Source organism: Chamaea fasciata, unplaced genomic scaffold (genome assembly GCF_029207755.1).
Source record: "Chamaea fasciata isolate MVZ Bird 193981 ecotype frontalis unplaced genomic scaffold, bChaFas1.0.hap1 SCAF_4, whole genome shotgun sequence".
Taxonomy (NCBI): Eukaryota; Metazoa; Chordata; class Aves; order Passeriformes; family Sylviidae; genus Chamaea; species Chamaea fasciata.
In genome coordinates this window covers 26,509,106-26,581,194 of record NW_027094089.1, presented here as the reverse complement: position 1 = coordinate 26,581,194, position 72,089 = coordinate 26,509,106, and the positions used below count along the sequence as shown (strand labels likewise).

The 72,089-nt window shown below is 40.1% G+C and overlaps 1 protein-coding gene and 1 long non-coding RNA gene across 2 annotated transcripts; one reads left to right on the top strand and one right to left on the bottom strand.

The window, feature by feature from the left end:
* Positions 1 to 15,160: 15,160 nt before the first annotated feature.
* FST (follistatin) lies at positions 15,161 to 21,835 on the bottom strand. Its single transcript, XM_066182349.1, has 6 exons — positions 21,700 to 21,835; positions 19,487 to 19,678; positions 18,861 to 19,079; positions 18,287 to 18,511; positions 17,006 to 17,236; positions 15,161 to 16,291 (listed from the first exon to the last, which is right to left on the bottom strand). The coding sequence occupies exons 1-6, from the start codon at positions 21,779 to 21,781 to the stop codon at positions 16,209 to 16,211; spliced, it is 1,032 nt and encodes a 343-aa protein (XP_066038446.1). The 5' UTR covers positions 21,782 to 21,835; the 3' UTR covers positions 15,161 to 16,208.
* A 1,199-nt stretch (positions 21,836 to 23,034) lies between these two features.
* LOC136288846 (uncharacterized) lies at positions 23,035 to 43,698 on the top strand. The gene is made up of 3 exons (XR_010720602.1): positions 23,035 to 23,234; positions 26,039 to 26,246; positions 43,246 to 43,698. It is a non-coding gene; the product is annotated as an uncharacterized lncRNA (long non-coding RNA).
* Positions 43,699 to 72,089: the final 28,391 nt, after the last annotated feature.

The window sequence follows — 72,089 nt, the reverse complement described above, 5'->3', positions numbered from 1 at the left end:
ACCAAGCATTCCAGCCTGGATATAAGCTGAGACTCTGAACACCAGAGGGGCACTTACCCACTGGATTCCCAGAGGACCTGAGCTACCAGACCTTTCTACCGGATCACTGCTTCAGGAAGACCACCTCATCTGGACTACTTCCATCACTCCGCTCAGGTTGTAGTCTGACTCTGTCAGTGGTCTTTTTTATTATTGCATCTATTTTATTTTACTTTCTTTCCTTTTTTTTTTCTTTCTATTAAATTGTATCTCTGACTTGGAGCCTCTCATTTGTTTTGCTTTCAAACCGCTACAAATCCCCATCTTCTTCTAGAATAACTAAGAATTTCCCTTATGGTGTCATGGTGGTGCCCAAGTGGATTATCTCTGTTTCATTTCCTTTGTGTGAAATATGATGTTTATTTTTAAGTGCATGCAATGCTATGGTTGATCAGAGGTTGTCATTATAAACAATAATCTTAACCATAGGGAAGTCTCATGGAACCTGAAGCTTTTCCTCCCAGGTACTAAAGACTAAGAATTACAAGGCAGAGATTTCCCAGAATGTCATTCACTTCTTGTCATTGCTATGTCAACCAGCTGAAAGCTGTAAGTCAGAAACTAAAATTTGCTTATTAATGGAAAAATACAACATTGGGATGTCTGAAACTGTAATTGTCAGCAAAACTTTAAATACTTTGGTGTATAAATAAGCACCAAACTTGGACTTTATAGGGAATGTTTATATTTGAGATTGATTCTAGCCTAATCCAGTTTCTTGGGCTTGTATTACTCATTCATTTTTGACAAGTCACCAAATCATGCCTTTTCCTGATATAGGTCATCCTCCTTTTTATAGCAAAAGTGGGTGGAGAGGAACCAGTAGAAAGGAATCACAAAGGGTCCTTTTTATTTCCATGTCATCCCATGTAAATATTTGGAGGAAAATTGTATTTCTTTGTAGCATCCTAAATACTTGATGTCTCTTTCACCTGTTCCTGATGGTAGGTTTCCAGGATGAATACAGTGACCATGTAACCTGTCCAGGAAGGACTTGAAGACCTCTTGCAAACTTTACAGCAGCTAAAACCCTACAGAATTGTGGATTTTGAGTGCAGACTACAACGGAAAAGGGTCCCTGTTAACTAGCAGGATGGTTATAGTAAGCTTTCAGAACTTCCATCGATTAAATCTTAATTTTTATGTATTTTTTAAAATATGGGTGACTTTTTATTTAAATGTCATAATAAATTTCTAGGCATATATGTGACGATATCTTTTAAACGTATCCAAGCAGTCGAGATGCCTTGATGGAAATAGAGATGATGTAAAAAAAGAGCAACTGGCCCACAAATCCTCGTGTCTACAGGAAAACAGGACAGTCTTCTCTTCTGCCATGCTTGAACCAAGTAAATTAGATCAAAACTTAATTTTAAGGTGATAAAAAGATAATTTCTTGACAGATGTCTTTAGTTGCAATTAGGTCTGCTGGATTAATTAATGAGTCTTGGCCAACTGCCCTCCTAAAATTAGCCTCAGAAATGTAACTATTTTGCAAGTCACTATTTTGCAGTTTTCTTGTGCCTTTCTAACTGGCTACCTTTGTATTTCTCAAATATAAATATTAAATCTTAAATATAAATTTTTGGGATTTTACCTTTGCCAAGGCTGATTGCCCACTTCCTTTGCAGTGGAAACCTTAAGTTAAAGTCATCAAGGTGCTGGTGGCTGTCTGAGACCCTCAAACAGTTCTACTCAGGACAGAATGTTCTCTCAATAGAAAAATTAGCTTATTTTATTGCAAGAGAATGGATTTTCAGAAGAACACCAGGCTTTGCACACACAAAGGGACTACAGCTCTCACAAGTGGAGGACTAATAGTGCATGGAGCTCTTGGGCTGACCGGGATGCTCAAATCAGGTGCAGATTTCTCCAGCTGGCATTGAACTGAAGGCTCACAAGCTGTAACTTCACTAATTTCTATTTTGTTTCGGTTCTTTTTTACCTCAGTGAATTGATTAATTCCTGCTAACTAAGCCTGCAAAATCCTAATGAAGGCAATGCAATTATCATACTGCTCTGAAGTAGCAAGGCAATAGCCTTGACTCTGCTTAGTTACTTCTGGAAAACTAGAGTGTTTTTTTTCCACAAGAATGCTCCAGGCAGGTAGCTTTTAATCAATTCCATGCTGGAAAACCACCTTTCTGGTATAATAAAAACATCAACAACAACAACAAAACCACAAAAAACACTGGCATAAGCATCTATGATTCAGCTCCTCTTATTTCCTTCCTAGGACTAGTGGTCCATCTGGCTATTTTAATATGCTTTGTCATGCATTCTTCCTTTTTTTTTTTTTTTTCTTTCTTTCTCTATTTTGATACTTGCTTTAACCTTGCAAAAATTTCTGTGACCTTTTCTAAAACAGAGCTTAATGAGTTATTTTTGTTCAGAAGGTTAGATAACCTGTTCTCATGCAGACAGATCAGTGACATACAAGAAGGAAACGTGAATTATCTGCCCACATCCCATAATGTAGATAGCATCTCAGACTGAGCTATGCACCTGGAATATTTCTAGTAACATCAAGAATGCATGAGGTGTGTCCAATAGCACTTCATTCCTTCTCATTCCTTGCTTCAGTCTGCCTAGCTATGTTTGTGCAGACCGCGACTCTTTAATATAAGGATGAAAGAAATTATTCTAAGGATGTTTTTACTGTGTCTTTGCTCTTGAAGTAACATGTTGATTCCATGTACCATTGAGACTGTATTATGTAGTTCATTACTTAGAATATCAAGACAGAATTGCCTAATAAGAGGAGCATAAGACTAGATGATTTGCATAGCTCAGTTGAACTTCAGAGTTTGCATTTCTGAGCAGGAGAAAACGCCAAGATTCCATAAGGCAACTACTTATTCCAAATCTGGCATTTCTCCTATTCAGAAACACAGATTGTGAAGTTCACTGAAGTTACTGAAATCAATCAGGTTTTTTCCTGAGTATTTTAATAACAAGCACATTTTCTGTTTATTAGTGTTTTGCTTGTATACTGTTTGCATATTAAGATATTAATTGAATATATTCACTTAACTGCTGTCTCTTTCCTGATTCTCCAAGAAAAATCTCTGTGGTACATTTAAAGGAGTAAGGAACATAGTCAGGTTGATACACGCTTGCCTTTGCTGGAAAACTAAGATGAATATCATGCATGGCTCATTTTTGGCTTTGTCTTGTGTCGTTCCATCAGCTGCAAGTTATACAAGTAATTTCTAGAACTATATAAATAAGGTGTTTCACACAGACAGTGTGTAAACCTGACATGAAGGTTATGTCTGTGTGAATGAATAAAATGGACTCTTCTTTGAAGCTAAAGCCTGTGTCTATATGGCTTTTCCTCCTGACTGTATTAACTGTATTCTTATTGAGGATGGTCCTTGGCCTGTGCAGATCCTGGAAATACAGTTTTGAATTGTAGAAGAGAGGTAGTTGGCCTGAGCCAAAAGTATGCCAGAAACCTTGATAACAAATTCACACTTCACTCATACACCCGTGCTGTGACCCTGCTGAGCTTATCAATATAGTATTAACAGATTTTGTTGTATCCCTGCCTGCGTTAGGATACTGTCCAGGGTTCCTTTCTGGATATTAAGCCCCAGCCCAGCTTAGGGATATGTACCATTACATGAGTGGTGGAAAGGGAAAAAACCACCTTCTTTCTCAGCCTAGATTTACTCAGTGGCAGCAGTGCTGCTTTGCAACCTGGGGAGTAGAAAAAATAAATGTAATGGGTGGATCTGTCAGACCTTCCTCATGAGCAACAGTTGTTACACGCCCTCTACTTTGTTGAGCCACTTGTTCCCCCACTGGAGGCTTTAAACAAAGATCTCATCTGTGATTTGCAGGTTTTGTGAAACCCACGGAACCTTTGGGGATTCAGTGTACAATCTGCCTGAGACAAGACAGCACAGCGACTGTATGTGAAAATAATGACATTAATTTGTTTTAAATATCCAGATAGTTTGTTCAAGCATTTTTCCATGAGCTGTTGAAAACCTGACTTTAAATATTTTGCTTTTCATTAGAAAATATAAAGATTTCAGTGACAGACATATTCAACTCCTCTTCTGGGGATCACATATGTCAAAATATTATGTTGTTTGGGTTTTTTTTTTTGTTATTAGCATCATCAGAACAAAGAGAGAGGAACATAGGTTCTGGGCTTGATACATGCTGTTGAATATTTTACAAGACTACAGTAAAAGATTTTTTGATATGTTCTTATATGATTTGCTACAGCAGTGAAAAACAGCTGTTAAAACTTTATAAGCAGTTGTGGCTACTTGCCCCTGCGAAAAATTAAATTCTAAATAATAATTTGGTTTCTGTGGTATTACAGAAAATGATATATTCCAGTCTACTTGATACATTTTACTGACATGATTATGTTTGCTACCAATGCAATTTTTTTTTTTTTTTTTTGTCATGGTAACAGTCCTTCACAGTACCCTTCTAAATATGTAGGTATGCTGACATTCTTGCCAAAGACATGACTCTTGCTTCACTGCCGAAAAGGGGGTATACCTTTAAAACATGTTTAAGCTAGAATTACAAATTCTAGATGAGGAGAATGATTTGCCCTATGTGGGACAAATAAAAGAGGTGTTCTTAAATGCAAATAGGACTTCAGTTTCATAGGACAGAACAGTTCTGAATAAACGAAGTCCTCTCTGCTTGGCAGCAGCCTTGCTAACTCTTAATGACTTTATCATGTTTTTCAATGTTTGTTTTTGTTTTGTTTCTTAAAATCCCTGAGCTCTTGCATAACATGATTTCTTCATAGAAGCCTATATTTCAAGTATTCATAGTTGTGCAGAAAAAGCTTGAAAATGGTTATACAATCTACTCTTCTAACAGAGGAAATGGAAGGATCTGAAATGTGCAGTTTTTCAAAATATGGTAAGCTTTAAATGAAATTCCTTCCTTTTGAAACCTACCATTTTTAGTTTTTATTGTAACGCCTTCTATAAATTTTATTGCCTCTGTCAATTTCAAATGTTTGGATCTCATTTGCCAAAACGTTCAGGCAAAAATTAAAAAACATGATTTCTAATAGGGTTGCAAACATCAGAAGAGCATGGTTTTTGTATTTGGAAATTTCTGCTCAAAATTGTAGGTGTTTTCTCTTTGGAAATTGATTTCAATAAGTGTACTTGTCTTTTTAAGATGTGCCTTGTGAACTAAAACTTGGGAGTTGAACTCTGTGTAGATACTGGTTATTAACATTCCAAGACGTGTAGATTTGGGATAAATTTCACAAGCCTAAGATACCCCACCATTTTGTTAAAATAAACAGTGTCCATGAGTCTCCTCAGATGTAGTATCAAGAAGGGGCTTTCTGCCTGTGTGTGACTGTACACATCTGTTAATTCGGAGATTTCAATGTGAAATCCAGCACTCAGGGACACCAGGTGGATATCTGATACTCTCTGAGGAATTTGTGCTTCATAAACCATTCTATGGATTATTCACAGCCATGCCTTTTTCCCTGCTTGCGACGTAAAAAATATGGATGAAATATTTGTATCAATAAATATATATATATGAAAATATAATATGTTAATACCATATATATATATATATATATATGTATATGTGTATATATATATATATATATATATATATATATATATATATATATATATATATGTATGTATGTATAAATCAATACAGGTCACTAATAAATGAGAAACAGAGACATGTTGCTGCCAAAAATCATCTGTTAATCATCTCTTCAGTTACTGAAATGGCATGCTGCATATCACAATTGTTCTGTTACTGACTACGAAATATTTCTTTAGGTGGAAGTCAGAAATATCGTCCAGCTCCACAGTAAAAGCTGCAGTCATGGCACAGTATAGAATATGAATTTTAGAGTGAAATAAGTGTGCATAGAGCATGAGAAATAAGGAGATGCAACTCTTTATGTCTACTTTCCATGACTTCAAAAGTACTTACATGACTTAAGAGCCTGAGGGTTCAATTCACTTGTCCACACATAGGGATCTTTTTCTATTTAAAACTCATTGGCATATCAAGGCTCCCTTGTAGGGTGTCAGAAATTGCACTGGAGCTATGGAAAAACTGTCTAATTTGGGTGCAGCAGCTGAAGACCAACAAGGATATTCCACAGTGCCTGAAGTGGCATGAGATTAATGTGTCTTGGCAACTAAACCTTCAGACTTTCACCAGATTAGGCTGGATTCAATCTTGAAGAACATATCTGTGCCACTACTTCTGAGGAATGTTAGACTTCAGAGTTATTCTTTCTATTGAGTATTTTTCTCAACATAGTAACTCTTTTCCTAGCCAACATACTTGTTCCTTGCCCAAAGATTATATAAGTGGTGAGGGACAACCTCGAGGTTCCCCAGTAACAAAGCAGAGTTCAACAAAACCCAAAGATTTTGCTTCATGCCACAGTGATAACCTGGTGGTGTGATCATACTTCCGAAAAATGGCAAAAGTGGGAGTGATTTCTTCTGGCCAAGGATTGTGAGGGAAGTCCCCTCATCTGTAGATTGTAGCTACTAATGGATACTTGAAAGAAAATGGTGGATGTGCATTCACTGCATTATAGGCCTTATCTTTTCAAGATGTAATACTCAAAATTCTGAATCTAATTCTCAAATCTCTCTTCATGTACCTGAAACATTTACTTGAATCTGGCAATAAATCAGTCAGAAATGAGATTTAACTCTGAGAAATATAGGCACTGGTAAAAACTTTGTCCCTCAGCAGTGATTAAACACACTGTCCACGTAGGGGTCCAAACCTAGTAGCACAACATCAGTGCTACCCAAAGTTTTCCCTTAGCAACCCTACTTCCAGGGTCACAACCCCACTTTCATTTTCACTTACAGGCTTGTGGGCCCCAAGTGGGGTCATGACCCTAACTTGGGAACTGCTCTATAACACATTGAAAAAATTAACATACCAGCCAGTAAATACATCAGCAAAACAAGCCCATCCAGTCTGCCCAAGACCCTGCCTGTCTGCCATCCCTAGGGCCTTACCTATTGAACATGGAGTTTCAAACCCATATCTCTACTTGTGAGCTCACATACTGTTTTGTGTATGTGTTACCATTGTCTTATAGTCTTCCTTTGTGCTATTTAGCTAAGTTTGGTGTTGACAAATATGTGTTAACAGTTCTGAAAATATGACCTCTTTTTCTTGCTCATTCATATGTTGGAGGTGTTGCTTAGATTTATTATTTGCCCATACTGTAGTTCACAGTTATTGTGTGTCAGAAACAAGATCTGGAGAGTCTACTGTTCCCACAGCTGGAACAACACATACACATCTGGTAAAACTGCAGCGTAAATTGTATTGTTCTTAGCAATTAATCACTTACACTGTATTCTATTGATTCTCCTCCTCCTCCTCAACTCCTAATGGTCTTTACCTTCTTCTCTTTTCTTTTTCCTCATCTGTTTTCTGTTGTCCATTTCTTATGAGTCTTGCATTTCCTTTTCCAGCATTTTGTCCAGAAGTGCGAGCTTGGATGTGGATGTGCAAAAGTTTCCACTTGTCTTGCAGAACATTCTACCACTACGTTTCAAAGAGCTTTACACTGGTTGTGAAAGCACTCGGTTAATTGAAATCTCAGTTAACTGCCTTTTGCAGTGGAGAGATTATAACTAAAGGTCCATTGCCCACAGTTACCAAAAAATCAGTGGCAGAGAAAAACATGGATCTCCTATTCCATGTGGAATGGCATGGTGGACTCCAAGCTAACATGGTTAGCACAAGATATACCAGTAGATGGCACTTCAGTGTTCATAGTGTTGCCCATGCATCTGAGGGTGTGCTACAACTGGCCTTCTGGTGTGTAGTTCTTCACATGCAACTTTTAGCACAGTTTTATTTCTTTTTGTTCTTGTGATTTTTTTTTCATTGTAGCTTTACTCAGCTATTGTCTTTTTGTTTTCATTTACCATGCTGTGACACTTTCCTGTTACTACTTCATTTCTCTCAATTTTATATTTGCTATGTCTCATTTAAAAAATAATTAAAAACACCCTTCCACCAAAGCAAACAAACAAACAAAAAACCCAACACCAAAGAAAGAAAAACAAATCTAATAAAGGGAATATCACTGTTTTTTATTTTCAGAAAAGACTTATCTTGATCCTGATTATTTCATTACTAAGGAGAGCTGAGTGGTGCTGAGTGGAAGCAGTAAGGTTAACTTTCAAATTTTCTGAAGCCTCACCATGTATTTTTTGCCTTGTGAGGTGCAGAGATCTCTGCTAACTTGCAGTGTATCTATGAAGCACACTACATGTACTCAACTTTGTATATTAGATTACTCTTGCTGCACACAGGCTGTCACTACACTCTTCAGGTCTTGGCTTTTTTTCCAGATAGGAAATGAGAATTTTGTCTGGGCTTCTGTTGTGGGTCGTGGCTGGGTTTTGCTCCATCAGCTCATGTGGTGCTGCTTGCCACGTTGCTGACAGTGGCAAATGCCTTTCAATTAAGGCTGAAGTTCCATCAGAGCCTGTAAGTGGAGAGTGATGGGAAGATTAATAAATGAATTGTCACAGCTTCCAGGCATGCTGGGTTAGGAAGTACACGAACTCTTGAGTTCGTGCAAATTGGAAGCTCCAGCTCTGTATATTTATAGGGATGGGCTCAATCGCCTTTTGTCTTTTTCATAAAAAGAATAAAATTAGTTTCTTCAGGGCTGAAGTCCAAATGTGGAAATACTTATTACTTGTATATCTTTAATGTCATGCAATTTTAGGCATTTTGCAGTTTGGGTGGAGTCACCATTTGAAACAAGGATTTGAATTGATCTGACTAAACCACTTTAGGTGGGAAAAGATTATGGAAATCATCCCTTGATGTTTCCCATGAGGAGCTTTATTTACTTGCGTTATCTATTATATTTCCAAGTGTCTTGTCTTGGGCTTGTTTTTTTTTGGCTTTCCTTGCTGTCTTGACCAATCTAGCTGGTACTAGTTATTGTCTCTGGGAATTATTGTCACTACTAAAAAAAAATTGCAAATCTGAACAATAGCATAGTTTTAAACTGCATTTTAACTCTTTCTCTCTTTTAATTAATTTTATTTGCTTCTTTTTACTTAAAAATATAGATGTTTTATGCATCTTCTTGCATTTTATCTACTACACATTCTATGCAGCACAGAGTAAATATTCTAGGGAGAGGTCCCACTTTTCTTGAACAGCAAATTCACTAAACACGGTGGGAAAATAGCATTTATGGGACATTTTAGGATCACTTAAAGATCATATAATGGAAAGACATATTAGAGGAGGATTATTCTATATTCCTACTGACAATTGGTTCCTGAATCTGTGGTGATATGGCTGCTCCTTCGAGGTTTCTTGAGGGAAGTATTTCTTTTTAACTGAACATTCCTTTCTGATTTTGGAGTCTGTGTAACTTGTAGGTGGGAGAAGGTGGGCATGACTTCTCATAGTATCATAGAATGATCCAACTTGGAAGGGTTGTCAGGAGATCATCTGCTGAATTGTATTAATGTGAAAAAAAGTTTTTCCTTAAACCCTGTGTCAACTTCTCTTGTTTCAGGTTATGCACACCTTGTCGTGCTACATATGCTGCTACAGAAAACCTGGCTCTGTCCACACAATTATCTGATTGTAGGTGGAAGAGGCTGATCTGAGGGGCTTCCTTTCTCCAGGCAGAAGCAGCTCCATTACTCAGACTCCCCTAGCAGGCCCAGTGCCCCAGCCCTTGAGACACTGCAGAGCTTGCTTGTCATCAGTGCAACCTCTGTCTCCATTATCCAATGACTTCCATAATTACCTGTCTTTCTTATCTATGTGTTTTGGACTGTGACCTTTTTGAGCAATGCTTCTAATTCAGAAATGAGATGGAAGCACATTTTAGTACCTTTGGTGGCCCCCGTACCGACATCAGCCTTGTATTTCCAGGTGCCTCTTAAAATATTAAGGTAATTTGAGATTGAAATGACAAGTACATTATGTGAAGCTCAGCAGAAGATTACAAGAACACTGTTATCTGAGTAAGAATATTTCAAATTGCTAAGGGATCCTGGAAAATTTGTTAAAACTGTTCTTATGTAAAACTTTTTGCATATAACCATGATACACTGGGTAATAATGATTTTTTTAAAAATACTGCATTTGCTGTGGATCTCTTAAATGGTATTAAATTTACTGAATAATTGATAAATATTTTTATATAGCTCAAAGTTTTGAAATATTCATTTTTTATTTTTAATAGTTAAAAAATCTTTCAAAATAGATGGCTAAAATTTGGGTCTGGATTATGCATTCCGTGGTTTCACTTTGAGAAGTTCTGGGTATCTGTAGAACTCACTGATACAGTGGGAGGTTCAGATGCTATTACTGAGTGGCCCTGATGGAAGTTCATGAGCCTTTATGCATTCAAATCTGTACTTTAGCACCTTGGTGGACTCATTATCCTGTAGCATCTAGGACATCTGATTAACTGTTATTAAAGTCCATACTTCCTTTTCAGTTTTCTGACACGTTAGCATTCTTAAATCCCATGGCAAGGCTGACCAAGTCCATTTAAAGATTAGGAGATTAAAAGAATGGAGCTGTAAGTGACAGAAAATGAGCCAAACCTGTGGGTTTAACACCAAATCAGTCTCTGAGCTGAACACTATGGCTTGCACCTCCTGTTTTTCTCCACAGTGTGATAATTTCATTGACCAGACTGTTTGACAGTAACAAATGAATGTGAATTATACAGATGATCCCAAATGATTATGATCAAAATGCAGCCACTAGTTTCTATTATGTATTTATGTCTATCAGGACAAAGAAAAAGTTAAAAAACATTGAAGAGTTAACTTTTGCAAATCATTTTTTCATATACTACCTGCAAAACTCATGCTGCCAAAGAGGGTCAGACAAGCCTTGGAATTACAGGAACATCAAACAAAAAATGTAATTGTTTTTTCTTCAGGGAGTTATGAATTTCACATCTGATACCTTGTGAATGCCATGGTCTATATACAAATGCTATGCTTCCCCAGAAAGCATGGAATCCTAGTTCTTCAAAGAGATAAGATACAGATGTTTCTGTGATGGTGGTTCATCGTGTAGCAAAATGTCACTGCCTAGAGAACAGCATGGCAAACTGAAATTTAATTTCAGCTGATTTACATTTGGAGGGAAAAAAGGAGACATTTTCATGAAAGAAAAAAAAAATGGGAAGAAAGAAAGAGAAGGAAAAAGAAAATGAAAGAAATAGCAGCTGTTTAAAATTTGTAGAGAGGCTTGGAATGTAGCCTTATTTGACGTGTATTGCAGGGAGAAGGCAAGCAAAGAGGTAAAGGTGCAAAAGAGGTCTATGATACTGCTCTTACGTCTGTCAGAAGAATGCAGCTATCAGAAATGCATTCAAGTGTGACCAAAATTGAGTATACTCTTTTGCCTGCGTTGCACAGACAAATACATTTGGGAATCAGAGCTTTAGAGGCAATATTCCTATTGTTCAAATGCCTCAAGCTGAGTCTCTTAGAATTAAGGTGATTTTGCTTTAGTGCAAGAATGTGGGGTTCTGTTTTCAAACACATGCACTCTGCTTTGAGTTACTTTGCCTGCATTGTGAATGGAGTTCACAGACCGGGTCTTCAGTACAAAAGTATACTCCATGGTAATCCAGGAGTTTCAGAAATGTGATTTACAGCAAGGGGAATATGTATGCCAGACAATGCAAAACACTGAAGAGAAAGATGTTTCTGAAAATTTATTTCTTGTCTGGTTTTAGGAGCTTGTCCTCATGGCTTCAGAGCTTCTTATACCTTTCTGTACTTAAACATCCAGACATCTTTCTTTCTTCATTTAAACAACAGCCAGGGTAGCCTGTGCATTAAGAGAAGAAGCAAAACAAAACATAATAAAACAAATATAGACACCTGCATGCACTCACACAACCCCCCCTTCTTTAGACTGAAGGAATAAAAATCACATTTCCACTTCCCAAAAAGTTACCCATATACAAGCCTTGAAGAGAGAAAAAAGTAAAGCCTCTCACTCCTGTTGTAACTGTGACTCAATGTAGAAAAGGATTTGAGATTTGTAATTTGATTTGAGATTTTTAATCTTTAAGTAGAGAGTTAAACATGATTTCATAGCTCAAGGATGAAGGCGTTTACCTGCTGGGGAAAGGAGGAAGGGAAGTAACCTGGTTTCTGGCTCCTGCTTCAAGCACTATTTATGCATGTTAACCAATTACAAATGCAAAATGTGTAGGCAGCCCCTGGGGCAATAACCCAGGACTTCCTCTTCAAAAGGAGCACCTATTAGGGTTGCAAATTATCCTCTCTCGATGAATCTTGCTTCCTATCCAATACAGAAGTGTGGCTTCAGCAGGCATGACAGACAGTTCTCCAGTCTGAGCTTCACCTTGAGTTAGTGCTGGATGCACTCCTGGGAGATGTGGGAAAGATCTCCTCTGAAAGAGACTGGCAATGAACCTGCTTCTCCCAATTCAAGAACGAGTGTCTTATCTGCAAGTATGACATTATGTAAAATGTTGGCTGTTGTGCTTCCACAACCTCTGGATGTGTTTCTGGGAGAAAGTCTCTGGGGCTGTTGTGATTCATGATGAGGCCGGTCTATGGTAGGCATGCTCAGAAGATGCTTACTTCATGAAGCTTCTCAGGATATACCCCACCTGTACATCACAATCAGGTTTTGGTGCAAGGTAGGTTTCAAGATTTTCAGCCGTATAGAAATAGCAGTAGCAATGAGAGATGTAGTTTCAGAACTTTTAAATAATTTTATCATCAAAAACCTGATGTAGATTTTTTTTTGTGGCCATTTATCATACACGTACTTGTGTAAATATATCTTCTTGGAATTTTTGTTTCTTTTTTGAATTTGTCCATTGGTGGTGTTCTCAAAGTTATTTTGTGAACCAACAGCAGGACATAAAAGTAGAACCCAGAAATCCTGCTCTGCTACAGTCTCTCTATAAGACATGTAAATATATTTACAATTAAATCCAGTATTTTAATGTTGTTTTGTTGGAAATGAAGTAGCTGGCACCTAACTAATATTAAAAAAGTCTTCTCTCATAGTCACTATATCTATTAAACAGGTTGTTTCTCTATCATTGACATGTATTTATTAGTTCCTTGGGAGGCTTTCCAATAGATTCTTTTTCCATATCTTTGTTCTCCTGGTCCCTGTTCTCTTTTGAACTGGTTTTGTTCCCTCAGGAGACCGAAATCCTGCTCCCTTTGCTCTACTTACCATACACTTCCTTCCAATGAGACTATTTGTCTAAATGAGGTAACAGGAGTAACATGTGGTAACAGAAGGGCAAATATTTTTTGCTATTACTGTGAATACAATATTATAAATTCATGCTTGTAGTTTTTATATATTCAGAGATGAATAAATTATGTTTGCTTTGGATAAAGTTAAATAATAACAAATTAGAATTTTATATATAGTAGAAAATATACAGAAGACTATAGCAGGAAATTCCTCAAATATTTGTATTTAAACTAAAAGGGTGAATCAACTTCAGTGCAACCTCAGTTCAGAAAAGTACTTAAAATATCATTGGATAAGATGCAAAAGTACATTTTTATATTTTATGTAATATGATACATTGTATGTATATATGTATATGTGTAATCATTATGTAATATGATAGAGAAATTTTTGTAAGTAGGGCCTAACAGCATGCCAGGTGGCACTGAATGGGATTTTGGTTCCTGCTGTGCTTATGCAGGTAATCTTTCCTCAATTCACTGTATTAATACCCAGTCTCAAATAGTGTCCAGTCTTAACATAGGTTGACCAAAAAGAACTTCTGAATTAAACTTCCTTTTGGGAGAAAAATAATTTCCAAGTGATAGGGTGCTCTTTGATTGTTTGTTGGATTTATTTTTTTTTCTTTGTTATTTATTACACATCTTGAATTTGAGAAAGTAGATTCTGTTTGGCTTTTTTCTATTGGTCATCTGTATGGATCTGAAGCATGGCAAAAATCTAAATGCATATTCAAATTCTCCTAGAAATATGAAAGTCAAAGATATCTAAAGAAGTGTGGGGCAGCAGAGAGAAGGGATGCCATCCAGAGGGACCCAGATAGGCTTGAGAGGTGGGACCATGCAAACCTCAGGGAGTTCAGCAAGGCCAAATACAAAGTCCTACACCTGCATTGGGGCAATCTCAGACACACCCACAGGCTGGGCAGAGAAGTGATTGAGAGCAGCCCTGTGGGGAAGGACTTCAGGGTGATGGCTGATGAAAAACTCACCATGAGCCAGCTGTGAGTGCTCACACCCCAGAAAGCCAAGGAAATCCTGGGCTGCATCCAAAGCAGCACTGGCCAGCAGATTGAGACAGGGGTTCTACCCCTCTGCTCTGCTCTGCTGAGACCCCAGCTGGAGCACTGAATCCAGCTCTGGGGTCCTCAGCGTCAGAGGGACGTGGAACTGCTGGAGCAAGTCCAGTGGAGGGTCACGGGGACCCTCCATGTAAGAAGACTGGAGCATGTTTCCTGTGAAAACAGGCTGAGAGTTAGGGCTGTGCAGTCTGGAGAACAGAATGTTGTGTGGGGACGTCATAGACACCTTCCAGTATCTGAAGGGGCCTGGAGGGAAGCTGGAGAGGGATTCTCTGACAGGAACTGGAGTGACGGCAAGGAGGAATGGGTACACACTGTGAAAGAGGGGAAATTGAGACTAAGTATTAGGAAGAAATTCTTTACTGAGGGTGGTGGAATACTGGAACAGTTGCCCAGAGAAGCCATGGATGCCCCATCCCTGGAAGTGTTCAACGCCAGGTTGGATGGGGCATTGAGCAACCTGATCTAGTGGAAGATGTCCCTGCCCATGGTAGGTAGGGGATTTGAAACTAGATGATCTTAAGCTCTGTTCTAACCCAAAATATTTCATGATTCTATGAATTTACAGACTTTTTGAGCGTGGAACAAAAATGACAAGTCTCTTCTCTATCACTGTACTTAGAGTTAAACAGTAATGAACTGGAGACATTGTCCATATCTGAAAAGAGTGTTTCTTATATCAGTATGAGCTGAAGGCTTTGGCCTTAAGTGGTGTTACATGGTGCAAAAGAATCCAGAGGACCAAAACCATTCAGAACAAAAGACTGAGGAGTGCCTCTAGGGAAAATTCCACTTTTTATTTTTTTTTCACTCATCATTTATTTACAAATACACATTATAACTTTTATATACATTGCACATTTACATGGTAGAAAAGTACAAAACTATATATTTAAATGAATTTATATTTAACTCGCCATGTTTGAAAATATAAAATTGCATCAGAAAAAAAGTATTATGAAAAGCAAGAAACTTGAACTGATAAAGCTTTGATAAAACTTTTAGCAACACACCAATTGGGAAAGAAAACTTTGAAAGTGGTACTGCAAGACCATCTTAAAGGAAACATCTGATAAAACACTTACACGTTACAAAAAAATAGAACAATAAAAATAAAATAAAACCTTTATTCTTATTACAGTTAGGCCTGTAGCTGTTACCAAACCTCACAATCCAATTTCTTTGGGTTCAAAAGTTGTGTAGTACAGTATAAACTCTCAATACACTGAGATCATTTCAGTACACAATGTGATCAGAAGTAGAGAAAATGAACTGTAAGAAGTTTCCTTAAAGATTGCCTCACTGCACCTTGAAAGTATACTTAAGTCAGTTACAACGCCTTTTGGTCAGTCAAGATTCCTTGTAAACAAAAACACAGGGATCTTTTATGTACAGAACCGGCGAAAAGAAAATCCAATAAATAAACGTAACAGAAACTGACATGCAAGTTTGTTAAAGTGGAAAAAAGTTAACATCAGTGAAATGAAGAGATGAGATCATGTGGGTAGGCTCTAAGGAATGGACTTTCATAGTTTACAAGAAAAAAGAAAAGCTTTACTTTACAAGCAAGAGACCTCACAATAAATAACACTGCTCTTCCCGTAAGGAATAAATTTCTTCAAAAAACAAGGTGTACGGTCAACCAGACATTTTATGTATAAATTATAAAACATGACACAGTATAAATAAATGTCTACAAGACTCAACTATATGTATACTTTTTTTTTTCTCCCCAAAATAAATAAGCATACACTTATTTACAGTACGGACATTGATTTTGTGCCCAATGGCTGTTCCAATAGTGATGGAGATTTTACCACTCTAGAATGGAAGATATAGGAAAGCTGTAGTCCTGGTCTTCATCTTCCTCTTCATCCTCTGGGTCTTCATTAATTGCTAGATGGGGGAATACAGGGGAGCTGTTGTTTAAATAAGGACAACAACAGCGCAGAAGCAGCTCAGTGCATGTTTTGAAAGCCCTCTGAACAGCCATAATACAGCGTTGCATTTTATGCGACTTGTAGTGAGATGCTCTTTGGCATCTGCTGTTATGCAATAAGGTTTTTTACACATAATCTATGAAGTCATAACTGCAGAAAGTTCTGAAGAATCAATGGCTCAGGTTTTATTGGCAGATTCCTGAAATCAAATAAAAAGCGCTCTGGTGTTTTAGTTTAATTGCTTTGTGTCCTTCATTCAGAGTTAGTAGAGGCAACTGTGCTAAACCCGGTGCCAGGTGCTACCTTTAAGCTTGTTCTTTTGGACCAAGTTAAGAGTTTATCCAGGTGTTAATAAAGCAATCAGCAAAGCACACGAGAGCAAAGTACAAAAAAGTCACAAGAATTACACTCCTCGGGCAACCCCTTTCTGATAGAATGGCTTGTCCTTGGAACATCCCCAAAAAACTCCAACTTGAAGGCCAGCTCGTTGTTGGAGATCTATTGCATTTTATCAGCAACCAAAGTGTGTGCGTGAAAGATAGATACTTATATTCTACTGTACCTTGAATCAATAAATCAAGCTTTCTTATGTTTAAAGGTGTAAGTCTTCATTACCTAGGTATCGCCTTCAGAAGCCTTAAGTGTCGGCAGAGTTAAAAATCTCACTTACAGTTGCAAGATCCAGAGTGCTTAACTTCTAGAAGCACACCCATGGAGCAAGCTGCCTCTTTCATGGCACACTCGCTTGGGTAAGTTGTGTTATCGCTGGCACACACTGCTTCTTCTGACTTGCTTTCAGGGCATAGCTCATCACAGAGGGCACACCGACCTCTGCCAACCTTAAAATCCCACAAGCATTTCTTCCCAGCACTGCACTGAATGTCTTCACAGGATTTGGCTTCTAAAAATACACACAGAATACTAGAGGTAAGTGAAAAGACAAAAGCAAAAAGGAAAGCAAAAGACAAGCAACCCCCAAACCTTCCCTTTCCCTTGTGAACTGTGAAGAAAGCAAGCTTAGATGTAGTAGATGTGATGATACTTGCTGGTTTTGCTGAAGCAAGTATTCCCTTGGACAACAGTGCCTGTCTGTATGTGGGGGAGGAAAGACATCTGTGCCAGCAAAGCTTGGCCCTGGGAATACAGAATTACATTTGCCTATAGTACATGACTTTCCTGCTCCATTTCATGTTAGTTGAAATTTGGCTCCCCAAATTAGTGGTAAATGCAGGATTTGTCAACAGGTCCAGCATTTCTTAATCTATTATTTTTAAACTAACCCACAGAGAGCAGTTGTCTACAAGGTTTGAAAGGGAATTCACCTCAACCTATGCCAACTAAAAGCAACCTGAGACTTCCCCAGATTCCCCCAGCAGTTTTGGGGAGCAGAGGCTGCCCTGCAGGTGCTTCATAGTAACACACTACACTATCAGTCCTTTCTGGAATCACTCACAACACAGAATGTCAGGTTGCACAGAATTTATTTGCCTATCTCCACCCACCCACAGTCTCCAAACCCCACAATTATTTCTAAAGAGGAAAAAGTGATCAGATGTTTTCAATTAAGTTAACATAATCTTTGCCAAGACCACTTGAAGACAATTGTTTCCAGGATTACAGACCCACTGAATACAGTGACCTTATTACATGGTTACCATCTGATCATCTGTTTCAGGAAGGGTATTTCTCCATTGGATACTAGTGTCAGCACCCACAGCCATAGCAGGATCAGGCCCTCTTCTCCCTCATCTCTACTGCAATCTTTACCAGGACTAAGTTCACCCTGGCTCTCCTCTTCTGGGAGGGGAGCACTAACCCAAGCTGCTGAGGTCTCTTTTCCTCCCCAGCACTACCTACATCACAGTAGGTACATAGTTACACACACTGGATACTCTGGAACAGGTGATTGAGGAAGCTCCTCCCCCACTCAGTCTCCTCCAAAGATACTTACTGATGCATTTTCCTTCGTAGGCTAATCCAATGGATCTTCCCAGGAGGCAGGTAGCTTTCCTCAGGTGGCAAGCACTGGCGTAAGTTATGCCGTCATTCCCGCAGAGATACTGTTCAGGAGAGGTAGGCTCTGGACAAATTCGGTTACATGTCACACAATAGGCATTGTTGGTTTGGTCAACCACACATGTGGAGCTGCCTGGGCACAAGACATCCCTGCAGGTCTCTGAAATACAGACAGAAGCACAGTGATTAGTAGAAGATACCAGGATCCCTGTGAAGAGTGTAGAGGTGACAGTAAGAACAAATTATCAGATAGAAGCCTTCAGCAGCTGTCCTTGTTTAAGGGCTGCTGGAGGACGCCTTCACATCTCAGGGCAGCTGTGTGAACACACGTGCTTGCCAGACTATGGGGAACTCTCAGGTTGGCTACATCCTTGTCTGTTGAGCAAGGTCTAGTTACTCCCTCCCCACCTGGCTCCTTTGAGGAAGCAAAACATCCAACTTCTCCTCCCTACCCTCAGACAGACATGCTTTGGCATTTGAGGGAGATTGGATTAGATTTGCAAACCTACTTTTGCATTTTCCCTGATACTGGACTTCAAGTTCGGGCTGTTCTTTACATCTGGCTTTGAGAAGGGCGCACTCGTTCCTGTAGGTTTTCCCATCTAAGCCACACACAGGGCCCTTCCAAGTGATATTAGAACAGTCTGGAGCACAAACACACCGAGGTTTGTTCTTCTTGTTCATTTTACATTTCTTCCCGGGTCCACAGTCCACATTCTCGCATGTTTCTGATTGGAAGGAAAGAGGCACCACTTTAGTACTAAGCGTGCAGAACAGACCTAGTGTCAAAACTGCTTAAAGAAAAAGAGATACCGCGAACCCGGAGCACAAAGCAAAACCACTGTTCCCTCCCTCCCGTTCCACGACACAACGCTCAAGGTAAACCCCCTCCGCAGTGAGGGCAGGGGGCAGAGAGGGTCTCTCCCCTCCTCCTCGTGATGTGCAAGGCAGCGGGCAGAAATGAGGGTCCCCTCCGCGACCCCGGGGCTGGTACGAGACGCCCCTCAAAACCCCGACGAGGAAGGAAGCGAGAGGACAGCGCTGCTCCCCTGCAACTCCCTCCCCTCTCCACCCTCAGACCAGCCCCCGCCGGAGCCGCTCCTCAGCAGTGAGCAGCTCGCCAGCACCCCCTCACCTTTGCACGGGATGCAGTTTGGGGCTCCCCCATTGAAAATCATCCACTTGAAAAGCGTGTTGTCGTTGACGTCCTCGGCCGTCCAGGACGTGGTCAGGCGGCCGCTCTTGCAGCACTCCTCCTTGCTGAGGTCGGTTTTGTAGAGGACCTGGCAGCGCCCGTTCCGCGCCTGCCGGAGCCAGCAGTTCCCAGCTGTGGGGCGGGGGGCGGGGGGGACACCCAGACGGATCAGTGGCGGCCACCAGTGACCCAGACACAGCACGTGCGCCTTGCCGTGACTTTTACTAGACTGTTTCCTTTTATTTGTCCCGTTTCATAACCCGCAGCTACTACGGCCCATTTGGAAGCGCAGTTTAAAAAAACAAACAAACCCTCCCCCCTCCCCCCGCCATCAAAACCCAACCAAACAAGAAAAAAAAATCCTGCCCAAAAACCACACAAGAACTAAAAAAACCCCCAAACCAAGAAAACAAAATCCAAAACGAAACAAAATGAAAGAAAGAGAAGACCCAAACAAAACAGAACGAGAGTTTTTGGAGGTATTTATTCCATATGTAGAGCAGAAGGAGCGCTGCCGGCACGTGACAGAGGCTTGAAAAGGATGTGCATTTAAAAGGGAATAAAAAGAAAATCGCGCTTGCAAATTCCTTCCTCCTCCCCCTGCCCTCTCCTCACCGCGGCTGCACAGCAGCATTGTTTCAGTGCCGCACAGTTTCACTCCCATTTTGCAATCTGCACGAATTTGGAACATTTGCTGTTAGCGAAGTCTTTCGAAATCTCCACATTTTGCTGTTTCTATTAACAAATATCTCCTTCACTAAAATAATTCAGCAGAGTTCCAAAAAAAAGTGAGCAAAGTACATAAAATACAAGGACACTTTGAGCAGGAGGTCCCTATAGAGTTTTAAAAATCGATCAAACTGGAAAAGTTATAGGTGTCGTCTCTCCTGCAAGCATTTCACAGGAAAGTACACTGTCCTAACACCGGATAAAGTGGATTTTCTTGGGTTTTTTGTTGTTGTTGTTGTTGGGGGTTTTTTTTGTTTTTGTTTCTCTCTCTCTCTCTCTCTCTCTCTCTAGTATCCCTGTTATTTGTGGAGCCAAGCCAAGAACATTAGTCCAAGCAACTCCCCCTTTTTTAGCTGAAGCATTTTGGTTGGGATGAGTCTCTTGTGAATAACCAATGTGACTTCTCCAGCAACTCAATACCAATTGATTCTGCTGCTAATCCAGCCAGGGCTCGATCCTGCCTCCTTACTCCGATGGGAATGTACCGCAGCGAGGGGTCAGGATCGGCCAGCGGAGATGTCGCCGGGCGCGGGGGAAGACCCCCCCCTCCAACCCCCCCCTAAAAATCATTGAACAAACAATGCCCTTAAAAAAAAAGTTTTGTGTCTTACAGTTGCCTACGTTAATTTATCCTCACATATATATATCTGTACTGAGGAAGGGGAAAAGAAAAGAAATTATTATAAAAGATGCAATGGCAAGACATCCAGGTTGTGGCTGGAACATGGTCAAGAAAAGGGGAAAAGCCCCGGAAACTAAAAATCTATATTCCCTTGTGTCGAAAGAGGGCTCTTAAGACTTGTCAATATCAGGTTCGGTTTTGTTTTGTTCGCAGGAGGAAGAAAAGAAACCAACCAACTTATTTAAGCCTACTCTTCAGTGCAGGAGAATTTACAACGCTAATATTTACTCAGACACACACACACTCCCACCCCCCCCCCCCAAAAAAAAAAAAAAAAAAAAAAAAGGAGGAAATCCCAATATTAAAGTCAGTAAAATGACCACTTATTGGTTTCTAAAAATGTCGGCTGTAATCGTGGGGCTCTCCATCACCACCTCTCCTTCAGTCAGGAGAGATAAAAATCTGAACTAAATTACCAACAAACTTTGAGCATTCATTCGGGAGACGAGACTGGGAAAGTTCCCTCACGATGCTGCTCTTCATTCATGCTGCATAATAACAATAAAAACCAAGAAACATCCTATCTGTCCTCTGTGCCTTTGCAGAGCAGTGCGAAGATCCGATCAAAAATGGATCTAAATGACACCTCTGCCCCTCGCTACAAAGCCCACAGTTAACTTCTGTTCTGTTGGACCTTGGAGAGAGGCGTTTAACACCGCAAGCAAACTAAACCGTGCCCAAAAGAGAGAAAACAATAGTAATAATAAAGAAACATATCTGCGAATAAACAGTCTGGTCTTACCCTGCACTGTGTGATCTTCCATGAAGTGGCACAGAAACATCAGGATTAAGAGCATGCCCGGGTGGATTCTCTGATTTAACATCCTCAATATAGCAGGGAGTGAGAGAGACGCAGAGACAGCGTGAGGGGGAGTAGGGAGAGGGAGCGAGCACTAGCCAGCCTGCTTATGATCGCTCTATTGAATGAACGTCAGGCTCTGAATGCAGTCTCTCTTTAAATCTATACGGGGGTCCTAGCTGTCTGCGGTGGGCGGTCTCCTAATGTGTGTGTCTGCTCGGGGGTGGGGAGATTTAAAAAGTTCAGTGTGAATCAGGTGACATTTTCCACCTTCTGGAAACCCTCTCCAATTATCCGCTCTAGGTGCACGCACACACAGGCGCGCACCCGCGCAGCCCTGAGCGGCGGAGCCGCCGGGGGGGCAGCGGCGGCCCCGGCCCCGGCCCCGGGCCCGCCGCGGAGCCGCCGCGGCCGCGCAAGCGCCACGGGGGGCTGGAGACCCGCGGGTGTCGCGGCCGGCTCAGGGGCGCCCCAGCCCCCCCGGCGGGCTGCGGGTGCTGCCGGGGCCCCGAGCGGCCCCCGCCTGCCCCGAGCCGGCTCCGCGGGCGCGGTCCCCGCGCGAGGTGGCTGTGGAGGATACATCCCACTCCCCGCACCTCCGGCGGGCGGGCGGGCGGGCGGACACATCGCTCAGCCCAGAGAAACCCCAAACCCCCCCGATCGCCCAACCCCAAACCTGAAAAAAATCTCCAAAAAACCCGAAAGACGGAACCGGCCAAAAGTTTAATACCTAGGGCCGTTCCTGGGTGATAGGCTTTTCACTGGGAGAGCCCGGGAGGACGAGACGGGAACAGGGGCGACGTAGGCGGTCTCCTTTCAGAATCAGAAAGATTGCAACATCGATAATGAACTTCTAGGGCACTAGTTTATTAAGCACAGTCTGGCATTATTCTCCCCTTAGAAAAGTTGGCGGTCTCTCATTTATAGCATTTTTTGGCACCACTGAATGAAACTGAGTAGGCGATATTTCCTTTTACACAAAACGATTACTTAACGGAAAATGGTATTGTTTATTCAAAAGCTGCCTTTTAAATTTCGATTCTTTCGCTTTTCTGAGCCACCAAAGCACAACAGACTGCGAAGTATGCAGACAGGAATGCCCGGACAGTGCCGGGTCAGGGGCCGGTGCGCCGCGGCCGCCCGCGCCCTCCGCCCGGCCCTCCCCACAACCCTCCTCCCCGCTCCCGCCCCCCGCCACCCCCTCCCGACCGCCCCCTCCCCACAACTGCAAATAACTCAGTGATAACAGATTTTTTTCCACCAACTGCAGGAGATAGTGCTAATCTTTTAATAAAAGATCCCATTACAATGGGATCTGTCTGGACAGACTATAATAGATCCAGAAATACAGCCGTGCTAATATTAGAAGACAGTTGTTTGGGTGCCTCAGGCCGGGCCCTGGTCCCGCTTTGAAAGTGGGCATGAATCACAATGTCTCTCGGTACCACCTGCGGTCACACGCATTAAGGAGCAGACTGGTAAATTATTGACCTCACTGCATTTTTGTTTGTTTTGTTTTCCTTTTTCTTTTCTTTTCTTTTCTTCTTTTCTTTTTTTTTTTTAATATTATTTTTGGGTTGGCTTGGGTTTTTAAAAATGATGATGATGATGATGATGATGATGATGATGATCCTCGTCCTGAGCATCGTCTGAGCATTTTGAGCTCTCCAGAAGCTCCGGGACTCCACATCCTTTTTAATCTTTTCCAAAATTGGTGCCACTCTCCCCCTGCCCCCCGCCCCTGCCGCCGGCGCCGGAGCCGCGCTCATGCGGGGTGCCGTAGTGCCCTCTAACGGCCAGGGCGCGCAGCGGCAGCGCCCCGCCGCTCCCGGGCCGCCCGCGCCCCTCGCCGCGGCGGAGACGGAGCTCGGGCAGGGCCGGAGCCCGCCCGCAAGGTGCTCCGGGGGCCCGCTCCGGGGCCGCTGTCCCAGCGGGGCTCCGGCCACAGCCGCTGCAAGGCTCGGGAGGCAGCACGGCCCCCGCCGGGGCAGCGTCGGGGTCGGGGCTGCTCCGGGAGGCGTCCCGAGGGGGGTCGGGGGAATCCCGGCGGCGGCGGGGGGCGCGCAGGCGGCCGCTCCCGAGCGAGCCGGTCGGGCTCGGCTGGGCTCGGCTCAGCTCGGCACAGCACGGTCCGGCACTGCACAGCCCGTCACGGCCCGCTCCGGCACTACACGGCTGCCGCGATGGCTGCGGGGTCAGGCTCACCTTCCCGTGTTCCGTTTGTGTATGTTTTTTAGTACTTGGCCAATCCGGTGTTTATCCTGATCGTGTTTTCAGTCACAGAGGGGTGTTTTCAGGCCGTGTTCCTGGAAATGAAACTCAGAATGGGTCGATAAGGTTTGCACATGTGCTTCATGCATGCATCATCGGGAGATCAATATGATTGCGCTGGTATGGAGATTTGTATCACACCTGTTCTCTGACATAACTTAGAAACAGCTGCTGTTTCTTTCATTGTCCCGTCCCGTCCCCCCCCCCCCCCCCCCCCCCTTATTTTTTTTTCCTTTTTTAAAATGCTGGATACTGGGTTTGTGAGTAAGAACATGTCAGGGATACATTATGTAATCAAAAGCTTTCTTTTTTCTCACTGTGTGTGCCACTCTTTATGACTCCCCCACCCCGTTCTGCTTTGCCAACAATCATATTTAAATTACCAAAAAAACAATAGGGTCAATCTGTAACTGAACTGTCAGGCAGCACAAGAAAAGAGTGTTGTTTTCAGTCTGACAGGTTTCACAACTTCTTTCTACCAAGAAATGTATGCATTTTAATATAGGCTTTTGGATGTGAATCCAATCTTTGCAGCTGGCCCTGATCTTGGAATAATAGAGCTTTAAGAAAAAAACCCTTATATACTTTCATCTCAGACTTTGAGAAGGTTCAGATTTGGCTCTCAATTTACATATTTCTGTGTCCTACTTCTAATATAGCTATAGCTACAGCAAACTCCATAACACAAAAGATTAAGTTGCTGGCCTCTGAATAAAATAGCAGCAAGATACGGGGAAGGAGGAAAAATAATCTGCAAGTTACCTCATCAAGGTGTGCCATTAGCATACACACACAGCTGTAGACACACATACATGCATATACATACATGGAATATTTACTTTGTGATAAGTCAGTATTCACTGTACTAGTATAACATTACTGTTTACGCTTTTCCCCTCACTCTGTTGCCTAACAGAAGAGTGGTTGCTTGTATCAGCAGTAGACCAGCTTGGACCCCCCTCTTTGATAAGGAACATGTCTGCAATAAAATTTTTTGAGGTTGTGTGGATGGTACTCCTGGCCAAAACTGATTATTTGGAAGGGATCTGGATTTTGGTCAAATGAAAATGGAAAGGCCTGTCCTGGCAATCTAACATTCAAGGGAGCAGAAAAAGACTTGGACACCCTCCTGTGGTCCTGGATATATGTATGCATCATCCCATGCAGTTTCTCACACAACTGGCCTCTCCCACAGAGCAAGTACTCAAATAATGGTAGAACGTCCTCTTCTGGTAGGAGAGAAGACTTGTTACCTTGCTTGTTCCCATCTAATTGCACGGATTATTGCAAACAGAAGGGCCTGTTTCTGCAAAGCTGCAATTTTATGTAGGCTCCCCTCATTTGCATCTCTGATATTGGATTTAGGGACTTTTCTGAGTACCATTGCATTGTTCCACTTCAAAAGCTTTTCCTTCACTTTTTTTTTAAAGTATAGGAGAAGAAGACCTATGGACATCCAACAACCTTTTCTGTAGAAATTTCGTGTGCTGTTTCTCAGCAAAAAGTAGCATTAAAAATTGTATTACAAAATTTAACCTTTTTTATTTAACTAAGACCTTTTGTGAAAAACAAGCAAACTAGTTCCTGGTAAAAGTAACCTCTGAGATATGTGAAGTGAATTGTAATATCAGGTATTGGCTACCTGTGCTATTACACAGAAATTATTCCTGCACGTCAGTAAGAGTATTAAACATAGAACTTGCAGTGCATGCTGTTGGGGAGTGTTGTGCTTTTTGGATGAATACAGGTATGCTGAACAGTTTTTTTTTTTCTCTTTTTTGTTAAGTTGACCTAAGACATTATGTCTGTTGTAAGGTGATGGGCAATGGACTGGATAAAGAGGTAGTAGGCCTCTTACCTAATAAATAACACTGGTGAAACTGTTGATTCTGGTTCATACTGTAGAAAGATCATGTAGACAAGTGTCATTCATGTTTTAGGTCAGATAAAATTGACATGTATGTGATACAAGCCAAACTGACCCCATCTTTACCTTCTTTTGGTGGTTCAGGAATAACAGGATTGTGTATCCCCCTATCGTTTGAAGGATACCTATCTCTTCCTGGAAGTCCAAACAGGAGAAGCTGTCTTAGATACTCTGAAGGCATTCTCTTGTCTTGTGCTGACAGAATCATGGACCACCACTGAGGAGCTGCAGCAAGCCTTATTATTCAGTATCCATTGTAAATGTGATGTGGTGCGGCAAGATGAGGCTTAAGGTATGAGTGGAATGAAAACAGTTTATTATTAAACAAGTTACAGAATCTTTCTGGGTTATTGAAAACTTGGTCAAAAGTGCAAAATTCCAGTAGAAAATTGTATTGAAAAAACTGTAATTAAACTCTAGAAAACATTAACTATATGAGGAAGTGAAATAAAAAATTATAAAGGCATTTACTGATCTATTGCTTTACTGATTTGTTGATGAGGTGCTTCTATGTATATTTTCAGACGATATTAAATAACTAGAAATGTGCAACAGACCATGGAATTTCTATGGCAGAAAAAGCCTCTCACCATGTTGGGATTGCAGTGTTTTCAATGGCAACAGGAGTTCTGACGTAGATTCTAAATGAATTTTGGAAAACTTAAAAAAATTTTAAAAAAAGGAAATAAAGTACAATTATTGTGAGAAATCTGCTCTTCACAGTTCCTAGGATGCTACTATTGTAAAGAAATGCCAGAAGGACAGCATCATTAGCTCTAGACAGCCCATTTGCACATAAAGGCTTAAGAAACACCACGGTAGGAGGGAGCATGGAGATAGCAAAGCTCTGGCAGAACGGCCCCTGGAAGGCCATTTCAACCTCTGGCTGTCTTCAGTCATGTGTTAAGTGAAGAATGGCTCTTGCCCAGCTTCTTGACAGGCAAATTGCCTTTCCTGCTTCCACAACTCTGCCAAGTGAAGCTGTGTCATTCTTGGTGACAAAACTTCATAATTTTAAGTTGTAATTATAGATAAGGAGCATAGTGCTTTAGGAATGGTTATGTGTGGGTATTGTGCTTTTAAGGTCTGGAACATTTTGTACGGCAGACTTAAGAGACGGGTCAGTTGGCAATCAGTTGCAGCTGAACCAGGACTGGAGACTAAACCAAAGATAAAGTGAGGACAGACATAGTTTGTAAACTACTTCTGTGAAAATTATGTCAATTTTTGCCATTACTTTATGTTCCTTCTTGTTAGTTTGATTCTATTTGAGTTAATGTGATTATTTGATTATTTGAGGTGTGTAGTCACATAACTCTCTAATACAAAAAAAGGCAGTGTTTGACTGTAGGTCCTGGAGCTAAATGGAAAAAAATTCACTATTAAGCATGATAGTCAACTGGGACAAGCTGAATTTAGCAAGGCAAAAAGGATAATAAATAGACAATTTCCAGCTCAATGCATGTCTGGTGATGTACTGGAGCTTATTTCTAGACTAAGAGAGTAAGTACTTGAGTTCTTCAAAGTTACAGCCTTGTTAGAGACAGATCATTAACTTGTGAGGCTTATATGTACTTTATTGCCTATCTAGGAAGAGGATCAATTCTAATGGTTTGCTTCCAGATATTAATGTAACCAAATGGATTTTAGACTGCTGTTTAGTCAGTGCCAGCTTACTGGGGTATTATCAAAATTGTCCTACATGGTACCTGTTGGTAAACTCCAAACGCTTCAAATGTCACCCTCTAATACTGCCTTAAACATGCTGGTCAGAAGAGAAATTAACTAGATATCAGGAAAAATTATGATCTAAATGTGACTGTCACAAAGAATTTTAGAGGTGTTAAGATCATGGCTATGATGGAAGCAAAAAAATCTTTTATCCCAGTTGTGAGCTGCTTTGTTTTTATGAGCCTAAAAGGAGCGTATTTCAGGATCTGGAGCATCATCGCACATGTATCACATCCCTTTACATCAAAATTTTTTGGTCCATTCAAAAACATGTTTTTGCTGTCACAAAAACAACAGTGAATTTCCAAAACTATTTTTTTTAGTACAAATTAAAATTTTGTGCTATATTAAGTACATGGCTCTGCATGTGGCTCTGTAGACTTGTCCTATAGCAGTGCTAGACAATGGTATCTGTAGACCATCTAAAGTTATCTTTTGAGGTCAGATTTTATGGAATGAATACAAATATTAGTTAGCAGTATGGGAAGGATGAAGACCCCAGGGTAATTTATGCTTTGTTTTGGGACTTCCTGCATAAATTTCTTTGCAGTGGAGGCCCTGCATGGATCACTTAGTTAGTTGGCTCCATAGTGGGAATTGTTTCCCTTCAGTAGGACTAAAATTGGCTTATGTCCTCCTAAAACTCCCCTGAGAAGGGCATCTAGTGATCCCTGTGCCTCCTGTTCTGCCCACTAATGTGGTTAGTTTGCAGACACTTTCTTATATGCCTGATCATGAGGTGACTTGAGTAGCCACAAGTTATGGATAGAAAGATATATCTCCAGACTGCCAGTCCTTCTGGTATACTTTCTCCCTGGATGTCTGGGAGAAGAGGTGCATCTTCTTTACACCAGGTAGCAAGTTTAGTTACAGGTTTGCAGGGCAGTCCAGAATGCATGGGTTTGAGCTTCTGCTTTCTTACCTCTGGCCTGACCCTTGACTGTTTTCATGATCAGCCAAATCAACTCTGTTTTCTGCTGGTCATCAGTGGAAGGGACATCTGTGGGGCTCAGACTCTGAGAATGTGCTCATCCTTAACAGATCTTGTTACAGTACAAGGCTGTCGTGGGAGCAGGAAGAGTTAAGCCTGGAGATTATCCGTATCTCAGATGTGAAGATTTGAGAGGTACAGGCAGGAAAGAGGCTTTAGCCATTTTTCCATATGATATTCCTATTCTGTGTAATTCCAGCTGCTGCTCCAGAAGCATATGGTAACATTATCTTGTAGCTTTGTACAAATAACCTGGGTACACCTAGACTTGACAAATTACATTAAATATCTTCACTCAAGTACAAAACCACATGCCCAAAGGCGTAGGGAAAGCCTGTGGAACAGCAGGAATAAGCCCCAAATCTTAACCAAATCTGTCTCCACTGGCTGTTCTTTCTTGCTGTTGTGTTACCTTATCTCATTTATGCATGCAAAAATGCTTGAATTGGCTCCACATTTTAAAATGTGAAATAATAAAGAAAAGCTGATTATTAAAAGAAAAGTTGTTTCATTAATACCTCATAAAATGCAGACATTGAGCATTTGGTTTATATTAAGTGTCTTCTTTTTATTTATGTCTATTGCATTTACCATTGATTCACTTTTTTATTTCCTTGAAGATGAAAGGATTATGAGGTTTAGTCATGAAGTTTGTCCTACTTTCTTTCATTCCAGGCAGTAGAAGGTGACAGTAGTATGGTTCAGAGTCCGAGTATTCCTTTTTCCTAGCATCTTAGTTCACTTAGTCCACTGTAATTGTATGATCTTGAAAGTCCCTATTTCCAAGACAAAACTCAGTCTGTTTCCAGTCTTTCACTAACAGACCATGTGCTGCAGAGCTCATGGAACTTTCTGAGCATGCTTCATGGTATCCAAAAGGAAGATGAAATTCTGTGGTAGTGATGGTTAGAAGGCAGCATGGTATCCTTTCCAGCTTTGTATATGAAGACCATACCTGCACATGGAAAAAGTCATAAAATTGTTCTGTCAGAGCACCCAAATGCCTTCTAACCTGAATGCTAAAATAGTGCTACTCACTATGTAGGGTTATAACCATCAAATCTGCAAGGCTTGGCAGGTCTCTGCTTCCCTGTAATGATGACAGTAATGGTTAAACAGAGGTTGCCTTAGGCCCCACACCTCTGGCCAGAGGTTCTCATGAGCCTTTGTTTTTCATGGTTGTTCACCTCAGTGAGCTGCAGTATTGCAAAGGTCAGGTGTTTTGAATGTACATGACAAAAGGCTTGATTCAAACAAATCAGCTTAAATAAGTTGCTTTAAATTCAGTTGTCTTTCTTTCCTACTTTCTGGTTTCTGAGATGATAATCGTGTTTTTAAGTCTTTCTGCAGAACAATGACATTTCCAAGTATTTTTTTTTAAATTAAAGAAGAGACTCTAACATGATGTCAGGATGCCAGTATCTAGCATTTTAAGAACATCTAGACATAGGTCTTTGATGGAAACACTAGATTTTCCAACCAGGAAATTTAGGCCTACAAGGTGTGGGGCTGTGCTGTTCCTAAAAGGTGTGAAAACACAACAGCAAAAGCAACTTTTTTAATGGAAATGTGATTGTCAGAGAAAGACACTTTTCTTTATGTTAATTTACAGAAACTCAAGAACTTTTGACAGAGGAGCAGGGGAGAGAGAAGGGAAGGGATAGCATGGGGTAAATGATGGAATAATTAGAACCTCTAGAGAGGACTTAAAAAGAATCAAATCAAACTTGTGCTATTAGATTTCATTTGGTGTTCATGGTATTTTAGCAGAGGAAAAAAATTTAAAAGAGTTCTTAGCAGCAAACACATATAAGGGAGGTTTTGAGTAACAATTGAAAATCTGGAAGTATAGTATTTTAAAACAATGTTCACTACTCCAAACTGACTTATAGATACAAAGAATTCAGAAAATAAGAGAGACCTCTTGAGGACTAAGAATGAATTCCAATAGCTTGATTCTTCTTAGATGTCTTTGATGCATGTGTAGTTTACCTATTGATAAAATAAAAGGGAAAGAGAGTAAAGAAAAGCATTCTTAAGAAGGCCTAAGTCAAAACTGATTTTGCATCCATTAGGTGGAAAGTGTATACCTCATTAGTGCTTTGCCCACAAAATTTTGAAGCATGCTTTAGTAGCCTGCTAATAGTAAAACACAAATCCTTGAAAGAATTCATTCTGAAGTATTTCAAAGATGAAGACATAACAAATCTAGACAGTGAGAGAGTAATTTAAGCATCAAACTCTGTATGCTATTTGGCTCAAACCACAATATATTCCAAAATTCAATAGTGCAACTGAAGTAACTGACTCTTTTGAGGAAAATAACAGCATACCAACAGTGTAACTTGCTGTGTCTGGAACCACTTAAAAATAAAATAAATATACTATTTTTAGCTTGTCCTGTTTAAAGATACACATCATTTTTCAGATCTTCTTTAAGCCTCCTAAAAACTTGTTTTGTCCTGCAGCAGGACATTAGCAGGTAATTCTTGTCTTATTCTCAGATATGATAAGAGTACAGTATGAGAGTGTTGATTCTACTGAACTTATGAAGAAAAAAAAAAAAAACAAAAAAAAAAAAAGGGAAAGAAAAAAACCCCAAAACAGAAAATCTCTGAAATGTACTTGGAACTTCTTAGAATTAAAATCGTATTATTTTCACAGAAAAGTGAGACTAAATTCTGGACAAGTTCAACCCCAAATTAAAAAAAAAAATAACTACTTGACACATAGATGAATGACAACAGATAAATTATGCCTGAATGAAGGGAGAGAAGCCAGATAATAGAGATTTATTTGCAAGTACTTTTCTGTCTTGATAGTTTTAATATTTTATTTAAAGTGATGGAACATTTATGATTCAATTACAGCAGTGTTCTTTCACATGCAGAAACAAGACAATATTCAAATCTGATCTCTCTTTTTGGACTGTTCCTGTTCAGACAAGATGCACATGTAGAGATGATGCATGTTACTAGACCAGGGCCCATCACTTTCTCAGTTACATGGTTATTATACATGGCCTTATGTTTAGGTCATATTTTTCTATAGTAATTCCTTTTGTATGATGTAAATGCGTTTGCTCTTATAGATGCTCTTATAGATGTCTCTTGTCAGAGGAGAAGAGATGTCATTCAGCACTTTCGTTTTAATATTTTGGAATCAGTCAAGTTTTCATGTTCTATAGGCAGCAAATTCAGGCTGAGAAGATTTGTAGGGGGAGATTTGAAGGCTCAGAGACACAGACAGAAAAAAGGATAGCATTTAGGGGGGGTTATGCTTCTTAAATTGCTTCTGCAAGAAAAAATAGTGTAAACGAGAGGCCATACCCCTATATTTGGAGTAGGACAATTAGCACTTCAATGAGGCAGGGCACACTGCCTGTTTCTGCCGCTGCTCAGGCTTGTCCTTTCTGCATAACCCTCTAGTGGAACTGGTTGGGATTTCAGTCACTTGTGGAAATGCCTCTAGTGTTCCCTGAGCAGCGTGCCACCAGGGATGCTGTCCCCTGAGACCTCTCTGTGATAGCATTTGAGCTCTGGCATCCTGAAAGACTTTTCTGAGCCAAGATGCTTGACATGCAGCAGTCCAGTTCTTCTGTGGAGAAGTGCTCCCATCAAACTCATGGGTACTGCAGGTCTATCATGTGTGCTGCCCTGTCCCATGTCCTGCCTCAGCTCAGCTCAGTTATGTCACACAACACGTGGTTGGTCTGCATTCCCTCATGAAGCCTCACCTGCTTTGCTGTTCGTTTTTGAGATTTGGTGGCCGTTTTCCTTCTGTGGAAACAGCAGAAAATAGCAGATGTTCATTCAACTGAATTCCTTGTAAATAAGTAAATAAAAATCACCTGCAGAGATCCCAAGAAAAAGGGAAAATAGAAATTCTTCAGGATGTTTTTAGGGAGATGTATGGTGGGGCATTTACTTGACAGTTCAGATTGTCAGTAGGTACTTATTTTGATTCCCTTCTCCATGAATTTTACTGAATCACATTTTCACACTATGACGACACCTTGTGTTGTTCATGGAATGCCTTCCTTTCCCCAGGTATCTGCTCTAAGGAAAGCTGGAATTTGTTGTACACAGATCAGTTCCTTTTCAGGAAATAATTGTTATCTCTGGGTGGACATATTAGCTACAGCAAGAGTTAAAGGGTTTATTCATCCCATTAGAAATAGCTGGGAAACAAAGGGGTTTTATTTCTGCTGGGCCTCAGGCAGTTAAGTGTTTTGCAAGAAAACTTTCAGGAATCCACTGCTAAGCAAAAACGTGTTGGATATAAATGGATGAACATTGTATGCATAATGTCAATTTGCAAAGACAGATGGATTTGGGGTTAAAATAGAACATAACAGTTGGAAAATCCCTACTGGTCTTTTTTGTGTCATTCTAAGAAAGTAGTTTATTTTATTTTGTTCTAGGTCACTGTAAATTTACATAATATGAGGTAATGATAATATACCTTCATGTCATAGTCAGAGTGTAATTATGAATTAAATATTTGGTCCTGGAATATTTTGAAGTACTGCTGTCTAATACAGGATGTGCACCAGGTAGCTGCAGGGAAAATGCAATCACTGACACAGGGATTGTCTGTGTGATAACCCAGATGAGGGAGGATGTGCCTGTGTGCTGTGCTGGTGGGGGAAGGGGAGCCTGCTGCTGGGGAGAGGAGGAGCGTGCTGTCCCATCCCAGTGCCATCCAGTTCCAGCAGTGCATGCTGAAAGACTGCACAAACAACTTTTGCCTTGTAACTGTTTTCCTCACTACTTGCCAATAGTGAGGCAGAAGGGAATTGGAGAAGTATGAGTGTCTGTGTAGGTGAGAGCCCAAACCAAGCAGGTGGGGGTATGGAGTAGCTTTTCTTTTCAGCCCTGAAGTCAAGATAGGCTGTGGCTGCAGAAACAGCTGCACCTCGGCTGTTGATACTTTAATTCCTGGGCACATCAGTGCTAGGTTGTTTTAAAAACACTGGTTGTTTTCTATCCCAAGCACTGATGCCCACAGCTTTTTCCCAGTGAGATACTAATTCCAAAGTTGTTCAGAGTTTTGCTTCTCAGTCTAACTTAAGCCAGGATTTTTAGATTTCAAGGAATCCTTGCAAAGTAGCTATGTAGTTTCTTCTTATCATTCAGGGATGTAGAACGACAGGCTTGCAGTACCTGTGCTGTCAATCTGTAGAGGTGTAACAATGAAGCTTCTGGCATAAGTCACCCATTTTACAAGTGGGTCAGCAATTAAGGAAATGGAAGAAACTTGATCAATGAACACACTTTACAGATACAATGCACAGCCAGGCAGGAAAGTTATAATTAACATTTCAGCATGACCTAGCCACCTATATATTTCATTATGCAGAACTTGTAAAGGGCCTTGTGGAAGCACCATCTGCTGATTCCCTATAAAACTACAAATGATGTGGAAACTTTCTGCTTCTAGTTCTGTGTTGAAATGGGTTGAGTGCTACATACTAAGTTTCCAGCTTGGATCCAGATTTGAATTGAAACAAGTCGTTTATATTGCTCTGTATTTCATGGAGTACTTTACTTTCCTACATAAACTAGTGGAGAAAAATGACTACAATCTGAACTTCTCAGTGCTTTCCAGGCCATCCCATATAATCTATATGATACTTTTAATAATGACTCTTTGTGATATTGAGAAACATCCTGAGAGAGACCACTTCTGATTACTTACATGATAATTATCCAAAACCAAACCACCTAGGTCTAGTAAGAGGGCCAAGATGCAGTATGCCAGCTGACTACACTAGAGTCAAAAAGCAGTGACTCATTTACAGACCTGTTCTCCACAGTTGGTAACAAACCAAAGGAAAAAAAAATTGTTAAGGAAATAGTGGTTGAACGGGTTTTCATAATCCTTTCTATGTAGAGTGACATGGAATACATTAAACGCAGAAATAGTGGAGGGGATGTGATATTTTCCTGTACTGAATCATATTTGAGAAGAACCAGAGCATCTTGACTGCATTATCAGATTTCTTTTTATGTATGAACAGCTCTGCTTCATCTTACAGGATTTCATCTGAAGAGCTCAAGAGAGCAACGTGCATTGTGCTTCAAAGTTAATGAGAATACCCTTAAGTAGTGGTGAGAGCCACTTCAAAACACTGCAGAATAATTTTACGGGATAGGTAAAACATGACTGTCTTCCTCAGATTAGTTGTATAAATAAAGTTTGTGGGACTATTCATGGGAGTGGAGTGAAAAATATTTGACTCATGATCTTACATATCAAATATCTTTATGTATTATTAACAATCTATAAAGCTGGATATAAAAATGTGACTTGTTAATGCCAAGTTTATGTCATGTGGAACAGGAAGAGAAAGAACATAGTCTTTCCTATATGGTTTGACAAGACCTTTTTCAATAAACATGTAAGTGCCCCATGGCCATAGGTGCAGATTATAAATTTACTTGTAGGCAGGAGTTTCCATGGCTGCAGGGAAACTTGTGCCAACATGTATTCACAGACTCTTGTGTCCACAATATCCACACTAAAAGTATGTGCCAGTGCTTGCAATAGACAGCAAATGGAAGCAAACTTGTGATGCTGGAATAAATTTTCTATCCACTGAAACTAAAACTGGAACCATAAATACTATAGCTGGAAGATTATATTTGATCTTTGGCACCATTAAGATTCCTATCTCAGATGTTCTGCTTCTAATAGTCCTGTTTCAAAATGTAAAAGCATAAAAGGTAGCATTTTTTTTCTCCCCTCTCTTTTTGTACCTCTCTCTGTCTTTCATACACATGAAGATAAAGATTAAAAGAAGGGGAAAAAATTCGGTTCTTTGGCTGGGACACAGAAATTATGATTCTGACTGGTCTGGTGCCTGCAGTAAAATATCTCTGACAGAGATCAACTCTAACAGAAGTTTCTAAAAGGGATCAAGAGGCCCCAGAGCAGATAAATATGGAATAATGTGACCACAGAGAAGATTGTCCATTGGAGTAGTCAGCCAGTGATGAGCCTTGTGTCTGAGCTATACATCGATGCTCTTGCTCTTACAGAGGGCTCTGTCTGCCACATGTGACTGTGGTGGCTTTGACTTGTCGCAGGGTCTAAGCCTTTTGAATCCTCCTGAATTCTTTTGCTCATTTTTTACCTTGTAGTAATGAGTTTAACACTTAAATAAGCATGTCTTTTCATCGTTCCTAAAAATAACTCCTATTTTTGATGGAAATGTGAATTAGAAACATGTCATTTGGGACCACTGCCATTTAGATTCTTATCTCTGATAATTTCCAGTATTAAATTCTCCAGAAAGCTATGATGTATGACACAAGATGTTTGGAGTATTAGTTGGAAAACATTTGGAGCTCTGTGCTTCGGTGATGCACGTTTGTCACTGTGAGCTGCCCAGTGGGCTGTGTGCCAAGGCAGGGTGGTGGAGAGGGGAAACAGGGGGATCTTCAGCCTTACTTTCTGCACTGACAGCCAGGGACTGCAGTGTCCAAAGTGCTCCTGTGGCAAGGGAAGAAACCCCTTCCAAAGACAGCAATGTTCATGTCGGTGGTGGTCTGAAGCTGGCAGGAGGCTGGGCTGGGTGAGCCACCTGTGCAAGGGCAACGTGCTCACACACAGATCTCCTTCCTTCCTGAGCAAGCAGAGGTTGCTTCCCAGAGATGCGTGAGCCCCTGAAAAGCCACAATTAGGGCTATGTTATAGAAGTAATTCCTTTTGAAATGGGTTGCCTTTTAAATGTAATGGTCTCCTTGTTGTTTTATGAGGACAAAGGGTAAATATGATTATTTTTGTTTGTTGTGGAATTGCCTAGTGACCATCTGTGAGCCTCATTATGGAAATCATGGTTCAAATTTAGAGTAATAGAGATCTCCTAATGCTCATATCACAGCATCTAAATAGACCAGACAGATGAAGGGTAAGAAAAGTGGCCGGAAATGCTAGCAGATAGGAGTATTCAATTTACACCCTTAATAACATTTTATTTTGTGGTGTATGCTTGCACTGTGACTGCTTGTTATATTTATTTCCAGGCTAAATAATCCTAACATTTTAAGGCTATAGAATCCTTCTTATTGCTGTAACATTCTTATCAGTTGTCTCCAGTCACTTTCTATTTCTGTTAGATGTTTCATTAGATGGAGTAATCAGAGCAAAACATATTATGTAACATGAAGACATACCACTTATTTGCATCAAAACATTCAGATATTTTCAGTAATATTCCTTATTACTTGCTGACCAAGGCAGTTGGAACAGATGTTTCCCCTGAGCTATATACAATGACATCTAGATGTTTTTCTTGAGTGTATGAGCAATGCAGAAGTGGTTCAAATTATGCTTGCCATTGTGTATTGCTTCCTGAATTAGTGTAGTAATTTTATTTATTGTCTGCTCATGCTCTGTGAAAAAATCTCATGTTTTCCACAATGTGACATGTTAATGGGGATCATGGAAGGCTTCCCTTCTCTAAGACTGCAAAAATGGTGCCTCTTAAATGAATATTTTATTATTCTAATAGATATCTTTATTATTGTAAGCAGTATTTATTATAAAATTATTATTAAAACTTTCTGTGCTGCATTTTTTGGACATGGAGAAGTTTCTGATAGCTAGGAATGGCTATAGAGAGCCAAGACTTGGGAAGTGCAATTATTGTATACTCCTCATCTTTCAAAAGACAAGCTTATCTACAGACTGCCATTCTGCATGAAAAGAACACTTGGGCTTGGTAACTGACTTCTGCTTCCCTTTCCCTCTCCTGGATCTTTGCCTGGGGGTTCATCAGCCACATTTTCCATGGTGATTGCTAAAGGTGACTTTCTTCCAGCCCTTTTTAAACAGACATTTTGGGCAGTAAAAACGTAAATAATTTAATAGACTCCAGCCAGCAGTTCCTAAAGCTAATACAACCATAGTATAGTGTTTGTAAAATAACAACAAAGCTAAATGCATTCAGTCCTGTAGCTTTTGTCAGTATGTACAGATGTGATTTAAACCTACCAACCCCCAAATGATGCATCAATAGCTCACATATACTTGTGGGATAGCTGATCTGCAGAGATCAGGAATGCAGTATAGCACATATATATTTTGTTGTCACAATATCTGCACTTCTAATTTCTTGGAAAGAATTTTGCTTGTGGAAATGAAAAAAAAATTAAGGAAAATTATCAAGAAAATGAGTATTGTTTTGGTGTGTCGTATGCCTTTTTGTCACGTAACAGGATCACAAGTTAACTTCTGCACCTGCACATACCTTTTATTTTATGTTTTGAGGCACAGTGAAAAGAAACAATGCTGCAGTGTCCCATATTGACATGCATGGAGCTGGCTTCAAGGCAGTACAGACCTGTATGAAATGAGAAAGTTTGAGGGCTTTGTGAACTTTTATAGAGGATCAGAAGAAAGCTGTTTGGCACAGGTGTTTCTGTAATTGTGATACATTGGAAAATTTCAGCATGTTCAAGGGCACTTATGCTGTGGCTACTACAGCTGTTCTAACACTACAAGGACGATGTGGTGTTTTAGTGCTAGCACCCTTGGTTGTGTAATATAAAACAAGTAGGAAAGGAAATATTAGTTAAATTAACGTGGTGCACTTTTTTCCTCTCTTTTTCTTTCTTTTTTTTTTTTTTTCTTCTTTTTTTTCCCTCCTTTTTGTTTTATGAATTTTTATTCCTTCACATAGAAAAGCCACAGGCAGAAACAGTGTCATAAAGAGGAGACTGGGGTAGAGAATAGACAGGTATCTTCTAACATGGCTGCTTCTTCCTGCTGATCATGTTCATATGTGGTTAGTTTCTCTGAGTTGGGAAACTAATTGAGAAATCTAGTTTATAATCTATTGAGGTTGTACTATGTGCATCTGATGATCTGAATTAATTTAAAAACAGGCCAGGACATTAACATTGCTATTATCTAACCTTTCTATATATAGCGCAACAGATTTATTTTACATGAAAAATGAAAATATGGTCCTTGCCTAGATGAGAGTCCAGTCCATGCTGGAAAAATAATTATGCAGCACTGTACTCAGTGCTTTCAGTCTGCTGGTGTGGGTGCTGGCTCAAGAAATCCTCTCTGAGTGGCCAATTTGATCCTCTATCTAGCTGACTTTTCAGAAGATAGTAGGTTATTCTGCAGCGTTTTTATTCTAAATGAGGTTGTGCATCTGTACTCACTTAGGCATTTCCACAGCAGTTCAAGAGAAATTTAACAGCAGGTGGTAGACTTTATTCCTAATAGGGCAATGAACAGTGAAGCTACTGAAATAAACTTTCTTTATGAGCAGTGTTTTGTGGTTAGATTCCCAAGTGTCTAATAAGTTAGAGACTCATGCAACAACCTTTCCAGGGACACTGGTAGGAGCTATTTTCTCATTCCAGCTATCTGTTTTCATGATGCTCATAAACACTTAACATCTCTGCTCTGCCATGTGACTTAATTAAGTGGGGTGATGGCTTCAAAAGCTTTGAAGGATGGCCAGGGTTAGTAAGAGAGAAATACACAAATGCATAAGTACATGTGCAGTCACACATACACAGAACACTGTATATGTATTACAGACCACAGACAGGCTAGTAAGTCTAAAAAAAGGGAGGCCAAAATATAAAAAATGGAATGAGGAACAAAGCTGGTGAAACTGATGGAGTAAATCCTGTAACATAGTAAAAAACTTTAGTTTCATCTTATTTTCCTGATGCTTATGTTTTGGGTTTGTTTAATTAATCTTGATGTGTCTATGGTAATTTCAGTGTCATTCATTGTCTTATTCACAGTGGTATAAGTGAACAGTCAGTCAAATCCAGCAGGATGAGCAGAATGTATCTTAGTAAAGAATTCTGCTGTAACCATCAGTGGTGTGACACACAGGAAGAGTACATTTATGAACAGTTTTATTATGAAATCCACAATCATTTTGGAGGCCAAACTTTTTGCAGGCACTTCAGCAAAATGATGCTAGTTTATGCCAGACACCAAGCAAAAGAAGAACTTTACCTTTCTGCTTCTAACATTCATGCTACTTGCTTATACTTTTCATTATTCCTGGAGTGACCCTTGACAGACTTCATACAATATTTGGAATTAATATCACATGGCTTTTATTTCAAAAAGTCAAGTTTTTAGTATGCAATATTTAGCTAGCCTCCTGAGGGAGAGAAAGATGAAGAGGGTAGTCATTTTAGTGACAATTTCACCTTTGTAGTTAGCCTAGACTAGTAGTTGGAATAAGATGCACTGAATTTGACTTGCTAATATAAGGAAAGATCACTATCACCTACAGCCTCACCAGCTGTGTCAGAAAGTTCCTTCCCAGAGATGGGTATGTTTCATTGAGCTTGAAAATTCTTACTGCTTATGAACTATCTACCAGTTATCATGTGCTTGGAGATTTCATTCCTTTCAGAGATTTGCAAAGTGGTGCTGATGGAAGAATTCCTGTTGGTGCTGGTTTCACTAGGAAAAGGTTCATGCTGTTAGCATGTTCTGTCTATTGTGTAGCTGCACGGTCCCTTTCATGGTCACACATCACAGGATATTCATGGTGCCCTAGTGTTTCTAGGGTTCTATGTACAAATGGCTGGGCAGTACTTTCCTCAAAGAAGAGTTCTGAAGTGAGGAAACTCTGAGAGACTGGTTTTTGTCACAGTATTGTCTGTCCTTTAAACAGTGTTTCACATTAGTTGGTTCCATAAATCTTCGTAGAGGAAGGTGATAATATCTTTACACAAGACACAGAAGGTAACATCCATCTTACATTTCTGTCTTATGATTCATACCATTTGAATGTGAAGTTTCAGTGTGGTTAGAGGCTGACAAACATAAAATTGGACTTTTTCTAAAAAGTCAGTGAGATCTATTAGTTATTTAAATCTGACAGAATAATAGTGTGTTTTTTAAATTTATTATATCAAATCCGTATTTTCTTTTAAAAGATCATCACAAGTAAAACTGAAACACCACTTAACACAGAACTTACAATAACTTAACTGAAGTTAATAACAATAGCATATCACTTATTAAGCTTGTAGAAACCACAGCAGACTGGCAATCTTACCGCTGATGATGAATTGAACTTTTCCATTTCTACTACTATACTAATAAAGAAGAAGAGTTAAAGACCAGCCATTCCTTATGGGTTGAATATTCTGCCCTTTCCTGGATGGGAAAGATGTTATTTTCTATTCTTATTCATTTAGTTGACAGGTATGTAAAAAGGCTACATCTTATTTTATGCAGGTTGGTGCACACATCTGTTCATTTAACTGTACTGTACTGTTGTCCTGCAGTTGTCTTCAGGGCATTACGTTAATGCAAAATCAGCCCTGCACATCCAACTTACTCCGTTTACTTATTTCCTCTCCCTGTTTTCTTCACTTCTCTATCTGTCTTCTAGACTTATTGGTTTATTTAAGTTCACTCGAAGTTGAACTTTATTGTCAGATATTTTTGGGCATGCCATGATAAAAATACCCTGGTGTATTCTACATCCATATAAATATGGAAAATTTGCATTTTATTTAGTCCTCTGAAGTTGTGTAGCATCCTGACTTATAATAACCATTAAAACAAAATCATAAATGGAAATTAGAATCTTATCAGACAGTAGAATTAATGCTAATGTCTGTTAGTAGGTTTGTGATGATTTGGAGATCAATGTTGTAAGATTCCAATCTAGAAAACAGTAATAATAGTACTAAGATATTTGCCCACAGGCCTTTGAAAGAGATGCAAATGTAGTTGACCTTATTGTCTCCTCTTGTATGACCTGACATACAAGGAATATTCTGGAAGAATCAATGAACATCAGTAAAACCAGAGAGCAGAAATCTGACCTCAGAGGTGATAAACATGTTATGAATGCTTTGACAGAAGGACATGGAGGCAGACAGAGTAAACATATAAGGAGTTTCTTGGGACAAAAGCTGCAGGAAAAATTGAAAAGAGAATCCAGAAAAGGAAAAAATGTCAGCATTCACACTTTCACACTAAAACAGGAGAGAAGGGAAAAGGAGATATATTTATGGGGAATGGAAGGTACACTAAATCCTGATATTATGTGTGCAGTGTTCAAATGAGGATGAATCATGAGTTGAACATAAAATAGAGCTTGAATTTTCTGGAGTCCTGGCAATACAGCAGAGGTGGGAGATGCTGGCTGGTGTTTTTCCAGTGGTATGCAAACAAACAGGATGAAACAAAGGAAGACAGGAATGAGGCAATTCTGCTATTGGCATGATTTTATAATGAGGAAAGGATGATTTTTTTCTTCAGGTGACCTATTGGTAAAACACAAGGCAAAAAAACCGCAGTGACTGTTTGGAGACAGCTGGCAAAAGAGGAGATGAAGATGCTGTAGTTCAAGAAGCCAGATGATGGCAGGGCAAGTGAAGCAATATTACAAACCTCTTACTCATGCATGAAAGAGCTAAAGGTGAAGAGAGATCCAGAAGGAACAAGGCATGGCTGAAATCAATGTTTCTAAAAGAACACTGATGAGACAAATTACTCTGATGCTTTGCCCTTATAACAGAACATACTGCAGTTAATAGTGTGAATTGAGGTCTGGGGAGGAACACAGTCTGAGAGGCTACAAATTTCCTTTCATACACGAATTTATCTCAAGCTGCTGCATCTCAAGTTGTACTGAGACATCCAGGTTCATCTTAACTAAGCATGGATAGGAAGTATCTGTAACTACACCAAACATCCATTCCAAGTCAGGGATTTGCATTCCCTTTTCAGTCAAACTAATTGAGAGATTGCAATTAATGTCCATGGTTTAGGTACAGAGTCTCAGATTACATGGAAAGGGCTTGGACAAAGCTTGAGACTGTTCATCTGCCTCTCACACATTAATACAGGTCTTGATGTTTAGCTGTAACTTGTGGTTTAATTTTGCAGTAATAAATGTGTTACATGCTTTGCTGTCACAAACTTTGAATCTATAATTGATTAGAAATTACCAAATACCAGTGTGTCTCTTTTCAAGCTGCAAAAGTTTTTTCTTGTTTTCAATGGGAAAATATTTTAAGTTGAAATTAGCAAAAGCAAGAGAGGAGAAGCAGGGAGAAAATATGCAGAAGTAAGTCACAGAGGGCTACCAGCCATACAGCCACAGAAAGAAATCTGTCCATAGCAGATTACCAGGGTTTTGCATAATTTTTGAAGGCAAAGAAGAATAATATTACACAACATATTTGTTTTCACATTTTTAATTAGATTTTGTAGAAATGGAAAAATAATTTTTTTTTTATGGAACTAGTATCTGTAACCCAAAACTTCTTTCAATATTTAAATGTTTTAATATAAACCATTCATTCTGGACTAAGTGAAAAAATATGTCCGAAATGGAAATAATCCAGATAATATGGTCTGCTTTCTTTTACAAGCCTCAAATAGCTTCCATTTTGCTAACAGTTTTATATCTGTAGAAATGTAGGTAGGAAATGTTTGTAACATAAAGATGTATGGCCACTTTTTACGTTACTGAATGAATTCTATGCCAGCAGTGTGTTAGGCCTATTATACCTCACTTTGACTGACTGTGATGTTTATTTCTTTGTAGAGTCATCAGAGCGTTACAAAAAAACATCTTCTGGAAGCCATTGAGGATCACTTTGTCATCAGACCAGTTGGATCTTATTTGGACTGCTTGTCATCAGCTCTCTGTGATAGTTTATTTTGTTGTCACAGGCACAGGCAACCTTTTCTGAGGTTTCGCCTTTAGCTGATTGTGTAGGATTCTCTGTTAATCCAGTAGAGGATTGTCAAAGTGATGATCTGAATGGGTAAGCAAATAAAGATTTGTATTGAGGGGAACATCAAAAATTAAGGACATGCTAGACACAATTCTGCAAAACTCTAAATGCCATTCTTTGGAACATCTCAAATCACAAGTCAACATTAAAAAAAACAAAAAACCAAATCAACCCACACAACATTGTCTTATTCTGAATTTAGTCTGTACAACAAATTGAAAGTGCTGTAGTTCTGGCTGGTGGGAACTGTGCAATCATCTATACATCATCTTGTAAGGTCTTTAAATTAGTTCTCTCAGCTCTTGTGTGTGACACAATTGTAACTAAGTCCATGTGGATTCACACTGAAAAAATGCCTGGAGTCCTGAATGTATTGTCTCCTCCTTTGAGAAAGAGGACTTCCTTCTCTAAGCACAAACAGTATTTCTGTATTTTAAAGCACATACCTGACTTTCTGGTCAGACATGGTGAACCTACTGAATGAATAACTGAAATAGGCACTTTTTGTTTAAGGGTGCAGCTATTGTCTACTTGTCATCCATTTCCAGGGCACATGCAAGACCTGACAGTGCTCAGTGTTGTCCCAAGATGCTATTTTTTACTGTTTGGATTATCTTGATTATATGTATTCCTACACTGGATACTAAGATCATCTTCAAAAAAATTAATTGTTCAGAGATTGTAGGAACCAGTGATTCTCCATAATGCAAAATATCACACTGCATAAGGAACTCTAGATGAAAAACCACACTTTGTTAGGAGAAGCCAAGGGAAGTATTTGCGTACATGAGAAGAAAAAGGTGTTTAAAAATCTGTCCACGGAAAGAGCATTCTGACTACAGCTTGACTGACTCTGGAGTCTCATGCAGTGATCACCACCAGACAGGATTTCCACTAGTGTGGCTTGGCCCACGAGGACTATTGCAGTCCCTACAAGTTGCAGCACCAGGAATAGGAGGGCCATCTAAACCAGTTCAAGGGCTGTGACAAATACTTTTTAGGGATCCAAAATACTTCAGAGACCTAGATGAGTTCAGCTATTAGTACTGTCTTCCATCTTTTCCCTTGCTCTTAAAACACTTTATTTTCTGCAAAACCCAAATGCATCCAATCACAAATGTTAAACCACCTCTTTGTGGTCTATTCCCAACCTCCTTTAAAGGTGAGGAAAGGGTAACTTCCTCATTTATCTGATTGGAACAGAATGTGTGGGAGCAACAGGCAAGCTAGGTGGATACAGATTATGTTTTACCCAACACCTTTGCTAAAATCAGTTTACAGACACAACTCCTCTACAGGAAACAATTTTCTGCTGTTTAACTTACTGTTGCAAAATCTTCTGAAAACTCCAGCCAAAATCTCTATTATAAATAATTTAATGTGCAAATCATAATATTATGTAATTCCTGTGTTTGAAATACACCAGTTGTTTAGGGAAATCTTTTTAGAAACACCTTCTGTCTTTAAAATTCAATGATTTTGATAAAACATGTGTCTTTAACTGCTGTATTATCTTCAGAAGATTTTGTTTTTCCTTGTCTATGTTTTTAGTGAGGGAGGGCAGGAAGTCAGAAATGATTCATACCATTTTGGGATGTGCTCCTTTTCCTGACAACATTGATTACAAAGCTGAGCCCACTTGTTAGCAAGAACAACACAGAGGATGTTTTCAGATCCATCCTCTTATTAATCACTTCTTAGTTCTTGTAAATCATCTGCGCAAGTACATCCTTAATACGTCATTTGCACTCTAATGAATAGAGTGAAGCAGGGGCAGCTCAGCTTTGAGAAATGTAGCCCAGAAATTTTTATGTGTGTTTTCTCACCATTGTGGCCGTTTTTATTTCCATTCTATTTAATTTGTCTGAGGCAACAGTTTTGAATTTTAGAGCCTTGATTCCAAAAACTTATTTTTTGCAGCTATTTTAAAATGTATTTCCACCCCCCCCCCCCCCCCCGCCCCCCCCGCTCAAAGAGCTTATTCAGAGAAGCAGGCTTTTAAAAATCTGGAAACATGTATAAAAAGAAAACTATTAAACAATGTGTGTCTGTGTTTCCATTGATACTTTTACCGCAATTATAGAAAACGTTGGTATTTTAATGAGGTTTTTTCCATCCATTTGCTTCTTCAGCTTAATTTTTTCAGTAAAGATATAAATCCTGCATTTATGACATTGGATTTTTTGCTGTGGAATGTAATGTGCTATCACAAACACACTGTTATGATTACATGACAATTTCAAATCAGACTATAAAATACATTTCAAGTGAGAAAACATGCCTTTAAATCAAGAATACATAAATAGGAGAAATAAATCATTCTTCTCAAGTGCTGAGCACCAGCGTGATGTTACACAGACATAGAACGAGGCATTTTTTAACTTTACAGATCTCCCAACCTGATGCAGACAGAGACATCATAAAGGACACTTACAGTATGCCTGTCAGGCATATAGACTGGAACCAGTGGTGAGACTGACAGATGTTGCAGGTGTGTTGGAAGAAGGGGCTGGTGAAAAATAGAAAAAAGAGATTTTGGGGAGCCATTGGACTTAGAGGTACTCTTACGCACTTCAGAAGCACGATGAGCTAAGATAAAATAGGGTTTGATCATATTTACAAAGCTGCTCCTTCAACATGAGCAGGCGACTGGACTATGGAATGTACTTCAGGGCAGTTAGGGAATGCAGGAAAACAATTGGAGGAGTCTGGGCAGGACAGAAAGCACAGAAAGCACAGAGAATCAGTGGATATTAGTGTAGGGGTGTAACCGCAGCTCTATTGTGCAAATTTTGAAGGGCTGACTGTGCCCTGGCACAAAAGGAATAGTGAGGAATTCAAAAGGATGAGCATTGTTTTCTTGAATAGTGAAAATAGGAGCTGAGTCTGAGCAGAGGAGAACAAAGAGAAAGAGGCTAAGGTAAAATATTATGGAAGCAGTGACTAAGTGAATGAGTGACTAAGGCACAAGTAAGACTTTTTTGTGGCAGAAATGAGAAACAAAGGATAAGTGCTGGGAGAACACAAAAGAAAAACAACTGGATTTTCCACGAGTTTGATTATGAAGAAATTTCAGGTATAGACACAGAGAACATGAAAACTCTCATTCAGATGCAAACAGAGCTACAAAACTTACTGTAACCTTTGTATCTTACTGAAGGCTTGGAATTCTGCCTGGGAATGCAAAAGAGAGGAAAATTACTGAGATAGGTGAAAACAGTGGATAGAAAACAAAGATAGGCTGCATTTAGATGGTAACCAGGAAATAATCAGGGAAGTATCGGTGTGGTGATGGAGAAAAATGGAAATGCTGGAAGACTAGGGAAGGAGATACCTGAACATCAGGAAGACAAGCTGTGGATCCAGCCACTCTCTCACGGATAGATTCTGATGTCTGTACTGTTCTCTATGCTTTACTTTTTCTATTGTAGCAAGTCCTGCAACTCCCTTGGGGAACAGAGTTCTGAACTAATGAGTTAAAAATTTGCCAAGGAGTGACATAACTGAAAATAGAAAGTGTCAGGACAGCGCTGTACATATACACTGCACACACATAACACACACATGCACATGCCAGGGAATGGGTTCTTTCTTCCCTTCTTTTCCTAAGTAGGTTATAACTAGGTTTTCTCTGTGGCAGATATTTTCTGCCTTGGTGTCAGACAACTTTCATTAGTGCAGAATGATGAAAATATTAGCTAATACTTTTTTAGCAGACAACCCAGAAATGTGTAGCCATTTAGCAGGAATAAACCAGGCTATTCCTGATTAAAATCTCTGACTTGGTTCAAAGAATACAGCCCACTTTACAGTGTCAGCCTTTTCCTAATTCACATGGCAGTGGCACTGCCATGGACACATAGGGTCAGCTTCTTGCTGCCAGGAGCTATTGATTCACCAACTTCAGCTGAAGCTGTGCTAAGTCAAAACAGGAAAAAATCAGATCTGGCCTAACTATCCATTTATGGATTTCTCTGGTGGGACACTGTATATGCCTCCATCTAGGAGTACTTGCTGTGGGTTCAGCACAGACAGTGTTCATTTCTTGCAGTGCAGCCTCAAAGAGCTAGCCTGAAAACTTACTGGAAAAGATGCACAAAATTAACTTGCTTGTCCTTTTCCCCAGGCATGGTAATACATGAAAAAGAGTTATGTACTTTATCAATAAAAAAATGCAGACAAAATTTTGTAGGGATATTGAGACACCTCTGTAATAGCTTTTTTTATTTTTTTTTAAAAAGCATTCATTTTACTTGATCTCATGTCAGCAACACATTCAAATGCTGTCAGAAATTATTATTAATTTCTTTGGTGTTTTTATAACAATGTAAACCATGATGAATTAATTTGGTACCAATATGAATGTCATAAGTACTTTATCAGATTTCCAACTCAATTCATGACTAATTATCTTACCATTATTTTAAGGAGTTACCCAGATGTGCCTATGATAGACTTAAGGTAAACAATGACTGATGCTCAGACGTTATGATTAGGGCAGCTCTACACAATTTGACAAAACCTCATGTGCCTTTCAATATAAAGCACCTGCCAAGCCACATGTGCACCAGATTTCTCAAATTCCTTGTCACTCATTAATACAGATGTAGAAGATATTTTAAAAGTCAATGGGTAGAATGAAGACCTTTTTCGAAAGGCAGGCAGGTTTTCACTTCAAAACCCACAAACTCTGTAAATAAAATTTTTAGTGACCAACTTGTCTGCTAGTTAAAACACTGTTGTCATGTGGTCTACAGTTTTTTTTACACTTAATCAGTATACTATGTTAACATAGAGATAGCATGCCTAAAAATGTATTTTCATGTAATGATACAGTTTAGGTTTCAGAAAGACTTTTTTATCTCAAACTTTCCAGCTTCTTAACTTTGTCAGGTTGTTTCCTACTTCAAGATATGTAGGTTTGAGTAGTGTTATTTCCCTGTTTCTGAAAATCTTCAAGGAATCTAACTACTTCTCCAGGGGAACTGTTCCAAAATCTAATATGTCAAAATGTCAGTACATAATTCAACCTAATTACTGCATATTTGGTGTTTACATCTTTGGACATTTGAAGCCATTTACCATGGTTGTTCTGCTTCTTATTTCTGCAGACAAGTGGGTTGGAATTTTAATTAATTATTTAATAAATACTGGAGAACTTGGTTTGCAAACTGTCTAGGGAGTATCTGATGCCTTTTGCTAACTATGTATTTGGGTTCTGTGATCCAAGAATGTTGGGGCAGGAAGGGAATACTACAAGGGGGTGGAATGGCTGGTTTGCTACAATTGAAAGAGTGTACCTGGTTAATTTAAGACTGAAGAGGACAAGAAGCATCTTTGTTTACTTTGGCCTTTGGTCTTGGATTTCAAAGGTGCAAAAGTGTACATATTGCAGACTGTCTAACTTGAAAGGACTGGACACAGTCACAGAAACCTGGCCATCATTTTCATTCTGAGCTGTACTGCAGGTTCTATTATGAGTCAGACATGAGGAATTAAGCAATGAATTTAAGAAATAAAAGAAAAAGAGATAAGAAAAAGCTCCTCTTGCCAATAGAGACTGTGGCACTGATTTGTGGGAGCTTGTGATGATCCGAAAAACATTCATTTTTCAGCATGCACTATTTTTCTTACAAAATTAGAGTTATATAATTTTTTGTTACTAAAGTCTTTAGGATTTTATCTGTGCTTATAATATCTGTAAGTCACTTTTCCTCTTTGACTACATCTTCTATAGAACCACAGAATTACATAATTGTTTGGCATAATATTGACCAAGTGTGTAGGGTTGAGTTCTGGGTGAGAGTACAATCTAGGACTTACGTGGCAGTCATACCAATATTTCAGTTGGGCCTCTGAGCTTTGATGCTTTGAAAACCCTTTGTCTGCACTTTTAAAGGCCTAAAAAGTTTAGAAAAACAAGTCACAGCTTAATTAAAGTTAATAGTATTTTTTCCATATTAATATGTTTTGATTTCTTTCACAGACAGTTTTTCTCTTTCTTGGTCTTTACACAGACAAACTGAAGTAAGCATATCTGACAAGATTGTTCAAGATTGAGGGCTCAAGGTTGCTCTGATGTTCTTGCTTCATGTGTCCTTTTCTGTTAAAACGCTGCTGCAGCATCTAAGTTTATTGAATGAAGCAGGTTCTTCTTATTTTTGAAGACCTAAATGATCTATAAGTTAATTCTTCATAAATTAGCTTTTTAATGGAACAATTTAGCTCATTGGATGTAAAAATGATATTAGTACTTTGAAAATGCAGCAATTTTCAAATTATTCTGTTACTATACCATGGGAAGGCAGTTGTAATTCAATATTGCTACTCCATTTTCATGAACTATGAGTCTGTTACCAAAAATGTTTCAAAACAATGACCCTTTCAGCAAATTGTACCCCAAACCAAACTTCTATAGGCAGGCTGGAAACAGAAATGTAACACCAACACCAATTGTACCATTCCATGAAACTGAACTCTATTTTATAAGAAGATTTGTGACCTAGAAAGAACTTCACTCTAAAAAAACCCCAAAATATCCTGAAAAACAAAATCCTTCTTCACTGTGAATCTTGACAGTAAGGAAGTGACAGTTTATTTTTTATTTACTATGTCTTTTATTCAACCACTCAATGTTGAAAGATAAGGAAATTCTGTAATGGAAGTTTTGTCAATGTTGTTCCTTCTGGACTTTATGCTTCTCTCACAGCTTTGCATATTTTACTTCTGTGCAGCAGCTGTTGGGACTTTCACCTGAGTAAGCATGGAGAGAGTTGGACTATTTGCTTTCAGTAACTTTGTAAACATAGAACTTTGAATTTTACCTCTGGTATTTGTCTTTGATGTTTGACTGTGGTCCTGGGGAGTTGTTTTCTCCTTACTCCTTTCTCAGACTTTTCTATGGATAATTTTAGGGTCTATGCTTGGACTGGATTGTTAAAATGTGGTTTGAGATCCAGAAAGGTCCCTGCTCGAGGCTGTCCACCGGTACTCCCCCATCTCCTCATGAACCTGATGTCCACTTGGCCTATGGACTTCTGAGCAGTTGTAGTGCCTGGATATGCAATACTTGAAGGATTAATGAGATCTGGCTATATGCTTGCTACTGCCCTCCTGAGCAGGATTACACAAATCTATTACCCTGGGTTTTTAAACTGCCTCTGCTGCCTCAGGGGAACAGGCCAGGTGGCCAGGTTTTATAGTTCCTTTACGTGATGATGTATCTCTCTTCTCAGTCATTTTCTTAGTCTGTCTCTACTTTGTAAGAAGCAAATGCTGTAAACTTCTTTAAAATTGGAGATCATACATTTCTGAATAATAAAAATGGTCCTAATGCCATTTCTCCATTCCAGCAGTTCCCACTGCAGCTGTTTCTTAGCTTGTAATCAAAGTTTGGAAGGGTTAAGTGTACATTTTGTGCCCTGATGGAATGTGGTGCTAATAAACCACCAAGGAATGGGATGTGCTGGTACTTGCCCCATTCCTGATGTTTTAAATGCTACCCAGATTTTGAGGCCATTTACTATGCCATCCAACTGAGAGTTGGTCTTGGAAAATTTTATTGATCCTTTGACTCTTGAAAATCCTGATTAGTTGGAATCAAGAAAAAAGAATCCTGTCTGGATTTCTGGGTAATACTTCAAAAAGCTTAGATCTGGTCACTTGTGAGTTATTCTAGCACTATTATATCATACTGCTTTCTCATCAGGCAGCTTTCAAACGAGTCCAGGAGGAAGACCATCATGATGTCCTCAAAGGTCAGCCCTAGAGTTTGTGATGAGGTGTGGAAAGTTAAGGCAAAGAAGAGCATCAGATAATTCAAATTATCCCATCTGAGGGCTACAAATGTACTAGAAAGATAAGGATTAGTCTGTCTTACTACAGTCCTCTGCCTGGATCAGTGCCATTTGAGGTGGCTGTCTGCCAGTGAGGTCTGTGATCTTTTGATTTTCTTCTCAGTGTGAACCATCTGCTCTTTGAGTTCTTGCTACAACTCAACTTTTTTAGCAAGTTTGAAGTTGGCTAAACTTTTCTCAGCCTCCCTTATTTTCCAGGAAACTCTCTAATACACAAACCCCAGATTGCTGATTACCTCTTCATTTCTCTTTACTACTGAATGATGGGACCATTTGTTATTGATTTTCCTAATGAACACAGACAATTTGTCACTGATGAACCGTGGTATTTTTCCTCCTTCTTTCAAGTTTTTCTCCAAGCCCTTCTTGGGAAATTTCCAGATGCTGCTATAATTCCTTATGTGAAGTTTCAGCCTCTGACTTGAAAGGATCTTTGGCCATCTTGGACTTTAGCATGCTCAATAGGAATCTCAGTTAACAATTTCTTACGCTGGGGAAATCCTTGATTTCCTCTTCAAAAAGGATCTCACTATTAACACAATTGTTACTGTTTTTATAGAGTAGGTAGCCATAATTTGTAATTCTTCAGACTGATTCTGTTTTAACAGCATATATATAATATAGCAATGCACTTTTTGATGTGATGATCTTTATTTACAAGGTGTACAAAAAACCTTTCAGATTCCAGGAAAGGTCATGCGAGAGAAAGCATTTTCAGTGTTCACAGATACAACTGTTTTTTTCAGCCTGTTCTCTGACCCCCAGATTCCACGAGTTGGCTTTCTATCAAAGCCTCAAGTACTTGCCTCGATGTCTCTTTGGCTTCTTTGCTTACATCTGTCCATGAATGTCCAAACTTTTACTAAACAGTATGTATATTAATTGAATTTATAGACATTGTCCAGCAAAAGTTTTTCACCATCTTATTCAACTTGCATATGGAAAGTATTTGCAAGGTTTGCACAGTGACTCACAGGTTTCAGCTGTTTTATATGCATTACCCAAAAAAGGACTACTACAGTTTCTGCTGTTTCCCTGTTTCTGCTGTATATGAGGGAAACATCACCAGTGTTGTCTCACTCAGCCTTTGCCATAATAGTCAGTTTATGTCTAAGGAGGGCTGCAACAGATCACAGCTGTATACTCTGCCATGGAACTGCAACACATCTTAGTTTATGCCTTAATGCATTTTCATCCTAGTGATTTTCTCAACAGCAATCCTCAGAAAAGAAGTTCTGTGGCATCTAGTGAGTTGAAGTTCACCTTTTACTTGTTCTGCAAGACATGGGTAATGGACACAATTGTTCCCTGTTCAGCCAATTATTTGATCAGTCAGTGAAACATGAGATTACCAATAAATGCAGCTTGATGCTGTGTTTTCATCACTTCCTGTGCCAGTAAGGTATTGTGTTGGCTGTAGTTGGCTAAGTCTTGAGAGAAATATACTTCAGGATGTCCTCTGTAGGAGGAAACCAGGGGCTGCCCTGTGCCCAGCTGGTTCCAATGGATCATGGCTGGACAGGGCTGAGCCCACTAGTCAAGCTGGTGGCACCTCTGGGAAACAGAACCAGTATGTGAGCAGAGGAGGAGCAAAGAAAAGAGTGAGAAACATCAGGTGCAGAAAACACATTTCTCCTTTGTCTTGAAGGCAAGTAATTACTGTAGGAGGGTCCTGGCCAGGACAGAGGATCTAACTGCTGTCCGACTGTGGAAATATAGACATACAGACATCTTTATACTCTTCTAGCTTATCTTGTAGTTACAATTGGTAAAAATGTATCCAGAATGTAACATGCCAAAGGTTTAGATATTACGCAGAACGGACTGAATTTAACACGTACTAAAATGAAAAATAAATTCTATAATACAATTGCTATTAATATAATAGTCATGTGAAATGACCCCTTCCAAATAAGATTACATTTTATTGATTTTTTAAAAAAAGTTGTATTATTAAGTGTTAGTGTATGAAAACATTCGTATTATTTTTTCAAAGAAGGTTTATGGGTCATCCTTGAAGCTTTATTGAAACTACCTTCCTGCTTTCTCTTCCTGAAAACACACACAGACACAGAGACACACACACTTATTTGTGATATTTACCTCCAATCCCAATAAGACGCGACTCTCACTATGAAGAATTAAATTGCACAAGTTCAGTGGGAACCTAAATGAACTCTCCCTGAAGATGGAATAGTTCTGAGAATGCCTTTACCCTTGAGCTGGGACACCGTGTAATTCTTTTTGATTTAAATCTGTTTACTTTTGCCTTAACTATTCTGGAACTTTTGTTCTGGCCAAAAGCAAATCAACACCATTCAGTACTTTTTATTTTTTATTTAATTTTCTGATGGACTTGTAGTAATACAGAAAAGACTTTTCAAAAATCTGTTTGTTATTATAACTTCACTCTAATTCCTCCCATACAGGAGATGGATCTTAGTGTCTCAAAACACAAAATGTTCCAAAAGATCTCAGGGATTTAAAGGAATTAATGCTGCTTTTGAAAATACCTAGCCAACCTTTCTATACAAAGAAAACAAAAATAAACTAAGTGCTTTAGGAAGCCTATAATAATAAAAAACTTGTAATTTATTTGTTCTTCCTTTATACTGAATTTACCCTATTTCTTCTTTCTAAAAAATGCTGGAAGAATAACATGGAAAATATTTTTTGTTACCTTAGCAAACTCCAAACTTCTACAGAGCGTAGCACAATGTAAGGCACAGAAGAGCAGTTCAGTTCTGCTGCCCCTTCTGTTGCTGTTAGCCTGCGTCCTCACTCTACTTTCCCCAGCTCACCTCTCATGTTCTGGACCCTAATAGAGTGCTTTGTGTAAATTCAAGAGACATACCAAATAAATGTTCAGAAATTCTAATATCACTGGGCATCGGTGGTACCACAATTACTTGATTGTCCATGTAGTACATCTATCCAGGTCAAGTATGGTTCAATCTTTACAGTGTGTAAGACAAACACAACCAAATGATGGCAGACAATTTAGAGAGCACTTAAGTGATGAGACAGAAATAAGCTCCCATGTCTTTCATCACCAAGACTTGTGGTTAGAGCAATGATAAATCTACTGGGTTTTAATTTCATTATGGATTGAGCTAAATATTTTCATATTTATTATGCAAGTTTTGAGTTAAAGAAGAATGCTAGAGTGAAATAAATTTTAGTTGAATTTTACTAATATCATGACCAATTCATGTAACAATGGTTTCTAGGTAAATATTAAGAATACTTATCAGAAAAACAGATTTAAAAGACTTTATGATTTTTAAGTTAGAGGTCCTCTGAATTCCATCTACGCAGTGCAGAAATATATCCTTTTAGTCTGCAGTTTTTGTTAGCATTTTACAGATTTTGCAGGTTTTGACAAGGAAATTACAACTGTACCACTCGATTTGGTGAGACAATTTTAAATATAGTTTCAATATAAGTTACACCAGGAAGTGTCAATGTCTTTGAATATTAATGATCTGATCTATTATTTTCTTAGTATTGTTTTATGGTCCTCGGGCAATTTCACAGCAATTGTGTGATTTTTTTTAAAATTTAAATATTTTAGGGCAGATTTTTTATATTTCTCATATTTAGTTGTGCAATACTCCTAAAGCATCTCCAATGGTCATGGAGTAAAATGATTTCAACATGGGAAATGGGAAAAGAATCAGCCCTCAGCAATGAAAAGAGTAATACAATACAGACCTAATTAATAGAATGCTAGGGATGTATGAATGCAATGTTAGATACCATTTTATTTGAGAGAAAGTAAGTAGATAATGCCATAAACTTCCCATGTATCTCAGTTAAGCAGCTTATGCTGAAGATGTTATCTGTAAAAAAATAAGTAAAATGTCCAATGTTTGAAAAGAATTTGAGAGTAATTCACCCTAAAATTAAATGAAAAGCTTACCCAAAGTAGGCACTGCTTTTTGTTCAGAGTTTACCAAGACAACGTCTTCATCTCCGATGTGGCTGGAAATGCAATTAATTAGTAGCAATATAAAAAAAAGAACTAAGTGGGTTTTTTTTCATATACCTAAAAAAACTCAAGCAAGTAGTACAAAATATCCTACATAAACGTGTATACATACATATACATGTAACATACATAAAAATCTGCTTACATTGTGGATAATATAACAACAGTTTTTCCATCACTGTTGAGGGGCATTATTATATTCCCTAACTGATCTGCAGATTTCCCAGGTCTGGCTTCATTTGTCTACATCTGCTCACAGGCAGGCTAGGACCTAGATGCCCATGGCTTGCTCTATCACCACTGCTATGTTGGCTCCAGTGGAGGAGGCTGCCTGCAGTTTTCTTAAGTAACTGAAGAAGTCTGGTAAGTTAGCATGACTTTGATTTCTAAAAATATCTTTATAAGGTTACTGTGAGAATCTGAACAGTTAAGGGATAAAGACTCAAAACTTTTGCCCGATTTGTGGACACACCAGAAATCTTTGCTGAGGTGGAGGAGGTGAACTTTTGGGTGTGCAATGACTAAACGTCTGATCTGAAAAGACCAAGGCTGAAGGATGGGCTACGAGTGAGATAGGAGAGGGTCCTACTGTGGAGTCAGGCAGGTGCCTCTTGCCATGCTAGGTTGTCCTGCCTTGCACAAAACTCTGGGTTGTGGGGCTCCCTCTCCTCCCCACCCCAAGGAAGTACTGGAACTTTGATGATGGTCTGAGAGTGTTCATCTCTGTTAACAGCCGTAATGGGCCGTAATCGACTCACCTGTGCTGGTGTGATGGGCAGCTGTGCTGTCTTAGAAGGTGTCAGGGACTCCCAAAAAGTCCCCAACCCAGGGGAGGTACCTAGGGATTTGCACCCAAGCCTGAGTGGAAATAAACCCTGTAGATTTTGTTGTGTTTCATAGATTTTCCTGTGGATTTCTCCCCATCACTTCAGAACTTCATTCACAACCCAAAGGATCCAGTTTGTGACCACCACTTTGACCAAGTCTGTGAAGCAACCAAGTCTTGTTTTGGGGCATGTGGGTGGCTAGATCTTCATCCTCTTGTCCTTCCTCTCTCTTTCTTTTCCCTTGTGCATGTTTTTGGGTGGTGTTGTTGCTCTTTCATATTGCAATGCTTTCATGTTTTTATTTTACTCTAGATAATAATAGATGAAATAGATACATATTGGCTTTCCTTTGCAACCAAATTTTTCTGCAATAAGCTTACATGTCTGTGTTTACAAACACCAATCACTTAGGCTCGTTCACTCTAATGCACCCCAAGGGATCTATTAACAAGAACCTGACTTGCCCTTCCCTTTGGTGGCTTTTAACTTTTTATTTGTATTGTGGAACAGGATTTCCCTGGATGTGATGGAGTGGTTGGTGTGGTCTAAAGATATTTTAGGATTTTCTCCTGGTAATTATTCTAACCAACCCCCAGGGGATGGTGGAGAATGGATATTGATCCTCTGTGAGTTGCTGAAAGGTATTCTTGCTGAGGGTGATTCAGGAGGTAGCTGTTGCCTCATTGTGAAATTATAGCAATAATTTTTCTCCTCTTACTGTTACCTGGGCACATGAGGGCTACTGAAAGGTTTTCTGTTAAACCCTGGTCCTATTGAAAGATTCTTCCCAGGAGAGAACCAAGCTGACCCTCAGAGGGTCAACAGGGGGAAAGGCATTAGCTCTAGGTGGGTTAATGACATATTCAAAAGGAATGATTGCCCAAGGTGAGTCAAATGAGCATTTTCCTCTCTGAATATCCATCCTTGGTTCAGAATTACTTGTAGGTGCTGTTTTGCTGGTTGCCTTTAAGTCAGCATGGAAAGAGAGACTGGCTATTCAGAAATCCTCATATGATATGAGAGTCAAAGAAAGGATTGCAGGAGCAATTAGAGAAGGGATGTTTGCAGTTAGTTGTGGAGCACGAAGCGGTTTGTATGGAAAAGAAAATTAATCTATTCCTTCATCTGGCTCTCGAGGAGGCAGAAAAGCTAGAAACAGAAAATTGTGGACTACAGGACATCAGTTTAAGGTGCCCTGGACCAGTGGGTGTTAATAAATCCTTGCTGGCAAATTGGAAGAGCTTAGACAAAGATGTCAGGAGGGAAAAGTAATACATATGTGTCCCTTCATTGAAACTGAAACTACTAATGATGGCTGGGGGAAGCTCAGCAAACTACCACATGGACTATCCATGGACAAGGAAGAAGGTCTGATGAAACTTCAGGAGCAATACAGCTGATGAAGGGCTGATGAATCAGACTTAATATGTGTGAAGGGTCTCCCTAGCTGAAGATCAGATCCTCTTCAGTGAGACTGAAGCAAGAGGTTACTGGGAACCAAGGGCCTTCCTGACTGTGAATTGTAACCAAGCACGGACACTAATAGAAAGGGGAGATCCTCACTCAATTAGAACCCTCATGACTGACTCATTGCAGAAAATGTATAAAAGACTGTATGTCTCCAATTAATGCACACACAACTATTGGACCTGCAATGACATTTGTCTATGGAATTTGAGGTAGATACACAGAGGTTTCCTGTCTTGATCTGAGGCTTGCCTATTGCACTAAGCGTCCATGCTAAACAGTTATAAGAGAGCATTATGGCAGTCCCTAGGCCTGGAAGAAGGGGTGCACCACTAAGAATAACCTGGTTACAGGTAGCCCAAGAATTAGTAACTACTGGTCAACACTGGGGGTCTCTGGTACTGCTAGTCCTAAGCCAAAGATAGATATAAGGAAGCTAGAGCAGGTCCAAAAATCTTTCTTGACAGGTAATTACAGACAAAACGTGTCAACTACTGAGCAGAGATACAGTTTGTGGGTGGAGAGTGTTGTGAAAGGAATTCTTCAAGAAGTAATGGATAAAGTACCCACCACTATTCTGTAAGGCTTGATAAAGCATTGAGATAAGATCAAAGAACCTCCTATGGGTGACCCTCCTCAGGAGTCCAACAGTGTGGTTCCCTCAGTCCCTCCAGAAGCTGAGCTAAATAATTTAACCAGTTCTGAGCCAGTGTACTGGACTCTGGTCTCAGTGCATAAGCCGAGGAACACTAGGTGGATTTATATGAGAAGCTCACAGAAAACAACCAGGGACATACGGTAATTACGTTCTCCCTAGGCCCTTTTAAATCCTTGGCTACTTAAGTGATACATACTGGAGCACAGATGTCAGCACTACAAACTGAAGTTGCCACTCATTGTGGCATTAAACCAGACAAGAAAAAGGTATGGGTAACTAATGCTTCTGGTAAATCCCAACTCCAGTGAACAGCTCAGGTGAAATGCTGGTTATCAGGGGATGACTCAGCCACAGAAGCTGTCATGATTGTGGAGCCATTACTGGCTAACATCTTGGGGTTGGATCTATTAAAGGGACATGCCTGGTCAGAGGAAGAAAATGAGTGTTTGGTCTCCCCTCTCCCTCTGTTCTTCTACTGTAGAATGCTATAGGTCTGCCTCCTTCCTTAATAACAAATGTGAAACCTTGCCTCATTCGCTTTAGAAATGTGTGAAGAAATTGCTCCAGTAATTTCAGAATTGCAGGAGGAAGGGGTAGGTGTCCCCATAGACTCACCATATAACTCTGCTGTATGGCCTGTCCATAAACCTAATGGCAAGTGGTAGCTGAAGGTGGATTACCAATAACTCAGTGCTAACACTGGTGCTTTAACAGCTGCTGTACCTAACATAGCCAAATTGATTGCCACAATTCAGGAATGGGCCCATTCGATCCTTGAGACAATTGATGTCAAAGACATGTTTTTTATGGTTCTTTTGCCAGAGGCAGACAAAGATTATTTTTCTTTTACCTGGGAAGGGGAATCAGTATCCCTTTATTCAGCCCCCTCAAACATACCAACAGCCCCTTACTTTGGCCCATCATGCACTAGCATAGGAGTTGGCATAGATTGTCCATGAAGGGGGAACTAAAGTATACCAATACATTGATGATATGCTGGTGGGTGGCTCTGATGTCACCACAGAAGGCCAGACTCAGAAAAATATTATCTCCCACATGGAGAGTCTGGGATTTCAGATTTGCAGAGAAAAGGTACAGCTTCATTCCTCTGGGGTTAAATTCCTAGTTATATGATGAAAAGGAGAAGCAGTGTGTATTCCCTCTGAAACCTTGTTCACCCTAGAACAAGTAAAGATGTCTGTGAATAAAAAAGAGCTCTAGCGTGTTTTGGGTTTATTCACTTTTTGGAGAAAACATGTTCCAGACCTGTCCATCATTGCTTGTCTCCTTTATGATGTAACATGGAAAGGAGCAGTTTGGGACTGGACCCCCCATTCATGGTGAAGCTCCAAAACTACTAATTTGAAGACAGTGTACATAAAACTTTGGAGCCAATACATCCCACAGACCCCCTGAAAATTAAATGAGGATGTGCAATCCTTTGTCTACCCATGCATATGTGGCAGTGAGGACCTGAAGATCACACCCATCCCACTGGGTTTTATTCTTCAGCTTTAAGGATGCTGAGAAGCCATATTCTGCATGGGAAAAAGGGCCTGTTTGTGGTTTGCTTAGCCGTGCAGGAAGCAAAAAATCCAATTTGACAACAGTTGATCATTTTGTGAGGGCCTTTTAAAGTTTTCAAACCAGTGGTGTCTGGAACTTCTGCCTCCCTCCCCTCCTAAGGGATAGGTTGGGGTAGGTTGGATTGTGGGGTAGGTTGCTGTGCACCAGACATGGAATAATCCTGTATACTTGTTGAATAATGAGTTAGATTTACTGACATCATTAACGAGGGTAGCAACAAGGGAAGAAAAGGAGAAGTGTGAGCATCTGTTGGAATGGTTACATGTTATAAAAAGGCCATTCAGGAAACCAAGGTCTATTTAAAGAAGCAATCACTAGAGGGTGGCCAGTGACTAGGGAACTATGCAACACAGTGATCTCTGCTTGTAGCCTGTGCCATACTTGGCTGACAGATCATGATCCACTGAAAATCCACCACTGCACCTGACACAAAACAAGAGCTTGGTAGGCAGACTACATTGGTTCCTTTCAAATTGCTTATGGGAAACAGTACCTATTTTTTGGGGTTGAGATAACATCAGGACTAATTCTGGCTGAAGCTGTGCAACAAGCTGTGATAAAAAAATACTGCAAACCCCCTAAAGTTAAGGTTCAGTTGGCTGCCCAAACTAATCTATCTAATCAGATGACAGAAACCATTTCAGTGGTGGTATAGGAGTTGGTCTGAGATGGAGGAATTCAGTGGCCCTTCCACACTCTGTATTATCCACAAGCAAAAGGTATTGTGGAAGGCACCAGTGTGCTCCTAAAGCAAACTAAGAAAGCTCATAATTCTGTATCAGCCTTCAGAGTTTTCAGTGCAGTAAACAAAATTACTAGTCAATGAATGGTTGCTGCTGAACTACAGCATTCTGACCTGAATCTCCCACTATTATACTGGGATAAAAGAAAGATAAATATCCTGCCCATTATCCAGAGCAACCTGTATTAGTGCACAGACCCTCTGTGTGACTGGTGCCACGCACTCTAAAACTCTAAAGTTCCTGGCCAACCATTATGCATGGGTAGATGCTGATGCACATGGAAAGGACAATCATATCAATGCTTGACAAATTCTTTCTTCTTTTTAATATTTAATCTAGGCCCCAGCTTTTCTTAACTGGTTTTATTGGAATGTGGACAGTTTTTCTAGAAGGACAGGATCATCCCTCCTGGAACTGAGTGATGAAGACATAGGCAACTCCTAAGCCAGGCACATATCAGTGAATTGCAACCAGTTCTAGGAACATTAATAGAACAGGAAGCAAAAGCTGCTTTTGCGGTATTTCAGTATGACACATTGCATCATTATGACTGAGTCACAAATGGCAAATGTTTAATTGTGCCTCGCAAAAATCTGCTTTCCAATTTAGTATTGGTTTAGATAATATTCCAAAGTATTTATTTACTGCCTAATTTTCTGAATGAGAAAAGCAGAGGTGAAAAATCCCTCAGCTGATTTCAGCAGTGACACTTTATGAGTTATTTAACTTAAAATGCACAGTGCATGTGCTTCAAATGCCATGCTTTTCCAACGCCTCTCTTAAAGGTAAGGTGGAGACTGGATGATGGGCACCACACCACAAGATGTCTGATGGTGACAGCCCTTCCCTGTGCTGTACAACATGAAAAGTGCTGTGTTGTCATACTGTCTGCTGCCTTTGATCTGCCCTGGAACATGAAATTCTTTATGGAGAACAACCAGCTGCATCATCCAGCCTCCAGATCTGAATCTGTAAAATTCTTCATTACGGCAAAATATTCCTTTGTATTTGCCCTGTGTGATGCATCACTCACTGACATAGATAGGTGCTGCATATTTTAAATGCCTGTATCCAGTGAGTGAGGACTGAAGGCAGAACCCCTTTGCCCTGACTACTTTCTTTAGCAGATCCTTGAGCTGCTGTACGACACAAATGGACTGACTCAGCTATTGTTTGACTTTGCATTGACCTTTCAGTTCTTAGTCTGGAGAAAATAGTTAATAACTGAAGCATATATGAAATGTGTTTGCTAACTATTATTTTGCCTAAACTTACAGCACTTAGAAGCCATGAACCATTTTATTTAAATACAATTATACTATTAAAACTAGTAGTAACAAATCCTTCTTTCACAACCCGTGTAAGCTTTTTCTCTGCTCTTGAGTGAAATTGAAGCCCGAATAACAGTCATTGCTTTGTTGCAGTTTTTCTTTAGGTTTCTTATGTGAATTTTTGTAGTTTCTTCTTGTTGAAATAAGGCATGTTGGATGGAGAGACTGAGGGCATGAGATGCTAGCTCTTTTGCCTACATGGGAATTGAGTTGGCAGGTAAGAGCATCCCACACTGTCAGTCAGCACATGAAAGGGAATGGATGAGCCGGTTTTGTCAGACAACTAGACAAGAGGGTAATTATCACGAGGGAAATCATATCTCTTAGCATCAATGAGTAGCACATAATGGGATCCACCTGTCTCAAAGTGGAAAAAAGATCGCAGCTCAGGAGTTATTAGGCCTGTTGAGAGAGTTTTAAACTAGATTTGAAGAGAGATGGAGACACAACCAGCCTTGACAGAGATAATGTGTGGGAAGCGTTGGACTATTGTGACCATCCTAGTAGCAAAGGAGACTTATGTTGAGCAAGCACAAACAGATAAAGCTGTAACCACAACTATGGAGCATCTCTTTAGAGGGACTGTGGAGCATCTCCTCTGACCCCTACTGAGATACTGACACAATCAAATATCTCTGTAAAGTAGGGAGTACAACATATGGAGTATGAGGAACAGACAAGATGGACAAGAGATCTATGCAATCACAGGATTTTTCTCATTGCAGTTACTGAGATGTGGTGGGATAACTCACATGACTAGAATGTTGTCAAGATGGGCTACACCCTGTTTAGGAGAGACAGACCAGGAAGTTGTGGTGGTGCAGTTCCTTTAATATGAAGCAGCACTTGGAATGTCTTGGGGTGCATGATGAGTGTATCAAGAGCTTATGGGTTAAGATAAAAGGGCAAACTAATAAGCACCCACTGTTGTGGGTGTTTGCTGCAGGCTACCTGATCAGGACAAGGAAGTGGATGAGGCCTTCTACAGGCAATTAGAAGGAGCCTTCAAATCACAGGCCCTGGTTTTTGTGAGGGATTGTAACTATCTTGACATCATCCTGATGATGCTTGCACGTCCCTTGCAACCCAGAATATTCTGTGGTTCTGTGACTTCTGCTGGAGAAGCAACACAGTGAAACACAAACAGCCCAGGAGGTTCCTGGAAAGCACTGTTGACAACTTCCTGTCACAAGAAGTGTAGGTTCTCACAAGGAATGTTGTGCTGTTGGATTTTATGCTAACAAACAGGGAAGGCCTTGTTGGAGATGTGAAGCCTTGGCTGTAGAGACCATGAGATTGTGGAGTTCAGCAGTGGGTGAGGAGGAAGCAGGGCAGTAAGTAAGATCATAACCACGGACTTCAGGAGAGATAAATTTAATCTCTTCAGGGATCTTCTTGGAGAAATCCCATGGAAACAGGCCCCTGCAGGAGGGAAGAGTACAAGAGTGGCAAGTTGACACTGAGATTAGCTCTGTTGATTAGAGCACAGTGTTAATAATGCCAGGGTTGTCAGTTCAATCCCATATGGGCCATTCACTTAAGAGTTTGACTCAGTGATCTTCGTGGGTCCCTTCCAACTCAGAAGATTCTGTGATTCTATGATATTCAAGGATTACTTCCTCCAGGCTCAAGAACAATGCATTCCAATGAGAAAGAAATTGGGCCAAAGAGGCACAAAACCTCCCTGGATGAATAGAGAACTCTGATCATTACTCAAGTATAAGCAAGAAATACAAAGGAGATGGAAGCAGGATCAGGCCACTCAAATGAATATAGGAGATTGTGTCAGAGTAAGTAGGAATGAGACAAGGAAGGCCAAAGTCCATTTGAAGTAAATCTGTCCAAGCATGTCAAGGACAACAAGAAGGACTTCTTCAAATACATCAATAAAAGAAGAAAACCAAAAGATAATGTGGGCTCATTACTAAATGGAGGGAGGACTATGGGAACTGAGGATGAAGAGAAGGCAGAGTTACTGAGTATCTTCTTTGCACAAGAAGCAAAGAAGACCAGCCCTGATCAGGGATCCAGTGAGGGATCTCTGACCCCTGAGTCCAAGGTAAAGGAATATTGGAGTGAAGACTGTCCCTGGGTCCAGGAGAATGGGGTTAAAGAACACCTGGGCAAACTTGACGTACGTCCATGGGTACTAACCAGTTACATCCATGAGTGCTTAGAGAGCTGGTGGACACCACAGCAAGGCCACTCATGATCATCTTTCAAAGATCATGGCAATTAGGAGAGGTTCTTGAGGACTGGAAGGAAAGCAAACATTGCCAAGGTCTTCAAAAAGTTCAAGAAGGAGAACCCAGGGAACTACTAGCCACTCAGCCTCACCTCAATCCCTGGAGAGTAGATGAGCACCTAATTCTGGAGGCCATCTCTATCCACATGGAAGACAAGAAGTTGATCAGGAGTTGTTAGCATGGATTCACTAAATGTAAGTAATGTTTGACTGACCTTGTTGCCTTCTACAATGAAACAACTACTTGGATGGATGACAGGAGAGCAGTGGATGTTGTCTATTTTGATTTCAGCAAGGCTTTTGACACTGTCTTTTGCATGCTCCACAGTGCAGTGGATTGAGAACTGCCTCAATGACAGATCCCAGAGGGCTGTAATCAGAGACACAGATTCTAGTTTGAGGCCTGTCACTAACGGTGCCCCATAACATTTAATACTGGCCCAGAATTGTTTAACTTGTTCATCAATGGCTTAGAGGAAGGGGCAGGCGCCTCCCAGCAGGTTTGCTAATGATACAAATCTGGGAGGACTGGCCAGTATCACACAGTGCTGTGCAACTCTCTGGAAGGACCTTGACAGGCTGGAGAGTTGGGCTGAGAAGAGCGATCTGAAATTCAACAAGGGCAAACATAGGGTCCTGCATCTGAGGAGGAGTAATCCCCTGCACCAGAACGGGATGAGGGCTGACCTGATGGGAAGCAGCTCTGCAGAGAAGGACCTGGGGGTCCTGGTGGACAACAAGATGTCCGTGAGCCTGTAGTGTGTCATTGTGGCCAAGAAGGCCAAATGGGGATCCTGGAGTACTTTAGGCCAAGAGAGCTGATCCTGCCCATCCCCTCAGCCCTAGTGAGGCTACACTCTGGAATACTCTGTCCAGTTCTGGGCTCCTCAGCACAACAGAGACATGGAGTTCCTAGAGTGATCCAGATGAGCAACAGAAATGATCAAGGGACTGGAACATCACTGTCACGAGGAAAGGCTGAGAGAGTTCTGCCCTGCTCAGCCCTGAGAAGAGGTGGCTTAACAGGGACCTCATGAAGGTCTCTCAGTATCTGAAGGGAAGGTGTCAGGATAATGGAGCCAGGCCTTTTTTGGTGGTGTCAACCAATAGGACAAGAGGCAATATGCAGAAACAGATGCACTGGGCTTTCCACCTGAACATGAGGAGGAATTGGTTTACAGTGTGGATGACTAAGCACTAGGACAGACTACCCAGAAAAATTGTGGAGTCTCCCTCACTAGGGCTACTCAAGAATCATCCAGATGCAGTTCTATGCCATGTGCTGTGGAATGCCCTGCTTGAGCAGGAAGGTCAGATCAGGTGATTCACTGTGGTCCTTTTCAAACTTATCCATTTTATGGTTCTATGATAACTTCTCCTGAAGTAAGAATTTCCCACACCTATAGGATTATGGATTTTCCTTTAGCAAAGACAAAACACACAGTGAAGCTGTCTTTCCCTCAGTAAACTCACCTAAACCAATATATCAATAATTGAAGTCTTTAGCTGACTGACTGTTAAAAGTCTTATGGCTGCTGCTCTGGACTCTTGATGAAAAATGCATTTTCAGTGTATTGACACACTCACAAACTACAGGATGCAAATCCTTCCATACTTCCCTCACCAGAGGCTTGACTTGAAGGAACCAGACTTAGGGGTTACTTCATTCAATCTGTGCCCTCCATGAGCCCGTGGTGTGACCTCTTCACTGAAACTGTGACTAACAGCACAGATAGCTATGTGAATCATAACAGTGTGACTGAAAAAGGTGTATTCTCATTCTATCAGCAAATGCTATGGATGACTTTGTAGTATGGTCATATGTAGGTTTCGATTGCCAATTAATTTCATAAAAAGCAACAATGATTTGTACTCATCATCCAACATCTACAGAAGCCTGTGTAAATGTGTTGATAGAAATGCTGCTGCCAAGCACCCGTTAGTCCCTGTGGCTGCCTTGACTGATGTACAGGCCACTGCAAACCACTCGATATCAGCTGGCACTCCACAGCATGTATGAGACAGAGGCAGCCTCTAGGAAGGTGGGGAAGGCACATGGGATTCCACCTCAGGGATAGAAAAGGTAAATTTTTAACCTGTATGGGCTCCTACCCACTTGCCTGCGTACTTGTCCCTCATTGATTTCTGGAGAAATGAGGTGCTTAGGCATCTGTTTATGTTTTTGCAGCTAAAATATTGAAGAGGAAGGAAGGCAAAAGCTTCTCATCATGAAGTGATGAGCAGGTTGCCTGGCTTCCTGGGAAGGATCTTCAGAAAACGGTAAAACTTGGTGAAACTTCATGCAAATGAGAGGACCTTCTTGCTAAATATGTCTACAGAATGAGGGCCTCTGAGGGGGAAGAGCTGCAGGAAAGCACTGGACACAGTACAAACAGGGAATCCTACTCTCAGCTGCCAAAATTGCAAATCTGGAAGTATTATTCGTGACTCAGAATTGCTCATTATCCAGACATTCTTCACATGTGCTGCATATACTCCTAGGGTGGAGGTTTAAAGTGGGGAGAGGGAGAACTGAACATTTCCTGGGGTTCATTGGAAATAAAAGGTTATTACAGTTTTTATTTATTACTCTTGAATAATACATATTTAGCAAAAAGTTAGCCCTGAAAATATGTTAAATTCAAGCAAGATATTAAAAAAAAAGAAGGAGAAGGAACAACTGAAAACAGTGTAGGTCATTGCAGCTGTGTTGGAATCAGAATGGTTCTGTCATGGACTAATGAAAGATATGTGAACAATTCATTTCATATTTATCTACTTTAAGGTCATGTACAACATCTATTATCATAACATTTGAGTGTCTCACAGTCTCTGTTGTTATCTTCACATTTCCCTTGTCAGATCCTATTATTTCCATTGTACAGCTGAGCAATCAAATCAGCCAGCAACCCAGGGAGGATTTGCCCTGCTTTTATGCCATTTACAGCACCTAAGTCAGACACTCAGCCCTTGTGAGCAATGCCTGTACTCAGGAGGGAATGTCAGATCTTGCCAGAAGGTCACTGAGAGGTACCTGACTTTTATCAACATACAGGAGGACTCTCAGTGCTATGGGTTGGATGAGATGAAAGTGAAACCTCTGGGATTTGCCCACAATCTGACAAGATGCTCAAAGCAGCAACTTCCTAGTTCCATATCACTGACCTAGCTGCTTCTGCTAGCTGTTTTCTGAGAAAAGTTTGTGTTGTTTTATAAAGCTCAGGTCAACTTATGTGTATTACCAACCTGCACAGATGCCTTTGTGTTGGCACTGATGCATGGTTAGATGATAATAAACTATTCTCCAGCCAGCAGACTGTATATGCTGTAATATGTTATCCCGTACAGTCCAGCATCTCACTACAGCTGGAAGTCTATAACTGGCTTGCTTACAGTGTGTCCTTTTAAAGGCAGATAAACTGTAGGCTGATCAGATTTTATAAACATGTTTTCTTCTTCCCAGCTGAAATAAAAGCTGGCCAAAATTCAGGCTTACAGAGACACCAATGTAAGTCCAAAATAAGTCTTTAAGTTAAGTTATTTAAGATTTGCATGCATGTAGTCAGAAGCAGAATTTGGATTGTTATGTTTAATCTAGCTTGACTCCTTTTAATTCTTTCCTGGTGGGAGGATATTAAAGCTTTCAAGAGTCAGTCTTTGTTCCAGTTTGTTGGTGTACCCATGGCAGGTTTATAATTTTTATGTTTCTTCAAATTGAAACAACAACCACATGCTGTAGGATTTTCCCCCTCATTTCATAAACCTTCACTATGTACTCTGCTGAGCAAAATTCTAGATGATCTTGTATCAGATGAGTAAAACTTCATGACTTTAAGTCCCAGCTTGCTTCGACTGATTCAAACCCCACTTTTCCAGTTCATTTATTCTGGCTTCAATATTGCTTGAAACTACAAAATTCTTATGAATCTTGCAAGGCTGGACTTCTTCTCCTTACTGCTTGTATTGATGATTTTGACATATTAATTTTTTTATTTTGAAAATAAAAATACTTCACATTAATATAGCTCTTAAATTTTTACTATTCTTAGTTTAGGTTTTAAGTGACTTGCCCAAGGCAGCAGAAGGAACTAGAGACAAGACTGGATTAGACACAAAGTCTTTCTGGCTCATTGAGTCAAGCGCATACCTTTAGACAAGGCTTTCCTTTCCAGGACAGTAAAATTCCTCTTTCAGGAATTTCTAATGATCTTTTAGTATTAGAAAATAACTCCAGTAGGTAAACGTCTAAAAACTGTGAGTTGAACTTATTGAGATTTGACTTAGAATTTCCCAGGTGGGGGTAGAGATCAGCATAATTTTTTCCTGCCCAGCACTTGGTTCTAATTTAATTTATGCTTTTTTATATTTTCAACCTTGTTTTATGTGATACAGAAAGATGTGAGGTTAGTATTTGATTAATTTTGCAAAAGTGCTTCCATTTTAATTATCTTCACTGTAAAGACTGTGTTACTTATTTCTATTCTGAGTTTCTTCTGTCTTCTAGTGCCGACTTTTAGACTAGTACGTATTTAACTGAGAATCTAATGTTTGGTGGTATGTTATGGATATGATTAGACTAATTCTTAATTTTCTTCTGAAAAAGGTTAAACTGAACTTTTAAACAGGGCTCCTATGCTCCCTCAATGTAAAGTAAATTTCCAAATTACCTATTCATTCTCAAGGTTCTTTCTTCAATCTTATGTGAAGTATCCACCTATTTTCACAGTTATGTACGCTGGAAAAGACATAGTGAGTGGGAGGAGACTGACCAAAAGTGAACTACTCACTCAAGAGCCCTATGTGTCACTGATGAGAGACAGTCACTTTGAGGACAGAACTAATTTTGCAGATTTCAGAAGTCTGCCCTAAATGAATCACACCATAAAAATGCCTGTTTCTCACTCATTACTATAAGGAAACTCATGGTAAACAATTCTGTGTGGATGATCTGACTTAGGTGGTATTAATCCTACTTAATATTCTCTTCTCAGAATAAATAAAACAATTTCCTGCTGGAGATTCCCTTAGTAGGAAATACAAGGATTAATTTGCTATTCTTTGGTGTGGTGGGGGAGCTCAACCCATGGTTTGTAAGGTGTTTGCAGCCTTGGGGGATAAGTTTAGTTTGTGGCTCTTCAGTACATTCTCTGGGGCAACTTCAGAGCTAAGTCCGGCAACCTCAGGTTAGGTCTGGCTGTTTGTCTTGTGCCCTTTGGCACAAGCCAGACTTAACCAGGTAGACATAGGAGCTGAATGCTGCCATGTCTGAGTGTCTCTCAACTCTGCTGCATGCACAGTTGCCCAGCGCTCCAAATTCTCGTGTGTGCTTGTCTCAGCCTTGTTGCTGTGCACATGCACGCTCATCCCAGACATTTGGCAGGTAAGGCAGCTGTAGTAGTGTTTCTTTCCTGTCATCCTCAAAAGGTATGCAGCTTGTCCAGGCAGATAACTTGGATGCTGTTGCCTATCCCAACAGCTGATACACTTCCAAGACCACAGATTATCTTTTCTAAGTTGCTGCTTACCAAACTGAGCCTCTATTCTCTTTAAATATGGCCTATGTTCTTCTCACACATGCTTGATTTTGTATTAGTATACATACCATTTTGTAGCATGAAGGATAACTCAGTATAACCAAATAACTCAGAATTTACTTGTATCAGTGATTTCTCTCTTTTCTGTCTTCTGTCACTGCTCCAATATTTGCATGGGCTGTAAACTTTAATGGTAGTAATTTTATGTTTCACTGCAGGTAAAGAAGTCCAAATAGAGAGCAACAAAGAACAGGCTGTAGAGCAACTTTAGAAGGAACAGTGATTCTCTGATTACAGCTGTAGGTTAAGGCTAATCAGTCTGGCTAAGTAAACCTGTATAGACCACACTTACTCAGAATCATAGAATCATTAAGGCTAGAAAAGACCTCTAAACTTATTGACTCCAACCATTAACTCAGCACTGCCAAGTTCGCCAGTAAACCACGCCTCTTATCACCAAAGCCACAAGTTTTTGAACTTTCTCTGGGATGGTGATTTTACCACTTCCCTGGGAAACCTGGTCCAATGTCTTTCTGTGAAGAATTTTTACCTAATAACCAATCTACAACTCCCCTGGTGCAAGTGAGGCCATTTCCTCTTGTCCTATCTCTTGTTACCTGGGAGAGCAGGCTGACCCCAACCTGCCCACAGCCTCCTTTCAGGCCATTGTAGAGAGTGATAAGGTCTCCCCTGAGTCTCCTTTTCTCCTGGATAAACACCCCCAGCTCCCTCAGCTGCTCCTCACAGGACTTGCGCTCCAGACCCTTCCCCAGCCCCATTCCCCTTCTCTGGACTCACTCCAGCACCTCAGTGTCTTTCTTGCAGTGAGGGTCCAGAACTGGACACAGCACTCGAGGTGTGGCCTGACCAGTGCCCAGGACAGGGGGACAATCCCTGCCCTGCTCCTGCTGGCCACACCATTGCTGATCCAGGCCAGGATGCCATTGGCCTTCTTGGCCACCTGGGCACACCCTGGCTCATGTTCAGCTGCTGTCACCAGCACCCCCAGGTCCTTTCCAGCCCCTCTGTCCCAGCCTGTGGCCCTGCCTGGGGCTATTGTGACCCAAGGGCAGGACCCAGCCCTGGGCCTTGTTGAACCTCACACCATTGGCCTCAGCCCATGATCCAGCCTGTCCAGATCCCTCTGCAGCACCTTCCTGCCCTCCAGCAGATCAACATTCCCATACAGTTTGTTTTCAGCTGTGAACTGACTGAGGTGCACTCAATCCCCTCATCCAGTTCATTAATAAAGATATTAGACAGAACTGTCCTAAATACTGAGCCCAAAAGAGCACCACTGGTAAGTGGCCATCAGCTGGATGTAACTCAACCCATTACCACTCTCTGGGCCCAGCCATCCAGGCAGTTTTTACTCTGTGAACAATGCACCTGTCCTGGACATGAGAAGCTAGTTTCTCCCAGAAAATACAGTGGAAAATGTCAAAGACTTTATTGAAGTACAGATAGACAACATTCCCTCATCCAGTTTTCCATATTCCATCCCAGTCCATAAATGATTCAGCTTGTCACAAAAGGAGATCAGGTTGGTTAAACAGGATCTGCCTTTCCTAAACTCAACGATGGCTAGGCCTGATCCCCTGGTTGTCCTGACATGCCACTTGATGGCACTCATGATGATCTGTTCCATAACTTATCCCTGCATTGTGGCTAGACTGACTGGTTTGAAGTTTCCCAGACCCTCCTTCCAAAATTGTCTTCAGATGTATTTGTTTTCTCAATCACAAGTTTATGTAGCAGCCTATCAAAACTCTTTCAGAATGGTCACATAGTCCTAAGTTTTAAACAATTGCTTGTGAAAGGAAAGTAGGCAGACACACAAAATATTCACATTTTCTTATAATTACTTTGTTTTGGAAGAAAATCTGTTCAGTGACTTTTAGTAGACAAATTACCTTTTTTCTTAACATCCAACTTAAAAGCATCCAATTATATAAAACAAAAAACAGTGTAGACTGTAGCGCAGACAAAATCCAGGTAATGGAACTGCTGGTTGGATTTCCACAGTCTGGCTGGCACAGTAATTAAAAAGCACGGAGTAAAATTGTAGTGGTAAACACAACTTTAATTCATCTGTGATAACATGAGTCCCCTGGTTCACTGAGATTATATATTTGGACCCTTCCATCTCTACTATTTTACCTTCTGGTTGCATTAATAGAGCTGCTGAATATAATTAACATATGAAACTATTTGTCTAGCCAGACATTACACAAATACTTGTAGTGAGAATCTTAAGTCTTCAGACAAATTGCAGTTCAGACTTGTTCTTCCTAAAATGCAACAAACTATGTTCCTTGACTGTAATTTCCATTAACAGTAGTATGAGTAAATCAAAATCTTCATAGCTGTTCAGATAGTGCTAAAATTTTCCTGAACCAGGAAAGTTGAGTA

Bases quoted from the DNA above. Each gene is read 5' to 3' on its own strand.
- FST (XM_066182349.1), bottom strand. From the start codon at position 21,781: ATGTTAAATCAGAGAATCCACCCGGGCATGCTCTTAATCCTGATGTTT. The intron at 19,080-19,486 runs GTGAGGGGGTGC...CCTTCCAATCAG, and splicing joins AAACTGCATCCCGTGCAAAG to AAACATGCGAGAATGTGGAC. The intron at 18,512-18,860 runs GTAGGTTTGCAA...TCTGTATTTCAG, and splicing joins GTATCAGGGAAAATGCAAAA to AGACCTGCAGGGATGTCTTG.